The following is a 70,519-nucleotide window of genomic DNA, read 5'->3' on the forward strand; positions in this document are numbered from 1 at the left end:
GTGGTTGTCCACACCTGAGTTCAATTTCTCTAGCCACACCCAGGCCTGATTATTGCCACACCTGTTCACAATCAAGGCATCACTTAAATAGGAGCTGCTTGACACAGTAAGGTCCACCAGAAGATCCTTAAAAGCTACACATCATGCCGAGACCCAAAGAAATTCAGGAACAATTGAGAAAGAAAGTAATTGAGATCTATCAGTCTGGAAAGGGTTATAAAGCCATTTCCAAAGCTTTGGGAATCCAGCGAACCACAGTGAGAGCCATTATCCACAAATGGCGAAGACATGGAACAGTGGTGAACCTTCCCAGGAGTGGCCGGCCGCCCAAAATTACCCCCAAGAGCGCAGCGACGACTCATCCAAGAGGTCACAAAAGACCCCACAACAACGTCCCAAAGAACTGCAGGCCTCACTTGCCTCAGTTAAGGTCAGCGTTCATGCCTCCACCATCAGGAAAAGACTGGGCAAAAATGGCCTGCATGGCAGAGTTCCAAGGAGAAAACCACTGCTGAGCAAAAAGAACATCAAAGCTCGTCTCAATTTCTCCAGAACACATCTTGATGATCCCCAAGACTTTTGGGACAACATTCTGTGGACCGATGAGACAAAAGTGGAACTCTTTGGAAGGTGTGTGTCCAAGTATATCTGGCGTAGAAGGAACACTGCATTTCATAAAAAGAACATTATACCAACTGTAAAATATGGTGGTGGTAGTGTGATGGTCTGGGGGCTGTTTTTGCTGCTTCAGGACCTGGAAGACTTGCCGTGATAAAAGGAACTATGAATTCTGCTGTCTACCAAGAGATCCTGAAGGAGAATGTCCGACCATCTGTTCGTGTACTCAAGCTGAAACGAACTTGGGTTCTGCAGCAGGACAATGATCCTAAACACACCAGCAAGTCTACCACCGAATGGCTGAAGAAAAACTAAATGAAGACTTTGGAGTGGCCTAGCCAAAGTCCTGACCTGAATCCTATTGAGATGTTGTGGTATGACCTTAAAAAGGCCGCTCATGCTCGAAAACCCTCTAATGTAACTGAATTAGGACAATTCTGCAAAGATGAGTGGGCCAAAAATTCCTCCAGGACGCTGTAAAAGCCTCATTGCACGTTATCGCAAACGCTTGGTTGCAGTTGTTGCTGCTAAGGGTGGCCCAACCAGTTATTAGGTTTAGGGGGGCAATCACTTTTTCACACAGGGCCATGATGGTTTGGATTTTTTTTCACCTTTAATAATGAACACCTTCATTTACAAATTGCATTTTGTGTTTACTTGTGTTGTCCTTGACTATTGTTTAAATTGGTTTGATGTTCGAAACACTTAAGTGTGACAAACATGCAAAGGAACAGGAAATGAGGAAGGGGGCAAACACTTTTTCACACTACTGTATGTATATATATATATACACAGTATCTCACAAAAGTGGGTACACCCCTCACATTTTAGTAAATATTTCATGATATCTTTTAATGGGACAACACTGAAGAAATTACACTTTGCTACAATGTAAAGTATTAAGTGTACAGCTTGTATAACAGTGTAAATGTGCTATCCCCTCAAAATAACTCAACACACAGCCGTTAATGTCTAAACCTAAGGTAAGTTCACCTGCCTTCAACCAAAATGAAAGGAGTCCGAAGAAGAAGACTGAGAGTGAGAATCCACAGAGGAGGTGAAGGAGGTAGAGGAAGAGGCCCAGCCAGAGGTAGAGACCGAGGTGGAGGTAGAGGAAGAGGGAGAGGGAGAGGAAGACCTGAAGCTGGAGAATATGCTCAAAGAAGACCAAATTTATCAAATGAAAGTCGCGCAACACTAGTGGACCATGTTGTGAACCACGGATTGACGCTGAGGGAGGCTGGACTAAGAGTTCAGCCAAATCTTAGCAGATATACAGTGGCATCTGTCTTAAAGACATTTCGACGAGGAAACAGGTAAAAGAAAATCTGTCTACAGTTAACAGTAATCAGCTGTTCATTGTATGCACCATATCAGCACTTTTGATACCCCTCCCTGTGACATTTGAGGATTGAGGGTTGAGAACGACAAGGAGGAAGGGGGCCCATATTCACGCGAGGGTTTATGATCTCCGGCCTCAGGCCCAGGTACCCCCCTCATTCAGGCCATGGAGGACGCCTGTGACTAAGTCGACGCCGCAGCTGTGCAAGGACGGATTCGACATTCAAGACGGTTGTCTTGCCAATGAGGATATTGCCTGTGATGTTGATGAAATTCTCTGGCCAGATCCAGCTAGGCGAAGAGATAATGTCTAGTATTTTCTGTACTTTTTCAGATCGTTTTTTGTTGTTGTTGTTTTTTTCTGTGATTGTAACCTGTACTGGATACCGTATTTTATGTTTGTCTGTTGTTTGCTGAGCTAACAGTGTTATGCACACTAGTAGCATGAAAACTGGGACTTGTTTTGTTGTTGATTCTCCATGTCGACATGTTGACTGATTTGGGTATGTGGAGAGAAATAAATGATATTTTCCTCAGTCTGCAGCATTGGTCTTGTGTAGAGTTTGGTGAACTTATTGTAAATTTGCACTTTCTCTGTGTACATTTACAGTACTCTGATCACTGAGAAGTAGAATTGCTAAAAGTGTTTTAGGTTAGCAACAGCAGTGTGTAAATGGTTCAAACATAATTTCAAAGTCAAATGAAACGTGTGTGTTTCATATGGTAACAAAATATGTTTTTTATAAATTAGTGTATAGTTTTTGCAAGAGTTTTTCATTTTGCAAAGGGTCTGAGGTGTTCTGCTAATTGGGTGTAGTGTTTTGAAAAAATACGGTCCCTGTTTTCAAAATTGTGCTTAAGCAATTGAAAAAAACTGTAAAAAAAAACTAAATATGTTCTTTCAGTTTCATAAATATACACATGTTCACCTCACAGGTTTGTGTGCTGTATTTTGGAAATTTTAGCTGGTGTGTGCCTTTGCCAATTCAAATTTTAACAAAGCAATTGTTAGAGACTTATATAATCCTGATGGACAGTTCCGTGGTTCAAGAAAGGGAGAAGTGAAAGGGTGGGTAAAAAGCCCTTCTCTCTCCTCGTCATTTAGGGAATGGGTATCTTTTGGATTTTAACAATTCTGACTCTGCTTCTTTAGTTTATTTTAGTTTGTTTAGTGAAGCTTGAATATTGCAAATGTGGAAAGTGATACACAGGTCATATCGGCTTCCCATGGATGTCTATCCTGTAAGTGGTGGTAACAAGACAGCTCTTCATAGTGACAAGGACCTGTTCTCTGTTAACTCATTCCATATGGAAGACAATCAGCCCCACTGGGACCTGTGTCAACCAGAGTGTGAAACGTCAGAAGCGTGTATGTAGACACACATAAAACAATACACCTCCATATACACAAGCATACATCCACAGCAAAAGAAATACACACAAAGGCAAAGCAAGTGAACTTGGAAGCGAATAGAGATTGATCTTTCTACTCAGACATCTGTTCGGTCTCAGAGACAGATGGCAAGCCAATCAGACCGCCTGGTGCCTCTGCTACTCTCCGCCTCCCGTGCCACCCTGCCGCCCCTCCCCTAAACCTGCATCCTGGCACACATGACAGGTGGCACCTTGCAAATGTGACACCGCCATTGCCCTGAAAAATAATGTATGTATTCATTATAGGGCTGAGCGAGTAATCGTTTTCAAATCGAAATCGAGATTTGAGAGAATGCGATTAGCTAATCGTGAAGACCGTGATTAATCGACTGTGCAATATTTAGTGTAATGTTTGATGTAACATTTGGTTTAACATTTTTTTAATTCTCTTTTTATTATTATATTTACTGTTTTTTCATAAGATAAATGCTGGAATAATGTTACATTATCACAGATTGTTAACAGAAATGTCCTATTTTCAGTAGATGTTTTATTTATTATTTTATTACTTTATTTAACATGATCGTAGAAGGTGCAATATGAAGATGCTGCTATTGAACTGAGGCATATCAGACATTTCAGTTTACAGGAAAGTACTGATATTTTTGTATTGGAATTGCTTTTATTATGATAACTTTAGCTTTTGTGATAAATGTTCTGTGTTTGACTGTTCAATGTTCCATGGTTATTAAAAGAACAACACTTATTGCCGGCAATTCATATCTCTGTTTTCATCCTTGCATTAGAATATAGAGCCGTTTTGATGGTCTGTCATGTTATAAAGCTCCATGACATGTTTTATCTGTTACACAGTGAATACTGAACTTTAGCTAAACTTTAAAAATAATTACCGTAAATTGAATCGTAATCGCATCGTATATCTGGCAGAAAAATCACAACTGGATTTGTTCAGCCCTAATTCATTACATTCAAACTAGCAAGCAGCAGTTAAGCAGAAAACCAAAAATGTGAATCCAAACCACTTCTTCTTTTTCACTATTTCACAACAAATGTGGCAATGTGTTCACAGTGAGACAAAAATACACTGCCCTCCTCCTCTGCTTGTAAATGCAGCGCACCTATACCATACCCAGAGGCTTCAGGCCTCAGGTTCAGCCATGATTGATTAAACTTGAATGCACTAGGCTTATCGTGTTTTGATGCTGCAAACCCGAGCAGAAAACCCTCATTTATTTACCCTGAAAGGTTCCATAGCAGCTGGACAGCCATCAGATAAATGTCATATTGCTGTGGGCAATATCCTGCCAGCCAACTAAAATAAGATGGGAATCTCCTAAAGCCAGCGCAGGAATCTCATCTAAACATTTCTGTCTGTTTGTTCTGGAAGCATTGATTGGCTGCACCACCATATAGTAGGTCATGTGTGAGAAGGAAAGAAAGATGCGGCTCTTTCTCGTGCTGCTGCTCAATCAATGAAATGGCCAGTGACTTACAGTGAATACAAATACACATCTCAGCCGTTTATGCACAAACTCTTACACCGTATCGACCCAAGAGTCGAATAATTAGTGAGTTAGGTTTCATCTGAGCAATTTCAGCGCATTACAAGGCACCTGCAGAGGTAGCCAGAACAGAGATAGAGAGCCCTAATAAACATAAGGATAAAGGCAGAGAGACAGAGCCCAGGGAATCACTGGCAGACTTTGATGAGCATCTGCCAGGGTACACAGGCTGGGTCACGTCCTGCTCGTTAATGCCTGTTTCATTAACCGCTTCCGCACATCACTCACACAAGATAAGCTCAGTTGATAACCTGGCTCACAGCCGGTCAGCCATTAGACGCACAAGGAACGCTGCCACACTCCACTGGACTGGGAGACTGCCGCATACATTAACATGCAGGAAGGGATGCACTGTGCAGACAGAGAGACAGAAAGACAGACACACACATTTCACATATTCACACCTGAGACCTTTTCCTGGCTACACACACACACACACACACACACACACACACACACACAAAATGACCACAGCTGAGCGAGCAGATACTCTGGTGAAGTCAATTAGAATTGAGGCGCCTTTACCTCTGCAGCTCATCAATAGTCCTTAAACAGGCTGCAGTGTAAACAGCTCAGAAGATTTAATGGTATGCTGTGGTCTCTCGCTCTCACACACAAACACACACACCAACACCAACCCCAACGCTTATACATTTATGCATGTGGTGAGAACCATTTCGCTTGTCTGTGCTACCTCTTGGCTACTCTAATTTATTCTCTCATTACATGTTTTCTTCTCCTCTCACTCCGAAAAAAGTAAAATTCTTTACAACTTAGTAAATTAAAACAAAATAGTATGTTTGACATCTGTGATGAACAAAGGTTACAACCCGATCCAGCCTAAAGCAGAATGTCTTGATGATGCCCCTTTGATCTTTGACAGGCCAATCAATACTGTGATCATGGACAACTTTCAAAGCTGGACACTAGAGAATCAAAGCTCCAATCAATATCAAACCTTAGCTGTGTCAATAACTTTGTGGACTCAGCATATAGTTTTACATTCAACCTTGAAGCAACTAATTATATAATAACATCGAGATAACAGCATAAACTCGCAGTAATCAATGGTTTTATAATAACAGTCATTCAAATGACTACATGTAATGTAAGTCGTCATTGACAACAAGGGACCCACACACTAAGTACAATCAGCATCTCTGCAGCTCTTTGGAGCTTTTTTGTTGCTTTTTAAAGCTCATTGTCTTTGAATAAATGTGTGCACATTTAGCTACTGTATGGTTCAGTGTCAATTGTCTCATCAACCCAGCAGCAGCCAGCTGTTTTTGACAGACAAGCTCAAATAAATCCACCAAATGTTATCTGCCCAGCAGCAAATGGCAGACAAAGTTAGCTGCTAGCCAACGATAGCTGCTAGGAAACGTAAACTGCATCATAAGCTGGTGAGGAAAGTCGGGCAGCTAGCAAGTTAAAGACGATGTTTTTTCTTAATAGTTGGAAGAGACGAAAGCAAAGCTACAAGGAGAATGTAAATATCACACTTACATTTTCCAGGTGGCCAGAAAAAGCACTCCTGTGTGATGATAATGTTGCTCCATTTCTGCTGGATGTTAGCTAGTTCACGTTAACCATAACAACTTGAGTAGCAGCTGTATGAGGCATCATAAACCCGGACGGTGTGTCTGTTAGATTGCAATGTAAAAACGTTGGCGCTTATTTCAGGCCAGCTGCTGTTTTTGTGTTTGAAACTGACAAATACATAATTTCACATGTCTAACCCACAGATAAAGCCTAATTTCCTTTCAGGCCATTTTACTTAGGCTACTGGATAAATAGCCTGAGTAAAGTTCAGCAATGTCCACATCTAGACTTGCTCTTGTGCTCTATGTCACCTGTTTGTTTCGAAATGAGCCCAAAGGTGTAGCCTATTGCATCTTTGTAGAAATTGCAAATAATTTTATGTGATTAGCAGGTCATTGAGTTGCACGTCTCAAACACATTGCATTGGGCATTGAAAACAAAACAACAGAAACATCCAACACCAATTTGATGTGTTCTAAAAAGGTAGATAATTTTTTTAATAGAGATAGGCCTACTTGATCTTAGTTGCAGTTTCTTATATGAGCTTAACTATTTTACATGTGTTCAATATTTCAAAACTTTAGGTAAGTAGGCTATACAAGGTTTTCTTCCTTTCCACTTTTTACATAACAGAAATTTGCCTAAACTTGGGCTGTTTAAAATTGACATGACCTACCTCACACAACAGTCTTGATTTGTATTGTAGGCATAGCCTCTCCAATAACACACCAACCTATTCATATTTATCACACAGCAACACAAACGGTCAAGTGTATAAAATAACAATGTTAATTTCTTTGTCTTAAGAGAAACAGCAGATTGAACAACCAGGTGTGTCAAAGGCATTTATTTTTTTCCTGTTTTAAAGTAAAAGTGTTTATTTTCCCCTGCAGCAACGACAGAGCTTTAGTTAGCTGACATCAGCAGAACCAGCTCCTCTACATCACTCAAGCATGACTGTTCTGCAGCCAGACTGCAGCTTTAGGAAAATTATTCTTTTTTTATTATAGAGAAACAACCAAATAAGCAAAAAGGGAAGTGGAGAGAAAAAAAGACTTCTGTAGTAGAACAAGAACATAAAGTGGCAGATAATAAAACAGCAATAATGAAATGCCATCTGCGCCTGTGCTTCTCATTCATACTAATCACCCATAAGAATCTATGCCGGGTATAAACTGGTTAAGCAGGAAACCTTGAGATTACTTTCAGTTCTGGCAGTAATATAAAGGTGTGTGTGTTTCTGTGTAGGTTATGTGTGCTTTTTTGTACAGGTGTGTTGTAGGTGTGGATTGTGGGTAGATTTAAAAGTGACACGTTAACTCAAAGCATTTGATGGTATGACTGAATTTTTGTAAGATGTGAATTACTGAGTTACTGTACTATATATGCCCGCTTCAACCAGATCTCACAAAAAGTATCAAATACTAATTTCCACAGTTACATACAAACACACACTTAAATAAAATATGATCTGCTTCTTCCCCTCTGCCATTTTTACAGGGCAGTAATCAATTATCTCAGTATGATGTCATTCTGCTAACCCTCCCCCATACTGTTCAGCCTTCCATGTGTACACTGGCTGCTCTATCGTTGTGTGCATCAGATCAGGACTGGAAACTACAATACTAATCTTATATTGGGAAAATAATCTCCAAACACTGATAATAACTTATGTTTCGTTGTGTCAAGTTTTTAGGGATAAGCACTCATTTTGACATAGCTAATGCACATTGCAATTAAGTCACATGTACAGTATACACACACACACACACACACACACACACACACACACACACACACACACACACACACACACACACACACAGTCAGTACATCACGTCATAGAGCAGTGATTTGATTACCGCTGAATGAATCCTCTGGCTTGATCACACTGAGTCATCTGGTCTCGATCCTCAGTGACGGAATAATTGAATGAGGGACAGTAATGAAGAGACATGGACGCCAACATGAAGGGCAGCGTAAGGTCTTTGTTTTTGGGTTGCCTCTCTTTCTAAATGGTTTGTAGCTGGATGCTTGCCCAAGTATAAATAACACATCTCTTATCAAGTTATCAACATGACTTCACAACCGGCAAAGTTCAAGCCACACACGTACAGTAGTAATTGCTTTGCCAGGTGTGTGATGATGTCATCTACAACAGAGCATTTTTCATGCAGGAAAGACAGATAAGCTCTAATATGTACACTGCTATATCACTGTGACAATGAAACTGAGAGCTGCTGAGAGCTCACTGTATGCAGAGCAGAACCCTCCAGCAATATGAAGATAATCCACTTAGCTTCTGTGTGTGTCAAGATACCAACTTGCCCTGCTTTCTCTCAGCTGTATTTGCTGGGCCTAGTGTAACAGATAGCAAAATGCATATTGATCGACTGCCTCTGATTATGGAAAAAGACATGCCACTCTGACACAACAAGAGATTTGCAAAAATAAAACAAGATGAGCCAGAGCAGAACATTGAGATGAACTCTGTTCCCATTTTTTTGACAGCCTCATCTCCGTCTCTATACATGATTCCATTTGACACTTTATCAGCATGTGTTCAATTTATGATAAATCCTGGATTAGCTGCATCAAAAAACTAAACTCTCTGACTGAAGCCTGTGAGATGTTTTTAGATTTAGTCTGCAATTATTGCTGTTATTTACCCCCTATGCTCATCAAATGTTACAGGTTTAAAGCACCTCTTTACCCCCCAAGGTACGGTATATCCATCTTGGACATAGCTGCTCTTCTCTGAGCCCTAAAGAGCAGAGCTAATTGGCTCAGTGATGAGCATGATGGTGGCAAAGACTATAGCTGTTCCAGTTCTGATTTAAAGTATAATGAATCCTGCAATTAAGAGCACACGCATTAGTTTGAACTACAAAAGGAAAGACTTGCATGTGATCACACATATCCAGGATTAAAAAAGTCTTGTGCAGTAGTCACACATTTCACTTTAGGTGAAAGACAAAGCTAGGAGACATGTACAATCTCTGTGATAGAGATCTCAGCAGTAAAGCTATAACATGTCCCACTGAGGTCAAATGATACCATCTAATTTGTGATCTGTTCCAATATCTGATGACAGCATGTCTCTGTGTGTCTTGGCTGGCACAGACTTGTTATTGATCTCTTTATCCTTCGTTAAAACAGAAACCCATCAGAGCAGGCAGACAGACAGAAAGAGATGCTGTCTGTCCATTTAGATGGAATTGGCATGGAATCCCCCCTATGTTGGTTATACAGTATATAAAAACATGCCCGTATTTAATTAATCTGTGAAGATGAAACGCATTTAAAAATGAGTCATTTGTCACTTTTCCCTCCCAGTCATTGTATTTTATTGATCTCACCCTATCATAACAATATTAGGATACTTGCCTGAATTCTCATATAATATTCTCCCCCCTCTTGGCCCAGTCTCTATATGACAGACATCAAACCATTCGGTTTTATAGCTGAGCTTGTGTTGGTCTGGGCCAATCCCATTAGTTCCAGACCAATAAAGCCCAGAGGAGAACTATTTTTTTATATTTATTTGTATCAGCTTGTAACAAGAAAACTTAATTTTCCTGTTTGTGGTAACTGAATCAGGTCACTTCCTATTGCTCAAGCTTGGTGAGTGACTATGTATGAAAATGATGTGTGTGAATGTTTGATGTGAGTGAGGGATGTGGGTAATTTGTTGTGCTGTAAGTGTGAATTATGCTGAATTATGCTTAACAAAGCTGCTCCTGCAATTACTGCTGGAGATAATCACTAATTCACCTGAAATATTAATACACACAGAGGCAGGAAGCATGATCAATATTAATCTTGGCCCACCCTCAAACACAATGCAAACACACACACACACACACACACACACACACACACACACACACACACACACACACACACACACACACACACACACATGCTCTGCATAGACTCCCATTAATAATTAAAATAGGTTCAAGCCCTGAACTTGTCAGCATGAATACAAATGCCATGGATTTTGTGAACAAATCACTGAGAACTGAAATTAGTTATCCAGTGTCAACCTTGTTCAGCAGCCTGTATTTATTGTAAAAGAAAATTCAACACAGACCATATTTATTGTAAGTCATGTTATTACTTAGCATTGGTGAGCTCAACATCCATGAAAACCAAAGAAAACACAAAAAGCACAGGGATGTCCATATTGAAGTGTTTCGCTCATTACCAACTGGCGAAGAGTGGCTCGGAATTAATAATAATAAATGGGGAGAAAATCACTGGCTCTAATCATAAATGTAAAAAAAAAGTGACATTAAAAAGTTGTGACAGTAAGCTAGTTTTTGTGAGCTGGGGTGACAGAAAGAAAATCTGGGGTGACAGCACGGCTGTCAGCTATAACAGTAAGAGCACTTGTAAGGGGCCGCCCTCTATGCTAATGCTAACATAAGCAGAGGCAGTGTAAAATGGAGTCAAGGGACACCAACTGCCTGCCAGCAGATTAATGCATTCTTGTCTCTATGCCATAAAAGGTCCAAATAATCCCTTAAGAATGAGTCTATTTTGGAGAGGACAATTTTAAAGGTGATAATATTTGTTGTGTTACACAGTATGTTGTCTGTGGTGTCTGAAACTGTGTGTCATGGATGCCCTGCACTTTTTAACTGCGCAACAAATTTACCTACGGGTATAAATAAAGTAACCTGAACCTGTAGTGTGCCACTTTCACTTTCTCCTCCTTTTCTTACTCACTCCTTCTATTCCTGGTCTCATCCTTCACTTTGTCTATTTCTCCTTCCTGCCTCTGCCCTGTCCATCATCTCATGCACTCTTCTCCCACCCTGCTCCTTTTACTGCTGCCTCTCCCCTGAGTGGGATGCATGGCCTATCGCCATAGTAACAGACAGTCATGACAGGTGGAGATAGCAGGTAGTGCGGCGATGCATGACTCCCCCTGGGACTGCAGAATGCCAACACTATAGAATGAGAATGAGCAGAACAAGCTCTCATATACAAAGTATACATAGTATGCATACAGGGTGTACTTTTGATTCATTGAAGCTAATCACGAGAGGGGTCCATGCCTTATCTGTATTCTACACATGCAGCAAAGCCACCCTGCCATTGTTTCACTGTGCGGCCGCACAGAGCTGAGAGAGGAGGTCAATGGATTTGCGCATGTTGTGTGCTTCTATTTCATCACTCTCTATGGCCAGATCTGAACCAGGCCAAGCCAAGCCAATTTGTTTCATGTCAGTGAGGGACAGGTTTCTGCACTAACAAGATCCTACAAATCCTCTGTTATGGGCTGCAGAAAATCTGTTTTCTCTATATTGTGTAGCTTTAATTGAATTGATTCAGTCTTAAAGATGGGAAATGATCACTTGCTACAGTAATCTCCCACACACACACACACACACACACACACACACACACACACACACACACACACACACACACACACACACACACACACACACACACACACACACACCTTTAGCAACTTATATGCATGCACTGCAGACACACACATGCCATTTTCACACTAAGATATATTAAATGACATCTGTCTCCGACATGCACAAACACCATGTTCAGCACCGTATCCCAATGCCTGCAGTAGTCTCTGATGGATTTCTCCCACACCTCACCACTGCAGTAGTTGAACACGTGGAGGAGTTAAACCAAAGCTAGAGTTTTCTGAGTTGGATGCAAAAGACAGCCATTTCTTTAGTATGGAAAGTGGCTTTAGAGCCTCACTATGAAGTTATCGGAGGATTTCAGGCTTGTGGATGTTAGTAAAGGGGAGGAGCAAACAAAAAACATCTCTTTTAATGAGATGACAGCTCACCTACTGCATTAGTGGCTGCAGGAGCATTTGCCATGAGGAGAGAGTGATGAGAGAAAGCCACAGCACTGAAAGAAACGAACAAAGACAGACAGTAGACAGCGCCGACAATACTATACCCCTCCTCGACTCACCATGAGCAAACACACGGCTGATTCAGGCATAAGTTGGACAGCCATGTTGGGATCCTCCTACAGTTTCTTGTGAAAAGGGAACGTTGCCAATTTCCTGGAGCGTCTCTCTTCGTTATCCTCTTGTTCGTTCCTTTTATTCTCGGTCTTCACCTAGGATGCAAGCTCACCTCTGTCCAGAAGAAGTCCTTTGACTGTCCTTAACCACCTCCCTCTGTCTCTCAGTCAGTGCTGCAGATAGCCTCTGGTGTCTGATTGTAATGCCACAGTCCCTGGAGAGCCTGTAACTCCCCAGTCTCTCTGCGACTCTTCAGACTGAGCGAAAAGCAATCCTCCTTCTTCCAGTTCTTTGATCTGAGAGCAGAGCAGACATCCCCCCCACTCCCCCTTTCACTTTTAAAACACTCCCCGCAGACCCCACGCCCACCTCCCCCAAACCCCTGTGACTCGGGCGCCTCTTGGTAAATGCTCCCCTCCCTCTGTTGCTGCCTTCTGCCTCCCTTTTTCAGTCTACTCTCCTCACAACACAAAGCACATCCAGGCGTGCACGTGGGTTTTCGGTCTATTCTCTTTTTCCTGAGGCTGTCCTGTTACTGCTCCACAGGACGGAACCTGCATCAGGGATGCTCCCCAGTCTAAAACACCTCTACACTGTGGTGGGAAAGACAGACGCTCACCTCAGCTCTCCACTCAGACATCCAGCGCAGAGAGATCCTCTTTAGGCTGATCCCCTGCCTCATATATCATCAGCATGAGACAAGGACAGAGAGGGAAGCAAATAAAGGAGAGTATGATAGACAGTTTCAAAAGGACAGAGGATGAGGTAAAAGGCAGCCACGAGGAGAGAGATGTAGTGGAGATAGCAGCCACTGGTAAGAGAGGTCCACACTGTGCTGAGCGTAAATGAGGGTGGGTGGAGAAGAGGGAGGGGAGAGAGCGATGGAAATGCAGAGAGCGAGAACAGACCGCACCTATCAACGCAAAACAGCAAGGCAGCATGGGATGTGAGTAAATACACCTCAGCTCGCTTAATGAACAGGGTGTGCATGTGTGACATATGATTTACATCCATAGTAGCTGTCATGTTCACAGACACCTGTGCTCCAGACTGTCAATTTTCTTTTTAGAGCAGTGTTTGGCATTCATAATTTAGACTGTAAACAGTCTTAGCGTGGCTTGTGTCTTGTGTGTGCATGAGAGAGCATGCATGGTGGAGAAATAAAGAAAAGTAATGAGAGGGAGATTCTCGAGAGAAGGTAAGAAATCATAGGAATAAAGAATGCTGTAGCTGGAGAGAAGGCTCAAGGCTCAGTGCAATCAAGTAGCACCAGCTCAGCTTTAAATATTGTGAAAATGTAACTATCTTCATTGTGAGCAAATGTATGCCCGCGCATGATTCTGTGGGTGTGGGTGGGGGTACAGTTGGGTACATAATCCCAGCATTGTGCTTACTGTAAATAATTTAACAATTTAAGAAAAAAATATTTAACAATAATTATTATCAAAAGAACCAGTTGAAAATATAGTTGCAAGCAGCAATGAGGGGGCCAAGCAGTACACTAGCAGGAATGGCATTGCCATGACATGAGCAAGCACTCACAGCAACTTTGATGGCAATTGGATAAAGAATGGCTGAGATATCAGCTCATTTACTTTGTTACAGCGCCCCTAGAGGCCAAATGACACCACTTTCCTTGCACGTCCTCACAATCAGCTACCATGTCCCTGTACCAAGTTTGGACTTCATACATCAAAACATTGCTGACTATGAGCTCACTTCCTGTAACTCTAGCGCCCCCGTAGTGGTCGAAGGTCACCAAATTTATTGTGCGTCGTCAGGATGGGGTCCCAAGTCCATGTACCAAGTTTGGTTTCGATAAGTCAAAGCGTTGCTAAGATATGAGCCTACTTCCTGTGATTATAGCGCCCCATAGTGGTCAAAAGTCACAACATTTCTTGAGCCTCCTCCTAATTGGGTCATGAGTCCAAGTATTGAGATTGGTTTTGATACGTGAAAGCCTCCCTGAGATATGAGTTCACTTCCTGTTTACGTACGATATTGTCATCATGGGGTGCGTTGAGTTCGGCGTCATCCAAGGATTCCAACTATATCTCGATGTTCAAAATCGGGCATACGGTTCAAAAGTTAACTGCATGGATGCAATGCCAACTTTGACCTATTGGTGGTGCTAGACTGCCTGTGGTGCAGACCTAAAACTTGGTGAAATGAATTATGGGACTGTCCTGAATCAATGTGCCAAATTTCACAACTTTTTATTGTACGGTTCTATGGGCTGCCATAGACTCCCAAGGCAGAGGAAAGATATGTAATACTAAGAAAAGGTAGAATCACTAATGGTGCCTCGCAGCTTCGCTGCTTGGCCCCCAACTAGTTCCATTACATGTATTTCTACCTGCATGATTCTACTGTATGTGAATGTGTTATTTTTTTAAAGACCTCCTCCAATGAAAATCAAATTTTGAACTGTCAACACGTCTTTAATTGTCAACATGTCCATATCGTGTTTTTTATATGTTACAAGACATCATGAGCATAAAAAGCAGTAAACCGCATGGCTGAGCATTTCAGCCTTGGATCTGCAGTGTAGCAATGACAGGCTCAAAAACATGGATTCAGACAGCCAGGGTTTCATACATCACATATCTAAGGAATCAATCCCATCAACTTGCAGGGGGCTTTCCATATCATTAAGCTTAAAGCTATTGTGAAAAAAAGGGCTATTCGAGGAGAAGCCAGGTGTATTGGTATTTTAAGCTAAGTTTCACTTTTTTCAAAACAAAGGCCTAGACATACGCTGTGTCAGCCACTGCCAGTTACAAGCTAACAAGCTAACAAACAACCTAAACAAATCAAAGATGTTGATGAGAGATCACGTTTATTCTTCATCTATTTTAAGGCTCACTCAATAGTGACTAATATAAACAATGAAGTCTCAGTCATAGCAAAGCTTCCTTTATATAGGCTGGATCGCACACCGAAAGCAGCAAACACGTTATAGATGGGAGGAGATTGCCACATCTGCAATAATACTTTTCTTACCACATCCCCATCCCATTCAGATAACACATGGGCCTGAAGAAAAACCCAGTGCCCTTCATAACTTCCTCTTACAGTGCATGCTTCATTAAGGAAGTTCAAATATGTATCATTTTTTTTAGCCACTATAAAAATAGTAACAAAATGGAACAATATTCCAGTTTGTATTTCGCCACAGAAAAATCTGTAATGATAAAAGGTTTAATGATGTATGTTATTTGAGTTTCTGGGGTGTGGTATGAGCAACACATTCTTGCCATTCCCTGAAATAAAATTACGATCAAACGTCAAAAAATGTGTACAATCGTGTGCAATCCGTTTTAGTTCAGCTTATCTTCTATTTCATTCATTTTAATACACCACTCTGCACATCAGTCGTCACAACAGTAAATGTGACCCACTCCCCACAGCCATACAGTATGTACAGATGTTGCCCAAAACAAGCTCTCTTTCCTCCAGCCTCCCTCACAAGCCCCAGTAAACTCCTCCCCTCAGCTACGGCTTCAGGCTGCTCAGAGAACAGAACAGGAAACTGGAACTTGTACCTACTGTACTTGTTTTGCCACAACTTTCGTATGTACTAATTCTTGAATCTTAATGTACCCACACGCGGCGTGAGGGGATATATGGTGAGTAGAAGCCAGCTTTTTTTTATAGAGTAACAAGAACAAAACATAAGGGACGTGTTAGTGGAAAATGTTTGTCTGTGTCCTCAGAACCAAATGTTGCTTTTAATGTAATGTGGTGCTGAAAGCAAGGGCACAGTATAAGCAGTAATAACAACATAGTTCATAAAAAGAAATATCTAAGCAGCCATTGTACGACTTTTTTTATGTTTAGCAGCTTTGATTTAAACTTAATTTCATATTTTTGAATAGATTTGCAGTTGCAGTTGTTCTACCTGAGTTCAGCAGGAGATGGCACTGCCAAGCCAGAAAACTGAGCTAGTTGGTGACACAAGCTTGGAGAAATGGGAGTCAGTTGGCTCCGGGGGATTCGGCCATGTCTACAAGGCCAGGCACAAGGACTGGGGATTTGATGTGGCCATAAAGATACTTCATGAGGCTGTTTGGTAAATTTTTAAATATCTGCATTTTTTTTGTAATTTGAAGGACTTAGTTCAAATGATTAATTCATACACATATTAAATTAATATTTAACAAGTGAATGTCTCTTTTGCTTCTTTTTTTGTTTTGTTTTAGTCCTTTCAACAATCACCTACCTCTTTCCATCCCCTTTACAAAACTGTGTGACGAGGCTAATCATATGGATAAGGCTTCCTGTGAGTTTGTGCTGAGGCGCTATGGAACTTATCAGGGATATCCGCCTGGTAAAAAAACATCCATGCAACATGGAATAGTGATGGAGTTCATGGGAAGAGGCTCTCTTCAGTCCCTGCAGGAAGAACTCTCTGGCCCTGTACCGTGGGCCCTGGCCTTCCGCATGGCCCATCAAGTGGCTCTAGGCATGACCTTCCTCCATTCAAAGAACCTTATTCACGGCGACCTAAAGCCAAGTAATGTACTGCTGACTATGGACCTTAACGCCAAGGTAGAGTGCCATCTACCTAAAATTGTATGTAGATATAAAGCCAATGTAATTATGTTTGATATCATGTTACCCTTCTTTCTCTGTAGCTAGCAGACTTTGGTCTGTCCAGAGTTTCCACCAGTGCTTTAAACAGCAACAGAGAAACAACAGGGGAGATTGGAGGCTCATACAAGTACATGCCTCCCGAGGCTTTTAAAGCATCATATGAACCTGTCCGTGCCTTTGACAGATACAGGTTGGACATAACATAGAATAATACTGCCCATATTAAAAACCTTAACAGCATCACAGTAACCTGTTACTGAAAAACTTTCTCTCTCTTGATCAGCTATGGTATCCTGCTCTGGTCCATTCTTAGGGGTAAAGAGCCCTATCCAAGTAGGTGTAATTTATTTTATTGTCCTAATATTTGCCACAAAATAGTATTTCTTTTTTGGCACTTCAATTTTCCAATATTTTATCCAATGAAATCACATTATGTCATCTATTTTCTCCTCTTTCCCCTCATAATTTATCAGTTTACAACTAAACTAAGCACTGTATGTAAAGTACTGTTTATGTCCAGCTCCCATGCTTAGTGTTTGAATCTTTTGATGCATGTCTTCATCATTGTGTCACATGTTCTGTAGTGGCTTGTTGTGCTCGTGTGGAACTGAGGATCTCTGAAGGGGACAGACCTTGCTGTGAGGAAATTGACAAGATGAAGCTGAAGGTAGATGGGTTGGAAGAACTGGTTGACCTCATGAAGAAGTGCTGGGATGAAAGTCCTTTCAAGAGGCCTACCTTTCAAGGTGAGCATTTGTTATTGTTGTCACCATATTAGAACATTTTCTACTCTGAACTATATACTTCAAGCAAATGAGCTTAGAATCCTTGTAGACTAGCTTGACACATACACTACGTATTAATATATAATAAATTGAAACTTTGCTTCTGTTTTAGACTCCCTTAAAGTAACTGACAAGGTCTTCTCAAAGCACGAGAAGGGAATTCATAAGGCGGTCCTGGACGTCTCGACAAGACTGGTACAACTCATGAATTTAATTTCAGAAAATGAAATATAGTGCAGATTAATCATGATTTATAATTTAGGAGGAAGACTTTGAACTGGTTTATTTATTTCTCTAATATATACTATTTTCTCCCTTGTTGTACTTTAGGAGTCACCAAACAGTAATCAATCAAGCTGGGCATTCAATGTTCCTCTTCAGACACCAGGTAGATTGTTCAATACTGTTAGTGGGTCAGGCGAGTGTGTCCTCATCAGTTATTCCTTACTTTCCAAAACATGATGTTTCTTTCTCTTTTTCAGAACAGTCAGAGTCAAATGATACTGTTGATAATAAAATGATACACTCACAGTATAAAGGAGTTACAAAACTGGAAAGGTCTTCAATACAGGTATGCCAAATACCCTTTGATCTTTGACTTATATATGTATATCTCATAGGAATATTGTTTATTTGTTTATTTTGTTATTTGTTGTCTCATTAATTTAAATTAATATTATTTTGACGGAAATGGACATAACATTCTCAGTTTATTATCCTGTTATACCACACGTCATTTGGAGAAAACATAGAAACAATCCCGTTGTTTAGACTGGGATTCTGAAACGCGTGTATAATACATTTTTCAATGCACAAAATAAATTACACAATATAGACTGAGAGAGCTTCTTACTTTTGCAAACAGGACTCTGTCAGTGTTTCTACTAAAATAATGAGTGACGAAGATAAAGGTGAGTATTTCTGTCATTTGATCTGATGAAAAAGTCTAGTTTCAATCACATTAAGTCACATTAATAATTTAATTTCGCTTTTCATGTTCATTCTTTTATATTTCAAAACAGCAAAGTTTGTCGAAAACAACAGGGCCAAGTTGATTCAAAACATTACCGAGGTAATGGCAATAACAGAGGAGCTTGGAAACATGGTCCACCCTGAAGCCTACTCGTATGTTAAAGCAAAGGCGACAACGCAGGATAAAATGAGAGTCCTTTATAATAGGATATTTCGTTCAGGAGGGGTAGTGGTCAAAGCAGCCTTCTATGACGCCCTCAAAAATCATCATCCCGAACTAGTGGAGAGGCCCGGTAGGATTTCCTTCTGTTAAAATGATCAAACATGGTAGTTAAATCTATGAGATGTTATCCAATGTTTTAATTTCACTTTCTTTTCCCTCAGGTGGCTAATTTTAAGGAACTTGTGGCCTTCCTGCATTTTCTGCAAGTGAAAAACGTTCTTGCCTCTCCTGCTGCGCTTTCATCTTTTATGAAAAAATCATATATTTGATTCCTTTGTATAATGTAATGTGTGTATATAATTTGTTGAGATGTTTTTGATATTTCACTAATAAACATATTGTTTCGGAAAAGAAAGAAAATTATGAGTCCTCACTTTCTCCTTTTCAGCTCAGAAAGTAACATGGTGAGTTCTGAAGGGGCTATGGCTTTTAATTATCAGCGACAAACATGTTTGCCATTGTTAGCATTATGAAGGGGGGGTGTTGCTTGATTCCTCCAGTGGAAAGAGAGAGAGAGAGAGAGAGAGAGAGAGAGAGAGAGAGAGAGAGAGAGAGACAGACAGACAGACAGGGTAAGAGGCTTTTCTAGTTCAATCCCTCAGTAACTGTCACAAGCAGTCAGTCAGTCACCTGCAGATGATGGTGTCGAGGGCTTCCCAGGCAACAAAGTTACTCTCCTTTCTCAGTTTAATCTACAGGTTTGCTGTTTACTACTGTACTCTCACTGTGATTACTGGTCCAAACAGTGAACTGATAAAGACAAAAAACAACAACAAACCTTAATACCGTTGTAATCCTCCAAGGTGAAAGTGTGTTTAAGTGTCAACTTGACCCATCCTTCTCTTCCTCAGTCCTACTGCATCACTCCACCCTATACACCCATCTCACCCCACCCCATCCTGCATTAATGCTCCCAATCCTCTTTGTGGGAGTGTGACGTCTGCTACTGTCAGAAACAGAGTTAAGCTCAGCAGGCACCGGGAGAACAGAGTGAAGAGAAGCTCCACAGATATCCAAGCAGCAACGCATTCTGGGCCTCCAGGGGGACAAATCTCCGCCACCTAAGCAAGACCTGACTCTCCTCCCCTGCGGCTGTTTGTGTCTCCAGCTCGGGGACATTCATGGATTTCTAAATTTGGTCGACTTCAGCAACAGGTTCGCCAAAAACTCTGTGCCCCTACCTGAAGGCCTTACTAGCCTCCAACTCCAGGAATGAGAGCTGACACACTGGAATACAAACTCTTCTCAGGGCAAACAACATTGTTTTGAGGGACATTCATTGCTGCTGCATCTGCAGTTTTCAGATTTTTACAAATTCTGGCCATTTTGGTTTAACTGCTGCACTGGCCACAAAACAGATGGCAAATAGCTTCTTCCCGTGTCAGGTGTGTCTGAAAGGTGTTTGTGTGAACATGCACTCAAAGCATTAGGAGTTTAGGAGTGCTGTGTGTGGGAGCTGCTGTAGCCACTGTTTAATAGGAGTGTGAGGGTGTAACTTTGTGTCTATGAAACAAGTCATAAGTGCGTGAAGTGTGTGCGTGTGAGTGTGTGTGTGAGGTGGTGGGGCCCTGTGGAGGTCGTAGCCCTGGATTTCTTAGAGATGGAGGGTCATGGTTATGAACGGTTTGGAGACGGGGAGAGGGACACTTACCAAATTGACTACCGGAGAATTGTAGGGGACATGGAACCAGCACGACCTCGCATCTCAAACAGAGATGGGGAACAACCTCACCCCTACGGGGCCTATGCCCACCCAGCGCCACATGGACATGGGCATGAGACTGCAGCCCAGCGATACAGCGCTACACGTATCCAAGCTGGCTATGAACCAGAGAGGTCAGTCTCATACTTTTGCTCGGTCTATCACCACACTCCATGTACTGTAAGGTCATGCCCATCTCTGCTTTGCAGAAGTGATTGTGTGAAGCCTTATAACTTCTATCTCTGGCAGCAACTGAGATGTTTATGCTTTCAAGCCTAATTGGTTATGCGCTTTTACAAACCCCTTTATCAGCTACCTGGGCAGCCAACCAAATCCTCTTATCTGCTGCACTGCCGTCATAGGTGTATAGAAAGAGTATCCCAAGAACAGGACGGATTCCTTTTGTTAGCATTTCCTGTCTCCAGTCCAACATTTGTTGTAGGATCTGGCTATGTGTGTAAGGTCAAGAACACACAATTAACACAATTAACTCTATGGTGCTGTGAAGTACATGATGGAAATAAGTGTCACCTATTCATTGTCATATCTTTATACACTTGCCAAATATGTATTAAATATATAACAGACCCTGCATTTCATATTTTCAGTTATATCATGTCTGCATGTGTGTGTGTTTTTATACGTCAGCATGGCAGACTACTTAATCAGCGGAGGCACAGGTTATGTTCCTGAAGATGGATTGACAGCACAACAACTCTTTGCTATCGGTGATGGGCTTACATATAAGTAAGAAATGTTTACACAGATGAATTTTACTGGCTGATTTTATGGTATGCACATGGCATGCACAGCTAGTATGCATGCATGTGCACTCACAGAAGCACACATTAGAGTTATGCAATGTCTTCCATTAAATGTTTTGTAATATCAGTGATGATACATCGGCTTGGGTTTTATAGTTTTATATGGAGGATTACTACTTTAATAGTAATAGTAATACTACTTTCAAGGATGACTCTGAGTGGTGGGACAGACATTAAAAGCAGTGTGTGTGTGTGTGTGTGTGTGTGCGTGTGTGTGTATGTGTGTGTGTGTGTGTGTGTGTGTGCTTGTGTGTGGACTTATCAGTGTGTTAATGGGTGGCACGGTGTAGTTTCCTTAATGGAGGCTATTTGCAGGGTTTATAAATGCAGAGCATTTCAGTGGGTTGAAAGGCTGACAGATTATGTCTGCTCACTGTCAGCTAAGTTTAAAAAACTGCTGCTTTGTAGGAATATAATATCCGCTAAATGGTTCACATGAACAACTAAAGCTACATGATCCTTGTTTATGGTGGTGAATGTTACTAGCAATATTGATCATTAATTTCATTTATGTCATACTTTCCCAGTTCCAATGCGAGATGTTTACATGTGTCTATTTTGTCTCGCCTCGCAGTGACTTCTTGATCCTCCCTGGTTTCATAGATTTTACTTCTGAAGAGGTGGTGAGTATCATAACACAGTCCAGCATATTCACACGCCATAGACTGCATACTGTTCCCTGGTGCACAGTTTATTGTTGTTGTTTTTTTTGTAGATGATGCACAAAGAACAATTTCTTTGGACCAACATGAATAGTTGCATAGTCTTTTTTCATGTTAACTCTGGCATGTCATTCCTCCGGGCCAGAAACATGATCCTGTTCTTGACCGCAATAAAACAAATGTTTGCTGATATTTCATATTCTTGACAATAATGCACAAGCGGAGGCAGGTTTTGCTGTAATCCTTGTAACTGATCCCTAAATCTTTGTTATGTTCCTTAGAGCACAATGTTGTTTATTTGGCTTGCATTGTTTTCGTCTTTGCAAGCTCTGCTGGGACATTCAATTAATTTCATGGTTGGGTCACATGTGTTATTGCTGGATAGGTGTTCAAACAGACACACACACACACACACACACACACACACACACACACACACACACACACACACACACACACACACACACACACACACACACACACACACACATTCATCCAATACTCAGCAGGTGAACTGCACAAGTCGGCCTCTAATCTGCCCATTTTGGTAAAATAAAAACAAACCTTAACATTTGGTTAACAAATGTGCAGCTGCAACACTGTATGGACGTTCTTTCATGTCATGTCATTTTAGATTTACTTCGATATATGTGTTTATCAGTCTTTTTAGGATCATAAAATGATGATTCTGTTTCAAAATGCACTCCATTTTTTAGGATCTAACCTCTGCATTGACAAGGAAGATAACCCTGAAGACACCTCTTATTTCATCTCCCATGGATACAGTCACAGAGTCATCCATGGCCATCGCCATGGCAGTGAGTACAAGCACAGCACCACCTTTCACACACCATACCTGATCGTTCCCTCAGCTTAGCATCATCCTGTTCCACAGACCTTGCAAAGTGTACAAGAAAAGAGGATAGGTTTTCAGTTTCAATTATTTCATCAATGAATTCTTTCCTGTCATTTCCCTGGTTGGCTGGACTGAAGTTGATGGGTGGGATTGGAATAATTCATCATAACTGTACTGCTGAGTTCCAGGCCAACGAGGTGCGCAAAGTCAAGGTATGATGGACAAAGTCGACAAAGACATGAACTTACAATTGACAGAGAATTTAATCAGTGACACAGTACCACAACAGCTGTATTTCACAATAAGATGAAAACAATATATAATGAAAGGCCTATATTCATTCAACACTTGCTTTTTTTGTTGTTGCCAGAAATTTGAGCAGGGCTTTATTACAGACCCAGTGGTGATGAGTCCCCGACACACTGTTGGGGACGTGTTTGAGGCAAAGACACGCCATGGTTTCTCTGGGATCCCTGTTACAGAGACCGGCAAGATGGGCAGCAAGCTGGTCGGCATTGTCACTTCCAGAGACATTGACTTTCTGTCTGAGAAGGACCATGACAGACCCCTGGAGGAGGTTTGTGTATAGCTGATGTGGTAATGTTTGCATGTGTGTAAAAACATAATATATGCAGCAAACATATGCTGTCAAATAACTTGGTGGTATATTGACATACATGCACTTCACTGTTTGAATCAATTAAACCTCTTTTTGATTCAGACAATGACCAAAAGGGAAGATTTAGTTGTTGCACCTGCTGGAGTCACACTAAAAGAGGCGAATGATATACTGCAACGTAGCAAAAAAGGTAAATCTGTGAAGCAGGTCACGCTACAGTAGAGCAAAAGTAACCAGCACTTGAACTCAGCAACACACTTTCTCTTATTTCTGTCACTAATTTTACACTCTGACTCTCCTAGGTAAGCTCCCCATAGTCAATGACAGTGATGAGCTAGTTGCCATCATTGCTAGGACTGACTTGAAGAAGAACAGAGATTATCCTCTGGCTTCCAAAGACTCCCGCAAACAACTGCTGTGTGGTGCTGCTATCGGTACGAGGGAGGACGACAAGTACAGACTGGAGCTCCTCATGCAGGCTGGGGTGGATGTCGTAGTCCTGGTAGGTTTTGACTGTGATCTGATTAGGCTTTTGGTTAGTTAGCAATTTGATTTTGATGTTATAGCACAAAACAGTCCTAAACACATACACCTTAGCTAAGAAGATGATATATATATATATATATATATATATATATATATATATATATACATGCACTTACATGTTGCACTTACATGTGGCTCTTTGTAGTTTGGCTTAATTGAAGCTAATGTACTTATACTGGAGTCCTGCTGTTTGGTGTTTGTCCCTTCACGGTTGAATGCACTTATTGGAAGTCACTTTGGATTAAAGCGTCGGCTAAATGACATGTAATGTAATGTGATGTAACAGTCAACACAAATGGTGGCTTTAGAGTTTATTTTTATTCTATTAAACGAGAACTGTTCTAATTGACGCATTTACTGTTTTAAATCAAAGATCCAGTAGGTGCTTCATCTCTCATTGAAACTATTTCACTTTTTTGGATAACAGGATTCCTCCCAAGGAAACTCAGTGTATCAAATCAACATGATAAACTACATCAAACAGAAATATAATGATCTACAGGTAGTTGGAGGAAATGGTAAGCTCTATTCCTGTCACAGAGCATTCTTCTGCATTTGTGCTGCGAAAACATTCTAAAACCTATTACTCATGTCTCCCACACTGAGCTCTTGTCTGTGTGTCTGTTTCCCTCTAGTGGTGACAGCTGCTCAGGCCAAAAACCTCATAGATGCTGGTGTGGATGCCCTGAGGGTGGGCATGGGGTGTGGCTCTATCTGTATCACCCAGGAAGGTATGATCAAGAGTGCAGTACTGTGAGCAGCAGCTGGTTTAAGATTGTTTTAAAGTCAACAAAACTGCAAATTAGTTTACATGTGATAAATCAGGTTTATGCTATACAATAGTATGCTCTTTCTCCTCAGTGATGGCATGTGGACGGCCCCAAGGTACATCGGTGTACAAGGTTGCAGAGTATGCCCGACGTTTTGGAGTGCCAGTAATTGCTGATGGAGGCATTCAGACTGTTGGACATGTGGTGAAGGCTCTGGCCCTGGGAGCATCTACAGGTAGAATTATGTTCTCCTGTTTCCTCAAGGCTTACATTTTTGTGATTTATATTTGGATCATTCAGTAGACACTTACATGTAATGATAAAGTATCATTATATATATATATATATATATAACCAATGGACTACTTTTTCCCCATGCCTGTTGTCCTTTGCGCACAGCATAACGTCATAGCATTTTTTTGTCCCCTCTATTTCTGCCCCTTAGTGATGATGGGGTCGTTGCTCGCGGCAACCACTGAAGCTCCAGGAGAATATTTCTTTTCAGATGGTGTCCGTCTGAAAAAGTACAGAGGAATGGGCTCCTTGGATGCCATGGAGAAAAATAACAGTCAGAAACGTTACTTTAGGTGAGGGAGTGGAGTTACAGAGGTCATTTGAAAAATGTATAATCGTTTAATGTCATGGTGACACATTTATCTCTTACTCTGTGTGGATTGTGTTCCAGCGAGGGAGATAAGGTGAAGGTGGCTCAAGGTGTCTCAGGATCAGTAACAGATAAAGGCTCCATCCATAAGTTTGTTCCATACCTCATTGCTGGTATCCAACATGGCTGTCAGGACATAGGAGCCAAGAGTTTGTCCATTTTACGGTAAGTGTGAAATGTATTATTTATTATTTTACCTTTATTTAACCAGGCAGCAACTCACTGAGATTAAAAATCTCTTTTTCAAGAGTGTCCTGGCCAAGATACAACCACACATACATACAAACACACAAAAAATGAAATAGTGTGTGTGTGTTTTTATTGTATAAGGACTTTTGTATAAGGACTTTTGACTGTGAGCTGTGTGTCTTTGCACCAGGTCGATGATGTACTCTGGAGAGCTGAAGTTTGAGAAGAGAACCATGTCTGCTCAGATGGAGGGAGGAGTCCACGGCCTCCACTCGTGAGTCTGACCTCTGACCCCTGATCCCCGGCTTCTGATCTTTCCCCCTCCTCTGGAAACCCTTTCTTACTACATGTGCACTAACAATGTGTGTCTAAGCTTTACTGATATTCAGAAACCTTTTACTATCAAATGGAATTTACCTGTGCTTAGCGGCATCAAAAAGTGTCTTCTTTCTTCCTCTTTTCTTACCCATGCTATCACTTTAGATATTCTTTTGTGCCATGTAAGTACATCCATGTGGTTATCACAACTTCATCTTCTTCTTTCATCTATTTATCTCCATCCAATATTGCGTTTACAGCAACACACAAAAACACTTTTCACACACTCTACTTTTTTTTTTTCTTTCAATTGTTTCACGCTTAGTTACGAGAAACGACTTTACTGAGGCTGGAGGAAGAGGAAACACTCGAACAGGACCAAATGTCCCGAGCCCAGCAGCTACCAGCAGATGCACCGGGCACATGTGATCAAACTACAAACACAAAGCTGTCGTTGCTGTACAACACACACACACACACACACACACACACACACACACACACACACACACACACACACACACACACACACACACACACACACACTCTGAAATCTGACACTGCTTTTGTGTGTCCTTCCCCTCTTTTTCTTGTCCGTCCAATCTCTTACCCCTTTGAAAGATTGACAAAACAATACACGTTAACCTGAATTTAAACATTGAATTTTACATGCAGTCACATCTGCACATAAACATCTAATCTGTCCACTGTGGCCAAGGTGCAGTAATGTAATTAACTATTCATGCTGATCCCTTTCAACAAGCAAACGGATCATTAACTACTTTACGATAGGCTTATCATTGATGGTGTAACAAGAGGCCCATCTCCTTGTTGGCCTCTGAATGTTACCCTGATACAGGAGAGTATACAACAAACCTTGCAGTTGTGCAGCCCTATATTTCCATTTAATATATCACACAAGATACTATTGCAGGAAATTAGGCAGTTAGACATTTTATTTGCAGAATAAAAGACATAACAAAAAAAGCAGCAAGTCTTTGGCATAATGTTTTAAATGTTCAACATTTTATTTCATAAAAAGAGGAAAGTAACAAAAGTTAAATAGCTTTATTATCAGTTTTCTGCTGATACCTTGTGTATAAAGCTCACTGAGCCAGGCACACTTCTTACTACACCTTGACATTAGTTTATGTTTAAGCAAATTCTATGTAATGTCTCTGATGGCTGTTACACAAAGGATGCTCTGCTCTCATCACCCTGCATGTAATCTTACCTCCAGGCGGTGAGCTCTTTGAACGTGCTGCTGCTGTTGCAGAGGCAACCAAAGCTTAACATCAGCCTTATACCGCACATACATATTTGTAACAAGGAGTACTTTAAAGAAGCGATCACGTGTTATCTCACTCTGGATTTTCCTCTGGATAACAAAATGTTTGAGGGATAATTCCTTACATTATCCACATTTTTACATTGATAATACAAATGAGTCTGAGTCACATGGCTTGACATGTTGTTATCTTCCATAAATTTATTTAGCAAAAACACAATATTAATTACGTAGCTATTGTCTGTCCATAATGCATATTATTAGTAGTAATTTGTCTTTTTTCAGGCCCAGAATTTTAAAAATGAAACGTTAAGTTATTGAAATAGGGCTCTGGAGTCAGTGGAGAATAGTAGTAATAAACCAACTGCCCAGGTTAGATTTATTTCTTTATAGAATTGTAGACAAAAAAGTTCTTTCAAGTTGATTTATCAGTTTTAAATGTGATTTGTTATTTGTCTGGGAGGTACTCAACATCTGTGGTATTACATATATATATATATATATATTTTGTCAAGGGCATTTGATTTGATTTGTCCAATCTCCAGAAATCAATTAAGCAAAAAGTGTTGTTTTTCTCATTACCACTAGAGGACAATATATTCAAGATTTAACCTCTGTGAGCCTGTGAGAGGTTCTAACATTGGCACACAATGGCACAGTTTGCCACTGGTAGTAAAAAAAACAAAAAAAACAAGCTCACATTATTGCAACTTTGAGTGTCCGTACTACTAAAATAACAAAGATACCACTTAAATGGCTAAACAAGCAATACAAAAACATGAAAGACAAACTCATCCTTTGTATATATGAATTGAAATTCCAAGTATATTACACCCCACTTAAATATTAATAATAATAATAATAATAATAATAATAATAATAATAATAATAATCCTCTGAGGTAAGCACTACATGCCAAATGTCTGTTCCCATGATGAAGTACATGTTTGCCAACTCTAAATGGCCAGCAAGGTGCTGATTGTATTGTGGCTGCTAACCACTGTAGATGAAATTGTGTCTATACAATCCCAACGTGGAAGAGGCTTAACTCATTATATATTAAATCCTTCTGAGCACGTCGACTATTGAACACACATCAACAGTGTACAATGAAACTGTTTTGAGCCCATATTGTTTGTCCATTCACTATTAAAGAAGGCTCTCCTTTACCTGTGTATGCCTTTCAGTTTGTCTCTGCAAGATACTGTAGCTTTAAATAAAAAAAAGCTCAACATGTCAGTTATACAAATATTAAAACTCCTGCTTAAGTTAACATTTTGATAGCTTTGCACTCTTTCGCAATATATTTGATCCTTGACATTCACAAATGTGTAACTGGAACGAGCATTAAAATTAGACTACTGCCATTATTAAAAAAAAAAAAATTACTGCAAAGAGAATAGCTTAGTGGCGTTGCTGAAAACAGTTTTGAATATATATAATATCAGCAGTATAGTATTTATAGAAAATAAGTTGGGTCTACACATTGTATCAATAATGTCCATTCCCCTTTTTATCAGTTCAGGTAATTATTTTCATCTGTATAACTTTTATGATGTACAATTTAATTCCTTCATCTCACCTGATCAGAGTATGCTATTTCTGTAGAAAGTCATGTGCATATTTTAATCACAACTGGACTTTTATAACTTTCTATAATTCAATGGTGTCACTGCAAACACTCAGAGTGTCAATTTGTCTGCACACGTTGACAAACTCTGCCTGTACAGCCAGATCCCATTCCAGCTGTTTGCTTTCACTCAGGTGTTTAGTCCCTGCCAGCCGGCCTGATCCATGACTGTCCTGGGAGGCTAAGCTCAGGGTTTGGTATCGTCTGTGGTAAGACAGGTGGGGGATTGCTCGTGGGAGGCTGCTCTGAGCAAAGTTTTGACCTCTGTTGGCCCAGGAATGTGAGCGCAGTTTTCCTTTCTCCTTAGGATTGCTGCACAGACCATGGGTTGAGCCAGAGACGCTCTCTTTCCAATCCCATTGCTCTGGTGACATTGGTGGCTTGCTGTGAGATGTGTGGGAAGGTCTTAAACTGGACAGTCCGTTCTCTTGATCCACATCACCACAGGAAGAGGTTCGGTATAGGGCATTTTCCACGGAGCTAGGCCCTTGCTTTGACAAACCTTGGCTAGGAGGGCTCAAAGAGAGGCTGGAAGAAGCATGGAAGAGTCTTGGCAAACCAAATATACTGTGTGAGAACAGGGATTCACTGAACAGAGCCTGGTCAATGCTGCGGGACAAGTCTATGGGAGATGGGGGCTGCAGGTCCACAGTAGAGTCAATCTCCAGTCTTAGGCTATCCAGTGACGATAGCTGAGACTCAACTGCACTCTTAGGCTTGTGCGGTGGGCTTGGGGGTGTAGGGAGAGGTAGTAAAGTGCTCCGGGTTTGGCTGGACTTGGGGACACAGTCTTGCCCATTTCCAGGAGGATCCACCATTGAGAAAAGAGGAAGAGCCTCGGACTGTCCCTTAGTGATGACATCACAGACCACTAGCTTTTCCTGTTTACCCTGAGACCAAGAATCGTGAGATGAGAGGACAGGAGAATCTGCACCTCTCTGAGAGGGCAGGGTGAGTCCTCGTGAAGGGGAGCTACAGGAGAGGCGGCACCAAGATCCTGGCCGGGGTTGAGTTATAGTCTTGATAGAGGAGTTGTTGTGACAGAATAGAGGATGTGAACCAATGAGAGACAAACCTAGACACACCCCAACCTCACAGAGCCTGCAGCCTACTTGGTAGCCCCACCAGGGCCAGGGCTGGAACCCATAGCCATCAACCCCACCTAAACCAAGGGCATGCAGGATCCCATACAACTGGAGGCCTCCGCACCCTAACAAACACAACGAAGCCCCCACTCCAGCTCCTGCTGCCCTACCCCAGTCCTCAGCTTTGGCAAAGGGGCAACTTGCAGGTTGCATCGCTTCAGGAGATCCTCCACTCTCTCCATTGTCATTCAGCCTGTAGATGTGTTTTGTGTTGAATTGCATTAAGCAGTAGAAGATGAGGTAGGAGCATGAGAGAAAGACGGTGAGACATACAAACACACCCTGAGGGAATAGCAGGATCATGGAGGGGAGGCTGTGGAAGAGCTGGAGCATGCCAACACACCCTAGAGAAACCCCAGAATACAACAGGGACATACACAGCAACAGGCAAGGTTTGGGCAAGGCTGAGAACGAGGTGGCATTAGCAAGTGGGAGTGAAAGATGCATGCGTGAGCGTAAGGAAAGAAGGAGGAAGGCCAGGGAGAAGGCTGAGATCAAACAGGGGAAGGGCAGCTCAGAGAGCAGCAGAGAGCCCAGAGGGGGAAGACGATCTTGGTGATTGTAAGCATCATAGAGCAAACAGAAAGCTTGGATTCCTGCAAATGCTAGGAGGAACAAGTGCAGCAGGGTGAAGTAGGGGCTTCCTGGGGGACAGCGCAGGGGCAGGCCTAGCAGGCAGATCACAGAGATTAGGCCAAATACAGTAAAGGCAGAGCCCAGGCCATAGACGTGTGCTTCCCACGCAAATCCCCATGTGGCGAGGGCAGAGTTCCAGTCCGAATACAGAGGGACGAAAAAGGCAGGGCTGAGATCCAGAGAGGGGCCCGGGGACTCGTTGGGGGTAACATCATCTGGGTATGTGGGAGTCCAAGACTGGTTTGATGTTTTGCAGGGTATGGCAGATGTGTCTATGTTACAATCGAGCAAGAGTGTGCCACTGGTCTTTGAGAGATGCAGGTCATCATCCGTGGAGCCATCTACAAAGCACGAAAAATAAAATGGAACCAACTTATTTGTTGTGTCAACAGAGAACCAAAAGCGAAACATTTTAAATGCTAACATAACTGAAAGTTTTTAGTTGGCAAATGGAGAGAGCATGTTAAAAAAAATAAGATGGTTAACATGCCAAACATGGCCTGTCGAACATTAGCATGTTAGCCTTGTCATCAGGACCATGTTAGCATGCTAATGATGCAATTTTAATAATGGTATCATTCATTTACAGATAAAACCATCATAATAATCTAACCAATGAACACAGGCCAAAGAGATCTTTAAAAAGAGAGCAGGGGAGAATCTGCCATTTGTGAAGTTAATCCATAATAAAACAGAGTAGGCTTGTAATGGGGAATCTCTAACTGGGTCACAGAAAATGAGAGTGGGAGCATGAGGAAGAAAAGTGTGTGTGTGTGTGTGTGTGTGTGTGTGTGTGTGTGTGTGTGTGTGTGTGTGTGTGTGTGTGTGTGTGTGTGTGTGTGTGTGTGTGTGAGTGAGAGAGATGTGTTGATTAGCCAGTATTGACCTCATTGTTGCTCTCATTCTGTGTGGCTATTAGTGAGCACAGTCAAGAGCTGTTATGCTATCATGATTGTTGTATATCCTACAAGCATATGCAGAAATATTTAACTTTCATATCCAACTGTGATTGTGTAACCAATAAATAATGTAAACATCTTAATCTCTTGGTAAAATAGCGTTCAGAGTAAGCTGTAGCTATTGAGCCACCAGAATCAGGAAAGCTACTGGTTGTAGCTGGAATGTGTCCTATTTCTGGTCCTCCATTAGTAGTGAAGTGATTGTGTCAATGCATAAGCAGCAAACAAGCAGTGAGATATCTATCTAAAAGTGGTGGATTTTCACTGAAATATTTAATACATTCACTCAACAAACTAAATGTTCAGCTGAAAATTGTCTCTGGTATTAAATGCATAGGCAGCTTGAGGAAGGGAAATTCCTCACACAGTTTTGTCAAAGCCCTCCTCCCTCTTTGGTTGTGGACACTACTCACATCATTTACTTTGACAAGTGAGTGCCATCGTGAGTGTGTGTGTGTGTGTGTGTGTGTGTGTGTGTGTGTGTGTGTGTGTGTGTGTGTGTGTGTACAGTAAATACTGTATGAGTTGGTGTGCACCACAATATCCAGTAACCTTTGGTGTGGGCAATGGACACTGACTGCAATGGGAATGAAATGTTTCTACATCAACAGGATAGTGGAGGACAAGATAGGGAGAATCTGTGATAAAAGGATTGAGACAGAAGGACAAGGGAGAAAGGGTTGGGGAAGAGTTTGGTAGAGATTTTTGAGGAGAGTAAAAGCTTGGGGGAGGTCATTGATGCAAACCATTCTGTGAATGTAAAACAATTGTGGGTGGCAGCAGAAAACATATCGGAAACACTGCAGTCACACAGACTTGGAGTCTTGCAGATTTTATTTGAGGTATTTAATGAGGGCAACGCTAATAATCCTGCCATTCACTTTTAGACCATAAGTGACTAGTGCTAAGTGTTAACTGTGATTGGTGTCAAGTTTAGTAAATGATGGATTCTCCAAATACATTCAATTTCATTCAAGGCAGGACTCTTACCTTTATCTGCCTCTATGCTGACAGCTCCTCTGTGTAAAATACGACCCATAATATCAAACAATCCATTTCTGGTCTCTTTCACTGGGACAGTCCCCTCTTGTGTCTCTCCCTGTGTGATAACAGAGGGGGCCGCGGTCCACCCCCAACTGGCTACTGGTGGAGTGGTGCGCTCAGGGCTGGGCCCAGGTCCAGCAGACAGAGGTGAAGTGGAGTCCTGGCCTGATGGAAATGAGCCAGACAGAAGAAAAGGTAACTGGCTGTCGGTCGTCTCATTCTGAGAGGCTGAGAAAGTTGGCTGATTCTCTCCAGTCTGTGTAGAATGCAATATAGATCCAGTACTTGTCTCAGATGGTTGATACTTTAATGTTTGTTCCTGGGTACGTTGAGTTGGTACTCCTCCTGAAGACCTTATTGTTTGTGCACTCTCCTTGGAGATGGCATCTTCTGTATCTACGGGTCTGGATATGATAAGTCCCTTCTCATTAAGATTCAAAAGAGATGTCTCTGTGCTCGCCTGTAAATCAATGTATTCACCAATCACACCTTGTCTATCTAATTCCTCAGATGATGATAAGGGCCAACTCACAGGTAGACCCATGAGGTCAACATTCTCAGTCCCAAACACGGGATTCCAAGGTGCTAAACCAGATCCATGAGGTCTCTGTGGGGGCTGTGTGAGACGCTGCACTGCTGTGTCAGTGACTGGCTGTTGTGTTTCCTTGACGTTTTCTCCAGTGAAGGCTATGACGTGAAGTGATAGAGGCAAGGAGAGGGGGAGAAGAAGATAAAGATTCCACAGAGAGAGCATGGCGAGGGTCTACAAACTCCACGGCAAAGTCACATGCTGTAGGTTTTGAGGGGTGTTGTCCAATCACATGCTTGACAGCTCTTTAACTTCAGGTCTCTGGGAATCTCATGCTTAACACACCTGGGGGGAAAAGACAGGTAAGTCGCCTTCAAGACACAATCAGTGCAACCACTCATCGAACACTGTGTATTGCTAGGACATCTGCAATAAATAGCTTGAATTTCTGCACGTGGGGTGAGTACTAAAATGCAAATACTGTATATAAAAAGCACTCCAAAACCCTATACCCTTTCTCCTATAACGTCCTGTGACATACACAGAGTACACATTAGAGTGTAAAGATCCATTCATCATAACAGCACATGAAGAGACATTAAGTACACAACGGCTTTCTAGTGGCTCGTGTCAGTTCAGCTTTCTTACCTCATCATTTGCCCACTCTGCTGCAGCCTCTTTAAACATACATGCGTCTCCGTGTCGCTGCATGCCTGCAGTCTCTCTCTCTGCGCAGCACTCTGTGTCCTTTCATACTCTGTGCTGTGCCCCTCTTCTCTCCATCAGACAGTCGACACATGGGACAGACCCCACCTCCTCGAGACAACCCCCGCTGTCCCACTCTCTGCCGCTGCACTGATCGGACAGTTTGACTGTTTGCACAATCCCGTTCTCCTAAATCGGAGGCATCATCCACACCACACACAGTGTCATCTCTTACTGCTGGGTCTGTTCCCCCACATACACTCACACACATCCCTCTGGTGTGTATGATGTACTGTATGTGATGTGGAGTATGAGTGTAGAAGAAAAGAAAAGAAAAGAAAAGAAAGAAAACTGAAAAAAGGGGGTAAAAGGAAAGGGTATAAATATGCCATCAGGGCTAAAGCATGCTCATCAACCATTAGGCAGGAGGTACTCTGCACTGAACTAACCAGTATTCCAGATCAATATGTGCCATTGAGTGTAATTTATAACTGATTCTGTGCCCTTCTTCTTAAAGTAGCCATCACATAAACAACTCAGTTTGTGTCACGAATAGTAGATGAAGCAGGAAATTCTCTTTGAATAGCACACATGCATAATGCATGATAGCGGTTCCTTGTGTGCATACAGTATAAACTTTAGACACAGTACCTCTGAACCAAGTGGATACACTTTAAAGAATTGCTAACCTTAAGACTGTAATTACCACTCATGACCTTGCTTCCATGCCATTATTGTGGCAAGAGCCTTTGACATGTAGGATCTCTCTCTGAATGAAGTGCAATGTTACTCGCTTTCTTTATTTTCTTGTTCACGTGTGCTGTTTCTTACCCAATGGGGGAAATACAGCAGCCTCGTGGCCTAATTCAATTCCCAGGGATGTTTCTAAAATAGACACTGATCCACATACCTTTGGATGCATTTAAACTCAGAGAGCTTAAAGTCACACTGCTGTGCCGTCTCTGTCTGGCTGAGGTAAGGATCGGAAATGTTCTGTTTTAAACTCTCCACTGACCACTGCTGAAGTAGCAGGACACATAATTTTTCAAGCCAGGATTATTGTTGTGTGGGCATTCTGCCAAATGCACATTGATTATTCTTCAATCCAAAACATAGATAAATACGGATTAAACTACATGCCAAAACATGAAGACATAAGGAAAGGCTGATTCTGCATCCAAAGAAAAATGTTGGCTGTGACAGTAAATACCACAGCCAATAATAAAGAGAGCAGTTTGTCTTCTAAGTTTCATTGTGCCAAGCTTCTGATTTCAGGATAAAAAATGCCTTTGATGGTAAAAATGGGATTCAGATTCACATAAACAGATTGAAAGACAGTGAGGGCTATTTCAGATCATGTGAACTTCCCGAGGGGTGTGAATAACCCGCTGTCTGATGAGGACACAGGAAAGTACCAACCCAGCCGTAACTAAAGGGACTGGAAAGGAACAATGACAGGCCAAACATATGAGCTCAGTGAGGGACATGGCCAAATTATTGTCGCCTCACACTTGCTATCCTAATTCATTGGGCAACTGGTTTCTGTTTAGACAAGTCATCCTCCAACAAGACAAAGTCAGCAGGGATTGGGGTCCAGCTGGGAATGTGGACACTCAGGACAAGACACAAAAACAAAGCTGCACAAGCAAAGGGGAGGATAAAAACGAGCCATGGCCCTGGTTAGGATAAAGGGTGTGATAAATTAAAGTTATATGCTGTTTATTGAGTCCTACTAGGCATGTCCATGCAAACATAGAAAGCCCATTACATGACTTGAACTTTTAGCTTTATTGCTTTTCTCCTTGGTTGGACGGATGTTTTAGGTATGGCTGATTTTATGATTCAATGACAACGTTACACTTTTTCATTCAACATTTTAGAAACTAGTCTTTGTTTCATTATGTGTGCGCTTGGGGAGTGTGTGGTAGAGCGAGTGAGAGAGTGACAGTGATTAGCTTTGGAGAGAGTACCGACTCAAGAGGCATAGTGGGAGAAACAAAGTGTCTCTCCTGTGCTTTCTGAAAAGAAGTTATCCCTCTCCTTGATTTCCTATTGTTTATGGAGAAGGAGAACCCAGAAATGAGTAGGGGGAAATGCAACCCTACCAAGCCACGACCAAGCGGACCAATCACAGCTGTTGCGTTCTGCTTAGCTGCGACAAGTAGTTATATTTTTTGAGAGGTGCATGTCAGGCTAGTGCGTAGGGTCTGGTGTAGGGTCCGTATCTCCACGTACCTACGTACGTACCTACATCATCGATTTAACGCAGAAGCATAAATTGGCCTTAAGGGTTAAGGGGTTAACACACAGACAAAATCACAGCCATAGTCACAAATACACTTGAATGTCTGTGGATATAATGTAGAGGGAGGAAACTTATGTGAATACCGGCAAAATAAAACCAATGCCACACTGAAGGCAATGAATCAAACGTGTCCTTCTTGCATTGACATGACAGTGCAACATGAGCTGGCTGATAGCGGATTAATATCAACTTTGTAACAAACAACTGATACTGAGACTCGCTCAACCCTCTAGGCCTATACAATACCATTCATCATACTGCGTTTTCCCATTAAATGAAACATTCACACAAATAGTAATATACACTACAGAAATATAAATATTAGATATGTGTCAATGTGGAATTTTAGGACTTGAGAGACCTAAAAAATACCAAAAAAGGGCACCCATAAGAGACCTTTTTCGCAGCAGACATTTTAACTTGTCATTGTAGGGAAAGCACTAATGATGGCTGCATTCTACTTAGAGAATGTCCTAGGATGGTGCATGCTGGTTCACTGGAACTATGAATGGGACACTTACTGGAACTGAGCCATCGTTGATGTTATCAATTTCACCTGTGCTTTTCCTACTACATGTCAAAATGTTTGTCATGAAAAAGGTCTATAAAGTCACCATTTAAAATCAGAGACATTATATAAATCCCTGAATGTTACGTAACAATGTTTTTTTCTGTTAGGAAAGACAAAACAAGTTGTTATTGTGCATGGTCACTATTGAACTTGATGAATGGTGTAGCCTAGAGTCAGAAAGTAGAGATAGGTAGATTACATAGCTTACTGATTAGACCGGTCAGGATATTAGGGAGTTTGTTTGCTGATCACTTTATGTCCGAAGGAGGGCAGCAGTTCGCCTGAGCCGCGAATGACAACTGAAGTGAAAACTTCAGAGGAGGAGTAGATATCATTGACATATATATATATATAATGGACCAAAAGATCCCGTTGCTCTGGACGGAGACCAGTGAAGGCCATTAGCAGCACTTTTCCGGTGATGGCTAGCGTTACTGCGCAGCCTCAAACTGAGCTCGAAGACGTAGATGTGACGTGAGCAACCTGTCTGAAAGTTGTAAGTCTTCTGGTAGCTGTGCCAAGAGAAATCTCAATCATTCCGAATCTTGCAGAGACGGAGAGCGTAGGTATATGTAAGGAGATAACATAGGCACAGGCTAATTTTTGCTGACTAAAATGCTAGTTAACATTATAATTACTGTCACTGCCCGATGTGAGTCCAGTGCCGATGTGAGTCGCGCATGCGTCACTTTGTGACGAGTGCAGATATGAGTTGCGCATGCGTCACTTTGCGACAAGTAGCCTCCAAGATGCGACTTATGAGCTAACGTTAGCAATCAAACAATCATAGATAGCTAAAACGTTTTAAAAATGACTGCTAGCTAAAAGTTAGCAATCAAACACAACAAAGGCTGTCACTTGAATGGCATTTTGAGCTAACGTTAGCAATCAAACAATCATAGATAGCTACAATGTTTTTGAAATGATTACCATTGTTAAGAAATCTAAAAAGACGACGTGATCGTTTGATTTCTGAGGAGGAAGAGGAAAGGCTTGGCCCAATTGAAAGTTAAGCAAAAAGGTTTAATAAACAACATGATGAAAATGACAAGACAAAAGCAAATGTTACACTGCAGCTAACAGCGGACTGAATCATGCTTCTCCTTGATGGAGTCACATAAAGTCTTGTGACATGAGAAAACAGTACACTGCAAGCAGCGGACATACAAAACATGCTTCCTTGTGGGGTCACAGTTTTGCAGTCCTGAATCCTTCTCAGTATTCCAAATTTATCCTAAAGAAGTTGAGGGTGGTTCCTCAAATGACATCTCTCCCTATTGGTCAGATGTTTTCTCATGATAAGGTCCCACCTCTGAATTGTCAGGTTAATCCAGGTCAAGACAAAGGTCATTTATCAGCGTAGTACCAATTCTATTCAAGTTTACAGAGATATGCATTTCCTGCCCAGTCTGGCCCAACAGTGGGTGGCTCTCAAACGGCTGGGGAGCAGTTTCCTTTCCTGTGGGGACAATGAGTCTCCTCCAGTATGCTAAATGTCAGACAAGACCTAATCATTCTTTAGAAGCTTGGGTTGGAATGAGGCATGTCAAATGTTAATTAAGGCTAGTGAGTTGATTCAATCTGGCTGTAGGGAACATAATGTACATTTAAACCAGAAGTACATTGTACTAACATACATTTCATAACATAACCATTGTTTTAACTTTTTAAAACCCAACATTATCTTCTGTTATTGTATGTAAAGAGAAACGTTTATTATTTTATGGATTTCACAAATTTCTGTAAGACACGTTATGCCGTAAACCGTTTAAATCTGAGCATGCCCAACTCACATCTGCACTCGACTAGAGCCGGTGTCAATACCCGATCCGTACTGCCTGTACGATCCGTTCTGCGCATGCGCATACTTACGTAGTAGAAAACTAACAATGTCCCTGTGCGATTTGTACCACGCATGCGTTGAAACACTACGACCAAACATCACAACTTTTTTATTAAATCTTTATTATACAATAGTCATAGCTACAAACAATCGAGACTTGTCACTTATCCAAAACCGTGTAGCGACGTCGTTGTTGTGTTGTTTATGTTAATATTTTTACTTTTAATACTTCGTCTTGACTAATAACCATAGACTGTCTATTGTTAATGCGATGAAGTGTAAACGTACATAAGTGTCCTTTTGAAGACGGGATGACAGCTCTTCCAGCCACCACTGCTATATACCACTATAGTAGCTACATGCTAACGGCAGTAAACATGTCATCTTAGCTGGCAATGTTGTTAAATTCTCCCCAATTCCGGGTCACATTCCTGCTGAAACATGTCCGATTGTGTAGTGTTTGGTTCAGAAGCCTTTATCTGCGATTTTTGACGTTAGAAAGTGCTGCTTCGTTCCACTACAAGCTAACGTTAGCATACTCATAGCTAACTATTATAGCTGCATGCTAACGCGACATAGCGGAGCATATATAGCTAGCTATATATGTACGTATGTAGCAGGACTTTGTACCGTAAAAAATCACCAATAAAGGCTTCTAAACCAAATACCAAACAAATACTAGCTATGACTATTGTAAAATAAAGATTTAATAAAAAAGTTGTGATGTTTGGTCGTAGTGTTTTTTTTAGTTTTCTAACGTAATTATGCGCATGCGCAGATCGGCGCACAGGCGGTACGGATCGGGTACTGACCTATATCAAAGCCCGTCCAATATTACACATTATTTGATATATGTCAATGGTACTGACATCGGTAATTTTTCTACTGTACGACAGTAAGTCGCGTGGTTATGACACAATCGTTAGCCTATTTTTACAAAAACTACGGCTGAAAAACTCTGCTCTGCTACGGAGCCATAACGTGAGGTACAAGGTAATGGAGCCTTTTATACATTGTTGTGTTTCTTTAGAAATAAACAATGGACACATAGAGTCTTTAAACGCTTCAGATGTAAAGTTATTCGCTGTCAAAGTGGCGTCCAAATGAATGGCAGTCAATGGAATGCTAACGGGAGGTGATGGCTTGGTAGCATTAAAATGGCGCCGTAGGAGCTACGCGGTCCGAGCATGAATGTATTAAGAGAACGGTCCGAGGAGAAGCTTACCCCCTTGGTAGATGTAAATACGGGGCAGCCATAAGGCAGCGTGATAGTCTGCCAAACCCATAGAAGAAGAAGAAGTTTAAACATAAAAACAAAACTGTTCACTACTGGTAATTATGGGAAATGATGCACTTTGGAAACAGCTCAGTCATTAACGACAGAACTAAAAGCAGGTTAGTAACTCAGCCAGTAGACAAAATAAAGTTAGGGGCTTAACGTAGACTCGCTGTATTCCGGACACTTTCGACTTAGTAAGTAAAAGTCCCATATTACATCCATATTAATGCGTGGAAAAATAAGCCTGATTGGTTTACCTGTCTCTGGGGCCAGGTTTTACACACAAATTAAAGTTTGACTGACACATTTTGGGCAAATAATTTGGAAGAAATCTTGACGTTACGTTAGTAATGTTAGTAGCCTTCTCATTGTCATTTTTACGTCTATTGTTTTTCTTATTTTTCGTTCCTGTCCCCTTGTTTTCTAGCCTGACAAGCCAGACCCACATCAAGATTAGCTGCCGCTAGGGTGCGTCTAGATTTCTAGGCTACTTTTTTTGAGACGCTTTTCACATTTCATCCAGTGGGAAGCCTGACGACAAACGTTACTATGTTGGGCAAGGTGCTCCTGAGCAGAGGCATCACTGCCCACCGAATCAGTAAGAATGTAACTTTCTACATTAATGAATCGGCATCTCCAGTCTCAAGATGTCAGACCAAAGCATCTGAAGACCATACACCCCTTATGCTGATGCTGCCGTGGTTGGGTTCGCGTTCTCAAGCTGTGGCCAAATATTGTGAAATCTACTTCCGCACTGGCTTTGATGTGCTTGTCGTGGAGAGTGAGGTAAGATAATCAGTGAGAATTACAACATTACACAATATAGTTTAACCATAGTCAGTGCGTTGTATCACAACCACATAGAACTGTTAGTTATTCGTCGAAATGGCGCTAACTTCATGGTGACTCAATTGCATTATTATGATTTGTGATGCATAGCTGTGGATGCCCTTTCACTAAGTTAGGTAATTCTTAGATATAGTGAACTGCTGTTTTTTGTAACATAGAATAGAGATATGTATCATCCATGCATGTACCATATATGTTTGTCCTTTGCCTTTCCAACGATTAAGTAAAACAAAAAAGTACCATTAAAAGCCCATTTGTGTGTAAACAAGATAAATAGTTTATTGTGAACTTCCATAGTTGTATGAGTTAAGAATGACCATAGTATATGGAATGCCTTAAACGACCCCCCCCCCCCATGCGCACACACACACACACACACACACACACACACACACACACACACACACACACACACACACACTGTATTTTAATTAGAAACACTGACAGTAAACATAACACAGGTTTGTTAACCCTAAGTTGAGGGAAACTGTGGGGTTTCAGTTCCAGAAACAGATCATTTTAACTCTGGGTCAGTTGCTGTGGTAACATTATGCTGTGAACCACTCCTGAGGCCTGTACTACGAAGCAAGACTTGGCATTAACGAGGTACTGAACAATCAATACTCTGTTGATAACGTTAGAGACCGACAACCCCGTTAACATTCCCCGATGGGTATTTTTATGAAAGATAGCCTATAGATTTTCAACGGCGGGAATTATGTATAGGCTATTTGTCGGCTTCTTGAGCCCTGTGTTGCCAATGCACACATTGGTTTGAATTATGTTTTTATATTTTTTTATTTGCTCTCATGATCGCTTACCACTGTCAGGGTTGCAACTGGAATAAAAAGCTAAAGCAACGACAGTTTATGGAAAACACAAGTGTAATTATGGTCAGATCTTGTGCCTGACTGATGGGGAAGTGATATTGATAAGCGTTGTGATTTTATGGATTTACAGCATCGGCTATTTTTTCGCCAGCTTTCCCTTCTCTTTTAGGAAGCAGCTATTGTGTTTTGCTTGTTAAACCGTGTCTGTGTTCTTCATAATTATATAGAATTATAGTTTGCTCTTCTTATGTAAAATATGCGGCTCTGGCAGATGTTTGCGATTGGTCATGCTGTGCAAACACCGCCTCTTTTATGTGAACGTGCGCGTTGCTGGATTGGGAACCAGGGGTTGATTGAACTAGTTGATAACCACCGTCGTGACACAGCTTATGCGGGACCGCGGTTGTTAGGTTAGGTGAAGCCGGGTAACTGAAATCAATCCAGGGCATGTTGATCTTGATCTCATTCATTTGCAGAAATTTACGTTGGTAGACGAACGACAAAATCCCTGTTGGATAGTAGTTTATTACCCAAGGACTATCATTGACGTTACAGCATTTATGATCAACCAGTCATAAATGTAAGGACAGCGATGTCTGTAACTTAAGTGATCCCTGACCGTTAATTACTCAGTACAAGGATAGGATGGGCCCTTAACTCAAACTGCCTAAAGCCAACTGATGTTTCATCAGCATTCTGTTTTCTTTCTGCTTGTGTTACACAAGGTGCAAGAGTTCCTGTGGCCTCGCTGGGGTCTGGATAATGGAAAGAGGTTGCTAGAGTTGCTCCAGAGTGAACGCTTTGTGTCCCGCCCACTGCTTGTCCATGCCTTCTCTATCGGTGGCTACACATTTGCTCAGCTGCTGGTACATGTGTCCCAGGACACACAGAAATATCAGGCGCTCACACAGAGGATCAAAGGCCAAGTCTATGATAGCCTGGTGGTGGGTTCTGTGGAGACAATGGCCGTAGGTCAGTTCAGCAGTGACAAGATTTAACTCTTGCATCAATTTCATTTCATTGGTATCCATTATGCTCAATCACACTGGCTAGATCCAAAATCGGATGTTTTTACAAGAAGTGATACATGGTTGAATAGGAGTGAATGCTATTCAGTGCAAATTAATGAAGTGTGTTTTTTCCTCTCTGCCCAGGTCTCGCTAAGACTGTATTTCCACGTTGGGAGACACTGGTAAAACAAGTAAGCCAGTTATACTTTGGTATGTTCAGACGCCAGACGGTGGACTACTATAACAAAGGCATTGATGCGTTTTTGAACACTCCCATCACCGCTCCTGCACTGTTCTTCTTTTGCGAGAACGATGCTTTGTGCAACCCACAAGCCATGGAGGAGGTGCTTGATCACTGGCAGAAGCGTGGGATAGACATCACAGCAAAGAAGTGGGAGGACTCAACACATGCAGGCCACCTTAAGAGGCACCAACAAGAGTATCTGACCACCCTACACATGTTCCTCCACTCACTTCACTTCGCCCCGCTAAAGGCCAAGATGTAAGATTATTTCATTACAACACAATGCCATATTAGCTTGACTTTGCTTGTTTTCTGTTTTTATTGAAAGACATTAATTTAATTTATACACTAATTACAGTACTTGGTGTAGGTGGAGTGACAATACTGTCAGCTCGCAATCATGTTCAATTTAATTTACAAAATGGGGTGCTAGTGTGACATACTCAGGATGAATTTAATCATGTTTATTGATGTAGTTTGGATGAAGATTTATGAAGCTTTCTTTCCGTTTGTGCCGTAAAAAGATTTGAAGCTGCAGGGTTAAAGTTAGTATGCATATGGGGCTAACATCTGTGACCTCTGGTGCTTTGCACAACTAACAGCAGCCCTTTAGCACTGGGTCCAAAGCGCTATAACACCTCGCTGAATTTTAATATGTTCATGAAGAAGTGTTGCAGTAAATGCACATATTATTGTGCAATTCTATAGTAAAATGAATATTGAATGCATAATGTTTTCTCGATAAAATATCAGCAAATAGTGGAAAATGTCTTTCTCCACATCCCCACAGTGGTTTCTTCTGTCTTTTTTTTGTCTGACCAATAGTAAAAATTCCAAAGATTTTCCGTTTCCCATCATGTATCATCAAATCATCACATCTGAGAAGCTGGCTAACTAGTAAATGTTCTTAATTTGTTCTTAAAGGTCCCATGGCATGAACATTTCACTTTATGAGCTTTTTTAACATTAATTATGAGTTCCCCCAGCCTGCCTATGGTCCCCCAGTGGCTAGAAATGGCGATAGGTGTAAACCGAGCCCTGGGTATCGTGCTCTGCCTTTGAGAAAATGAAAGCTCAGATGGGCCGATCTGGAATCTCCTTCTTATGACGTCATAAGGAGGAAGATTACCTCCTCTTTCTCTGCTTTGCCCGCCTAGATAATTTGGCCTGCCCATGAGAAAGAGAGAGACATCATGGCTTGAAAACAAGCCATTGGTCAAGGCCACACCCCCACCCTCCACCTTGCCCCCCCCCCCCCTTCCCCTTTCTCTTCCTCAACAGCATTTAAAGCTACAGACACAGAAATGGCACATACAACGGAACGCTCATTGTGGGACTGGCTCTAGTGGCTGTAATTCTGCACCAAGGCTGAATTTCGGGAAAGAGACTTCAGATACAGTATTAGGGGACCACTAAGGCCTATATAAAAGCATCCAAAAAGCAGCATGTCATAGGACCTTTTAAATGACTAAAATGATTGATTGATTGATTAATCGATTATCAGAATAGTTGTCAATTAATTTATTCTCAAGCGACTAATCAGCTAATCATTGCAGCTCTCTGTGTAAATAATTGACTCTTAAAACAATAAATACAATCTTAAAATAACATCTTTACCTTATCTTCGTAAAACCAAACTAAATAATAAAAAAGAGCTACATAAGAATGTCCTTGGCCCCAAACCACAATTTCCAAAGAAAATGTCTTAAATGCTATTTTGAGAGATGAAATGAATGCAACCAAAGTCAGTGTATGTATGAATAGAGATTGCCACACGCACTTTTGTTCTAGGCATCATGAACTAAGGCAAGGCAATTTTATTTACGTAGCACCTTTTCAATTTGTATAATTTTTTTGCATTGACAATTGCTAAGATTAAGTTGATACTGAGATCCAGCACTATCAACTTAATCTGCTCCATGATGTTAATTGTAGACAATGGTCATGAACGGTACATTTGCTGTTTCTTTGGGTGTGTCTTTCCAGGGAAAACTCTGTTACTCTGTAATGTTACTCTGTGTGACATTTAAACAAACAACTCCAGGTACTTGGTTCTTTTAATGGTTTACCACTGATTAAAAGAATATGTTTTCTTCCTCAAGAAGTATGTTGGTGTTTCTTGACAGTGCTGAACAAAACACCAAAAGATAAGGCACCATAATACACCCAGGAGTTTTACAAATGATTGAATGGCCTGTTGAAGGTTGTTGTTGAACATGTGCCTCTCATATTGTAAAGCATCCCATAACTTGAACTTTTATACATTTCTGATTTGTGCAATAAACTCTCTAACACTTTTTTTCTATTTTAGTTATGCATATCATTTGTCCTTTTAATTAGTATGTGTTTCTCACCTACTGCCTTAGTTTATTTGGGATTCAAGTTTATCTATATCTATCTATCTATCTGTCCATCCGTCCGTCTGTCTATCCTTCTGTCTAACCATCATACACAGATAAATCATCTGTGTTTTGTTTATTTATTTACAAATTAATAAATACATAACTTTGAGCGTGATTGCAACCTCCGGGACGGTAGGCGGCGGCACGAACCGGTTTTCTGCAAGTAAATGGAGGTGTAGGTTCGAAGCCATTTCCGTTTAGTTTCCAAGATGGCGGCACACATACATCCATGATGTAAACATGCGATTTTATCTTGAAGCTAGTTATGTTCATTTTTAACATTTCTGGAGCATGTATTATTTTCGCCGATTCGTTTGATATTGAATAGTTTGATATTGACATCCAGTACGGGATTGTTAACAATTTAGATATCAGTTTGTAAGTTGTTACCGAACATTAGCGAGCTAACAGCTAACGTTAGCTAGGCAGCGGAGAGCCATGCCAACGCAGACCATATTCGTTGGTTCTCTACCAGCTTCAGCTACAAATGAACGCCTAGAGGAAATATTCTCTGAAATTGGTCCTGTAAAGCAATGCTTCGTGGTCAGAGAGAAAGGTGATGTCACTGTCATTTTACAAAATAATGCATCTAGAAAATGTACTCTTAACTGTTAATACGTTAGGTCCTACAGACTGACTTAGCTATATACTCTCGGTACAATTAAAAACATTCTTTGACTCCTTGACGAAGGCTTGTATGCCGAAACACGTCGGAGTTTTTTTTTTAACGGTTTAAGATGACCAAGCCACAACAATAAAGGCTTTTTAATTTTTCTAAAGAGAGTGCCTTGGGTTGTCCTGAGTTTTGCAATTAAAACATTAATCTAAACATTAATTAATCTATTTTTGTTTATAAACCAGGCACAGAAAAATGTCGGGGATTTGGCTATGTCACATATTCCATGCAGGAAGATGCACAACGAGCCATGAAAGAAATAAAAGACTACGACGGAAAGAAACTTTCTATATCAGTGGCAAAGAAGAAGATAAACGACAAAAGGAAAACAGGTGTGTGTATAAATGCATGTCCAAAAACGAGCAAGTGGGAGTGCTCTCACGTCATGTCTACTTGATAACCTTGTTTATGTCTCTTTTATTTAGCACCTGAAGAGCCAGCTGCAGCACCAAAGGGAAATGAGCAGAAATCCAAAGGCTTCAGGAAAACCCACCTGAAAGCTAGACTCATCATAAGGAACCTTAGTTTTAAGGTACAGTATGCTACATGGTATGCAGCAACTGACGAGCATACTTTGATTCATTCTCTGACCTTCTATTACATATCTTCTGTTAAAGTGGTACTCTTGACCTGTAACACATGACATGTCTTGTGTTGCAGTGCTCAGAAGATGATCTGAAGCAAGTTTTATCTGAGTTTGGAACAGTTCTTGAGGCCAACATTCCCCTCAAACCTGGTATAAAATGGTTTACATTTTTACTGGATGCACAAATGCACCTTGGGTTGTTGTGTGACCTTTTGAGTGGGTTTATAAGTTATGTTCTTATGTTTTTTTTCTTTCTAGATGGGAAGATGCGAGGTTTTGCGTTTGTCCTTTTTAAAAATGTTTCTGAGGCAGCAATAGCGCTTAAAGCTATGAACCTAAAGGAGATAAAAGGTTAGTGAGTGAGACACTTTGCGGTTGTGTGAGAATCACAGTTCATTGTTGGTATCTCAATTTGGGAAGTTCATTTTAATTTAGTTTGTATCATGTAAATGTTTTTTTTTTAAAGGTTCTTGTTTCATTTACAGGTCGGCAGGTAGCAATTGACTGGGCTGTGCCTAAGGACAAGTTTATTGCCACACAGCTGTCCTCAAGTCCAGGTAATATTCTGCAAGGGAATACCACTACTTGTCATTTTATTATCCACTACAGATTAAAAATCACCATTTACAAGACATTTTGGCTTCTAATAGCCATTCATAGCATAGAATATATCTTTATTGTCCACCACAGTGGGAATTTGTTGGCAGATATGTCTAGATTAAAATAAAAATATTAATATTTAACACTTGTTTCGTTGACCTCATAGGAAATAAGAATACCGAGGCAACTGCAAAACAGTCGGACATAAAAAGTGACACTGAAGAGGAGGATGAAGAAAAGCCACAAGCAGCACCAGAGAAGAAAAAGTGTGAATCTCAAATATGTATACCTGTGTTAACATGCAACCAGGTGTTAAAATCTGGTTAACTTAAATGGTTAATTTAATTTTAAATTTTTCCACAGAGTCCCTTCCAAACCAGCTGTGCAACAGGTGGAAGAATCCCAATCAGATGATAGTGGGGAACAACACAGTGAGGAGGAGGAGGAGGAGGAGGAGGAGGAGGAGGAGGAGGAGGATGATGATGATGATGATGTGTCCCAGGAGGGAGGAGACGACGACGACGACGACGATAAGAGTAGCCTTGAGTCAAATGATGATCCAGATGAGAGTCATGATGAAGAGGAAGATGAGGAGGATGAGAACGGCAAAGAAGATGAATCAGGTATCAATCCCTGCTTATGTTTTTCACATTTTTCATGTAAATAAAAATGTCCATTAAACATGTTATTTTAACACTGCTTGTCTGCTACTCTTATGTCTAAAGCTAAAAAGAAAGCCTCAAAGAAACTTCTCCCTTCAGATGTGAAAGAGGGCAGAACGATTTTCATCAGGTTTGCAGTTTTTCTCACTACTTCAGCTTAAACCTGCTTTTGTTTATCTTACTCAAATGATCCACACATTCATACTGACTTATCAGCCTATCACCACGTTTGTTCATCTTATTCATTACGCTCATTTAGGAACCTGTCCTTTGACACGGAGGAAGATGGTCTGGAGGAAGTTCTCCTAAAGTACGGAGAGCTTAACTACATAAAGGTTGTTCTCCACACAGACACAGGACATTCGAAAGGTAAGTCAGCAGTGCTTTAATGAAACCCTCTTCTCTGTGTTGCCAACACAGGTTGATTGACTTATTTTGGATTTGTTGTTTTACCAGGTTGTGCATTTGCTCAGTTTAAGACTAAAGTGGCTGCAGACAAATGCATAGCTGCGGCACAGGATGAGGCAGAGGTAATGACTGCGGAATAATTGACTATAAACATTTCCTGTATCCGTCTTTATTAATGGCATGACATCATCTGTTGTCCTGCTTTGTGCAATGAGTTGATATTGCTGTCTTGTAACATTGGTTATTTGATGCAGAATGGTGGCATCCGTGTAGATGGCAGAAAGCTGTTGATTGTGTCAGCCGTGAGCAGAGAGGATGCTTCCAAGCTGAAAGTGAACAAAGTGAAAGTAGAAACGGGCACCAGGAACCTGTACCTGGCCAGAGAGGGATGTGAGTAAACCCATTTCCTGCCCTTTTTTTTCTCCTTGTTTGACACCTGACAGTTCTGTCTCTCAACTCTATTAGTGATCCTTTTACTGTACACAGAATAACTTGATTCACTGTCAATATTAAAGGTATTGCTTCATGCAGATTTGACTTCATAACATTACACATACAGCTGTGAACCAAGATTAACACTAACTTAGGAAAGCCATGTCTGTCTTGTGAGATCAGTATTAATGAGTATTGAAATTTAGTTGTCACATTTCTTTGCTGTATTGCTTCTAAATCTGTTTTTATATTTCATGATATTCTCTTCTGACCTCCACACGCAGTGATCCGTGCTGGAACCAAGGCTGCAGAGGGCGTACCTGAAGCCGACATGATCAAGAGAACCAGAGTGAGTTCATTTTTCAGTTACCATTTAAGATGTTTCTACTTGCAGAATGATTTTAATGCATGCTTGCATGCTAGTTTATCTTGTCATCTCCAGAATTACTCATATGTTCATGTCTATATTTGGTGTTGTCCACTTCCCTTAGTTTGAAGAAATAAAGAGGACCAAGCTTCGGGACATTAGTGTGTTTGTGTCAAAGACTCGTCTGTGTGTCCATAACCTGCCCAAGTCAGTGGACAATAAAAAACTCAAAGCACTTTGCCTCCAAGCAGTAAAAGGAAGCAAGGGAGTCCGCATCACAGAGGTGAGAAACAATATGGCATACTGTTAGATATTATAGCTGTAATATTATAGCAGTTATCAGTCATTTTCTGCTTTGTTAAACCATTCCTGGAAACGGCTTTGTCTGAGTAGTATTTATGAAGTTTGGCTATCATAGAATTAAAAACGTGTGTGTGTGCGTGCGCGCCAATTCTTCTTAAAAGTTGAAAACCTGCATTGTTTACAGCCATGTGTGTGTGTGTCCTGTTTCTCCATTTAGTGTCGGGTGATGTATGACAAGAAGCCAGAGAAGAATCAGGTGATGGGACAATCGTTGGGTTATGGCTTTGTCCAGTTCCAGGACCATGAACATGCTCTCAGCACACTTCGTTACCTTAACAACAACCCTGACCTCTTTGGCCCACACAAGGTACTTTTCGCAACAGAATAGTTGTGTTTTTAAAGGGGTTTTGTTGCCACTTTATTCATTTACTCTTAGAATCTTAAGACTACACATTCTGTTGTTTTTTGTTTTGCTTGCCACACTGGATTATATTTTCATGTCATCCTGCAGAGACCTATCGTTGAGTTCTCCCTGGAGGATTCAAGGAAACTGAAAATAAAAGAATTGCGACACCAAAAAAACATGGTCCGTTTGTATAAATGTGTGGGATAGTTACACCCTTAGAATCCTCGTTCAAATTGAAAAATGTATTTATTTATTTTTTACTAAATGGAAAGTAACTCGGTGGATATCTTTGCAGGAATTCTTCAAAAATCAGCCTTTTAAAGGAGGATCGAAACCTCAGCCCCAGACAGCTGGAGATGGAAAAGGACCCAGAAAAGAGGGAAATGAAGCACAGTCCTCATCAGAGCAGACAGGAACAGAGAGAGGTATGAAAAAAAAATTCTTTCTGTACTAGGGTTCTTTTCGCCTTTTCCCTGTTGAAAAAACATATTAGGAAGGTGGACATGAGGGTCTAATGCAGATGGACTCAAATGGGTTGCTCTTCTCCTGTCGTAGCTAAGATACAGTACAGCACACTAGGGCTGTGGAGAAACCATATTATATTTGACACACTGAACTAAACTTAGCCTTTTTATTTTTGTTGGTAACATTGGCATCTTTTTTTTTTTTACATAATTTTGATTTTCTTGCCATCTACTTTTCGGTGTTATCAGCTCCTTCTCAAAGCCAGAAACAAGGCAGCCGCTATTTGGGCTTCCAGACCAAACCTGAAGTTGAACATGTGGATTTGGAGAACGGAAAGAAACGAAAGAAGGTTCTTACATTTCCTACCCATCGGGGACCTAAGATCAGGTACAGTTCTATAAACTTTACTAGTGTCCTGTTTACAATGCACTGTGTGCCACTCAGTGCTTAAGCAGATAAATCTTGACAGTATAATCGTAACACTTTAGGGGGGGTCAATATTTTCCCTACTTGCGCACGTCTGACGGGAAAAAAAACCCACACAGCATAGCTTACTGGCCGGTAGCACGCAGCTAAAGACGCAGCATAACATTAGCTTGCCGGTAGCCTGCAGCTGCACTTTTCCAGACACCATGGCCACTGATAAAACAATAAAATTGGAAAATCCTCTTCTGCTTCCCTGAAGCCACCGGTTTGACAACATGTTGCCTTCTCCCTTGATTTATGTAAACAACCAAAGTAAATCTTGTGGACTCTGACGGTACTTCATGGTGCATTCAGGTGCCCCTTGTTAAACTCATGGTGCATTCAATTGTAATGCGTAAACTCTGAGAAACTGTTGTGAAGTACCTTATGTAGTGGCTCTTATTATGGCGTTGCCGGCACTGCTAAAAAAAATGTTTAAATCGAAAGTTGAATCGAATCACAACCATAACAATTAAATCGAATTGTAGATTTGGAGAATCATGACACCCCTGTAACACATTTTAAGGATATGCCTAACATAATAAAGAACTTTGATTGATTGATTTTATTTGATGATTGAAACACATATAACCCTACACTGCAGTCATTACATACATTGCAAATCACTGAGGATAAAAACCCAATGAAGCAATAAGGCCTATTTCCATTGTGGTCCTGTAGACAAGCATTTGAAAAAAAAAAACATGAGAAAAATCTGCTCCTCCTTTTAAATTAATACAACTAGTATGTGCAGTAACAAGTAGGGTTGGGTATCGTTTGTATTTTTACGATTCCGATGCTGAACCGGTACTTTTAAAATGATTCCGATTCCTAAACCGATTCTTGAAAAACTGAAAAATTATATAAAAAAAAAGGCTCTTTTACTGTCTCTTTTTTTAAAATTGAAAATTATTTAAATTTAACAATATATTAACGTTTTAAAGTACTTTCCCAGAGGGAAAATATGGCATTTTAAAAGTAGCCTGCATTTACGGTAGCTAGCTAACGGTAGACTACAGAGAGAGTGTGATATTTTTACGTCCGTTTCGGAGCGACAGAGGGAAAATATTTCAGTTGACACATTAAGTGGAACCGAAATTTGCGTTCTAATCTGGTCCGGTTCCTACCACTTGGGTAGGAACCGGTTCCATAGTGGAACTGGGTTTCGGTACCCAACCCTAGTAACAAGGGGGAGACGATCTAGCTTTTCATATTTTTTTAACTTGAGAAAAGAAAAAGTTCTTTGGCCATTTTGCCCTGGTACTACACTTCTTACTTGTATCTTTCCCCATTAAATTCCACAAATTGTTTGCTTGTTTTTGTGGGGTCCACACAAACGCTGTCAGGTTACAAACAGCCCTTCAAAAAGGGTAAACATTTGACAAAACTATGATTCAACAGTGGGCATCAGGTTACAGATCAAGTTACAGATGCAAACTGTTCTGTCCTTTGCAGAATGCGTGACAAGGGAAAGCAACAGGCCCCGCCACCCAAGAAAGCAAGGCCTGGATCCAACAGGAAGGATCGTCAAAGACAACAGATGGAAAAGCCCACGCGTCCCAGAAACCAGGTTCACATGCTCTGTTGTATATTCTTATTTGTAATCTCGGGACATCTCACGACAAAGGGTAGCTGCTGAGGCACTGATTTATTAGAAACTACTAAAAACAGTGGCTTTGTCAGTATATATTTTAAAACTCTGAAAGCATGGACGTTTTGGGTAACCTCTAGATGCATTTCAACACCAAAAAAGCTCTGAAATCTGTCTGACTCTAACTTGAAAAGAAACTTGCCAAAACCAAATCAAAACAATTATAAAACTGAAGAGGGTCGAAGTTTTTGAAAGATAAGTTAATCTCTGTGTGAGAGTAGGGCTGCACCATATGAGGAAAATATGCGCTACGCGATAACGTTGTTGAATATCGCGATAACGATATGACTTGCGATAAATTAACAGATATTAGAGTGTACTCAGTTCTGCCTTTCTGTTGCTTTCAGTATTCTTTTAAAATGCAACAAATTGCTTGTTTATTTTAAAACAATCATTTCTAACATTCTTTTATTGAACACATTGAACATTGAATTGACAATAACGGGCACTACTAAAGAAGAATGACAGTTACACTTTAAAGTGCAGTTTTCAACTGATATTTTCTTTCAACTAACACAAAAAATCTTGTGTCTATCGCGATATGTCGCAACCTTTCGCGATATGTATATTGCGCCAGTTGATACTGCGATGCGGTTTTAAAAAAACAATATATTGTGCAGCCTTACCAAAGAGCCATTTTTCCAAATGTGGCTCATTAAATTAAAAGTAATAAAGTCATACAATTTTAAAAAATTGGAACATAACCCTTTTTAATTTTTTTCTTTTTTAAATGTCATGAGATGCGTTGGACAAATAATGAGCAGTACTATTGAACTATACTGTACTATTTAAGTTTTTGAAACAACAGTGCGTGAGTTTGGTGATACGTTGTCAGCTTTGTCCTGTAAGCGCCTTATGATGGTTTATTTTGTTGTTTTCCTGAAGGTTAACGCAGCAAAGAAGCAGTTCAAGAGAAGGGACGGGGACCGTTTTGACAGCCTGGTGGAGCAGTACAAGAAGAAACTGATGGGTAACAGTGACAAGAGCACCAATGTCAAAAGAAACAAGTGGTTTGATAGCTAATGCTGTTTGTGTATGTCGGTGTCTGTATGTGTGAGAAAATGTTTTGAACTCTTAAGTGTTTATGGCTACCACAGCAGAGGTCCTCTTTAATCGACATTCTGAGGTTGTACAATGGTTCTCATAAATGTGTCAAGTTGTACAGTATACGCCCATGTGTGAAACTTTACTGTCACTTAACTTCATTCATCCTGTTGCTGCATTTCTGTTATCCATGCTCATGTTTGTTTGTTTACGACTAAAACAAACTTAATAATGTAAAAATAGTTTTCATGTACTTTGGCTTTTTATGAAAATATATTAAAAACCCTTGAATTTGTGTTTGATAATCTTTATATTTTAGTCTGAAATCCATATTTGTTGGATTCACAGATGTCAGTTTGTTATGACAGATTTCATTACATTCACTGTTTTTAATACTAGTTTTAAACCAAGTTAATCATAAGCTGATAGCTCCGGATAAACACTTCCCACTCATGAACCTTGAATACAAGTAAACACCCACAGATGACATTCTATATTGACCTGGTATACGTGTCTTTTCTACTTCATTCAGATCCTTCTCATCTTTCACTTACTGTACAACACTGACAAACTATATATCACAATTCATATTTTTGTTAAATATTTATTTAGTTTAAATACAGTAGAAAAAAAACAGTACAAAAAATATCTACAAAATATCATCTACAGATATAAATAACCATTTTGGAAGAGCTGATGATATTGCACTGAAATGAAAGTTGCCCTTTGTCCTTCCTGTTACATACATACAAATGCACCTGTTTTTCTTGGCAGGTTTCAACTTTTTTTGTTTGTTTTTTTAGGCAAGTTTCCACCTGGTTTTCAGGATTTTCCAGGCATTGACTCACTGCTCATTGTGACGTTTCCTCTGGCGGCAACCAGCCAGCTGATTCAGCTTCATGACTGAATTATTAAATGGGTCCATAGTTTTCACTGAGAGCTCTTTGTTGACAGTGGTGTCACAATACAAACCTATGATTTATCTTTGTGTGCAAAGCATAGATCACTTTGTATAGGAAACTACACTTTTGCTGCAAACATCCTGATGAGAAGACAATGTTACAAAATACACATTTTCTAAATAGTGTATAAATTAATACGTATATAAATAAGTGTGTGTTCAAGAATACATTTCCTTCAAAACACATTGCAAAAGTTCAACTTTGCCAGATGGGAAGTCAGACATCACTGATGCAGACATGGCAAATCTTGCCAGCAACTTGCAAATATTGGTCCTAATGTCAGCAAGTCTCAAGATGATCCAGATTTTTCAGTAGCATATGGAGAAACTCCTTCACTCTCATGAGAGCCTCGATGCTCACGGTGTGAATATACTTTAACTTTTGACTCTGTAGCTCTTGGAGCGGCCCCGGCACTGAAGGCTTCGGCCGCAGCTCACTGCAGTGCCCTTGCCTCCACTCGTCGAGGTAACCCGTCAGTGAAGAGATGTCAGACTTGACCTGGGGGATCCAGTCGGATGTGTCAGAGATCAGGTTGTTGTAACCCTCCAAGACTGTCACTATGGAGGAAAGTCCATCCAGATCATCAGCAGGTTGACGCAGTGTCAGACCAGTAGGAACCTGCAGCAAGAGAGAGTGAACATGATTCAGTCAAAAACACACCCACTTTTGTAAACACTTCAGATTCAGTGTCACCACAAACAGAACCATAAAGATTACCTGGAAATCTTTATTCACCCTAACCACCAGCTGCTCGGCCATCCATTTCACTTTTGATCTCATCTTCACTACTTCCACTGGCAGAGGAGCAGCTGTACCCACACTCAAAATGTGCAGCAGAGAAAACAGCAGGGCCAAAGTGTATTCCATATTTGTAGTATTTCTCTGGGTTTACCAAACTCAGAATAGCACTGGTATTCCTAGGAGAAAAGACGATGCAGGTTATTCTTCCTTTTAGTGTTTATCTATCTTTCACCATTGTGTCATCTCATCAACAACATAATTGTTAGTGGTGGAATGTAACTTAAGTAGAGTTTACTTAAGTACTCTATTTAAGTACAAATGTGAGGCACTTGTACTTTACTTGAGTCTTTTCTTTTAATGCCACTTTCTACTTCTACTCTGCTACATTTCAGAGAGAAATATTGTACTTTTTACTCAACCACATGAATCTGACAGCTTTAGTTACTAGTTACTTCCAGTTTCTAAATTGTGAGTACTTTTCTGCATTGAGTACTATTTTTAATACTTTAAGTATATTTTCCTGATGATACTTACATACTTTTACTTAAGTAACACTTTCAATGCTGGACTTTTACTTGTAACAGAGTATTTTTAAAGTGTGGTATTAGTACTTTTAAGTAAAGGATCTCAATACTTCCACCAATGGTGATTGTATACATAACACACATGCTTCCTTCCAGTCATTTACTCAATATGTTTGATTATGGCAGCAAATATTTGTGAAAGAGACACCTGGGAAATCCTGACTGTGTAACAGATACAAAGATCACTGACTTTGGCCAACACTATTATTCTCAACCCCCTGTTTTCCAAACCTCTGCTACATCCTCTGTGAAGAATAGACAGAAGGCTAAGTCTATAAAAAAAGCTCAGCTGCGGGACAGACAATCTATAAGCAACAAGAATTTCTCCTCAACTGTCACACTTTTACAAACATGCATGTTTTTAGAAATGAATCCAGCATTCAAACATACTTCAAAAAGCTGTTAAACAAAGTGACGCACTGGTAAATGGTGAAAGCCCAAGTGTGACTGTGAGCACAGTCAAAAGACGGAAGAGTTGAAGCCCAAGAGTAAACGAGATGGTGAAGAGAGTTGACCTTACCTTGGCTGGATGTCTGTGTGTATGCCACTGTTGGGCTCCATCAGGACATCTTATAGTGGAGGGCTGTTGACTCATCTCTTACTCACCTCTCTCCAATCCCCGGTTCCCCCCTCATCCACCCCCACACTTACACCCTGACTGCTGCCTCCCCTTGTGGAACTGCAGGAGCCAGAGACAAGTTTGAATATGTTTTTGGTGACTACCTGACATATTTGAATCACCGGGCAAACATTTTCACAAACTATTTAATCAAAATTAGGAAGTGCACAACACAACACCCTCATGTTCCTGTGTGAACTTTAAAATACTGATATCTCTTTTACAAACAGGGGCGATTCTAGGATCAGAGCTTTAGGGGTTCCTGGCACCCTTTTAACGCAATTTTTTCAAACGTTATTCTACGGTGCTAACTGTGCATGTCCCAGAGCAGAACCACCTAGCTCACAATAGATTAACACAGTTTTTTTGTTTGTTTGATTTCAGCAATTCTTTTTTAGGGGTGCCGGGATCAAGTTTAGGAGTGCTTCAGCACCCCTAAAAAAGGGCTAAAATCGCCCCTGTTTACAACTATGTTTCTAATTTTGTGACTGCAAAGACATCTTTTGCAGCTAGACTGATCAATATGCCATATATGTTACATCCTGCGCTGACACTCACTTATCGTGACTGCGCTCTCTAAACTTTGCCTAATGCCGCCAGTTACGTAAGTATTTATTTAGGATGTTTCATCAAACAGTGTGTCTAAGCACCCATGTACAGTAGCAGGAAATAAAGAACCAAAACAATAAAAACACAACAGCCGTTATTTGAAAGAGTATGACTCAGCTCTTCTCCTGACTGATCTCATGATTATTCTTGGATTATATAAATCAGATGCTTCTCATTGATGGAGATTACTGGTCTGATCAGGTCTCTGTGTCCTTATATCTTGTGTTTTGTTACTGAATCTGAATGCATAAGCATTTCTTTCATGTCTTCAAATCTTTTTAATTGTACTTTTTGTATTCATTAATAATGTACATTCTTTTTTTGGGGGGGTTGGGGGCATTTATTCCATCCATCCATCCATCTTCATCCGCTTATCCGGGGGTCGGGTCGCGGGGTAGCAGCTCCAGCAGGGGACCCCCAAACTTCCCTTTCCCGGGCCACATTAACCAGCTCCGACTGGGGGATCCCGAGGCGTTCCCAGGCCAGGTTAGAGATATAATCCCTCCACCTAGTCCTGGGTCTCCCCGAGGCCTCCTCCCAGCTGGACGTGCCTGGAACACCTCCCTAGGGAGGCGCCCAGGGGCATCCTTGCAGATGCCCGAACCACCTCAACTGGCTCCTTTCGACGCAAAGGAGCAGCGGCTCTACTCCGAGCTCCTCACGGATAACTGAGCTTCTCACCCTATCTCTAAGGAGACGCCAGCTACCCTCCTGAGAAACCCATTTCGGCCGCTTGTACCCTGGATCTTGTTCTTTCGGTCATGACCCAGCCTTCATGACCATAGGTGAGGGTAGGAACAAAAACTGACCGGTAGATTGAGAGCTTTGCCTTCTGGCTCAGCTCTCTTTTTACATCTAACGGTGCGATAAATTGAATGTAATACCGCACCTGCTGTGCCGATTCTCCGACCAATCTCCCGCTCCATTGTCCCCTCACTCGCGAACAAGACCCCAAGGTACTTGAACTCCTTCACTTGGGGTAAGGACTCATTCCCTACCTGGAGAAGGCACTCCATCGGTTTCCTGCTGAGAACCATGGCCTCCGATTTAGAGGTGCTGATCCTCATCCCAGCCGCTTCACACTCGGCTGCGAACCGATCCAGTGAGTGCTGAAGGTCACAGGCCGATGATGCCATCAGGACCACATCATCTGCAAAAAGCAGCGATGAGATCCCCAGCCCACCGAACTGCAACCCCTCTCCACCCCGACTACGCCTCGATATCCTGTCCATAAATACTACAAACAGGATTGGTGACAAAGCGCAGCCCTGGCGGAGGCCAACTCTCACCTGAAACGAGTCCGACTTACTGCCGAGAACCCGGACACAGCTCTCGCTTTGGTCGTACAGAGATTGGATGGCCCTGAGAAGGAACCCCTCACCCTGTACTCCCGCAGCACCTCCCACAGTATCTCTTGTTTGGTGCATATGCACAAACAACAATCAGAGTTTTCCCCCCCACAACCCGCAGGCGTAGGGAGGTGACCCTCTCGTCCACCGGGTTAAACTCCAACGTAGCGGCGCTCAGCCGGGGGCTTGTGAATATCCCCACACCCGCCCGGCGCCTCACACCCTGGGCAACTCCGGAGAAGAAAAGAGTCCAACCCCTATCCAGGAGTATGGTTCCAGAACCAAGACTGTGCGTAGAGGTAAGCCCCACCAGATCTAACCGGTAGCGCTCCACCTCCCGCACAAGTTCCGGCTCCTTCCCCACAGAGAGGTGACATTCCACGTCCCCCAGAGCCAGCCTCTGCTGCCCGGGTCTGGTCCGTCGAGGCCCCTGACCTTCACTGCCACCCATGTGGCAGCGCACCCGACCCAGCGGTTCCTCCCACAGGTGGTGGGCCCATGGGATGGAGGGATGTCCGCCACGTAGCTTTTTTCGGGCTGTGCCCGACCGGGACTCGTGGCAAACCCGGCCACCAGGCGGCTCGCTGACGAGCCCTCCATCTGGGCCTGGCTCCAGACGGGGGCCCCAGACTCCTCCGGGCAGGGTCACTTCATCCCTTCCTCGAGGCATTTATTAGATTTATTAAATAGTGACAGTGGATAGACAGGAAAGGTGGGAGAGAGATGGGGGATGACACGCAGCAAAGGGCCGCAGGTCGGACTCAAACCCGGGCGCTGCAAAGGACTCAGCCTACATGGGGCGCACGCTCTTACTGGGTGAGCCAGAGGTCGCCCCGTCATTGTACATTCTTATTTTTCATTTTAGTTTGTCCACTCACAGTTATTTATTGTATAGACTTGTATAATCAATATGATTGTATCACTGGGTTTCAAATATCAGAGGACAAAAAGATAGATGCTTTCAAAAGTTGAAATAATCAATACATTTTTGGTGACTTCCAGCCACACATACAGTAGCTGAGTCATCTACTTCACATTATTCCAGTGTTTTTACGGTTTAGCTTGTACAACACCAAAACAAAGTGGTTATGCAGTCTAACGCTGCATCTTAGATACGGAATGGACATAAGTTGATGTTTGTGTGACAATTGGCATTTTCAACACAAGTTAAACATCCTGCATGATCTTTTCCAGTTCAGGTTGGCAGGTCAGGAGCCTGATGTTCTGACCGTCGGCCAGACAGCAGTTACATTTTCTCCAAACGTCTTGAGCAAAGCAAAAGTAATACTTACATCGAAACGTTAGTCACTGTTATGCACCTTAAAAAAATACAACTATAAAGTAAGAAGACATCTGTGTTGCACCGGCAAATTTTTTGTTACTTTAAAATAATACAGTACTTTGTAGGTGATAGATTTCCATCAAATTATTGTGATGAATACTTGCTAATACATTTTGATAACTAACCTAATGTGGGTGGCAATACCCTACTAATGATCAGTTTCCCCTTTTCACAACGCAATGTAGTAGTCGCACATATACATTATGAATGCGAGGATCCTAACATGAATGTTACTGTTATCCACCCAATTTCAGCCCTCCATTCTGCAGCACAAAAACACCTTTTCAGACTTGTTATTCAAATTGTCTGAGTACTCAATAAAATTCATGCAGCATTGAGGAATTCTTCCAATAAACAACAAGAGCATTGGCATGTTGTGTATCACGATAGATGCCAGATGTTTCTAATGTAGGCCTCCTGTCTTTATAGACATTTGAAGCATACATTTAACTTATTTCTGCTAAATGTGCTCATATTCAATGCTCTTCTTGGGAAAAGTGTTTTAAAATCTATGTTTTTTTTTCGCACAGAGTGGATATTTTTGAATGCAGATCTCTATTGTTTCTCCGTGGAAAAGGATGGGGGAGGCTATGCTTAAGTTTTTGTTCCTCTGAAGCAAAAAGAGGTCAGAGAGGCCAAGAATCTACATGTGTGTGTTAGAGGCAACAAAACCATAATGGACATTTCTGTTTTCTCTCAAGGTAACTTACAGTAAATCCTGAAAACTGTTAAATGCCTCATGCAGGTCACACACACACACACACACACACACACACACACACACACACACACACACACACACACACACACACACACACACACACACACACTGAGAGGTCTCATAAAACTATTAACACATAGTCATTGCCACACATTTAGCAGAACAAACAGAGCTGTGATAGGATCTGAAAATTGATGGGGAAAAAGACACACTAAAGGACATATTCTGGGAAGGAAAATAAATGGATGACCATATCCCACTTGTATTTTCAACAGGAATAGTGTATTATTCATGAAGAAAAACATGAAGGAATGGGGTGAATGATATAATTGGATAGATCGTTTCCACATATTTCTTTTGAAATACGTTTCTTTGGAGCTGTCCCAGAGGGGTTTAGGCAGCTCTCTTACCAGCACCAAGCAGGTTTCATTGCGCGCAAAATTTTTTTCCTGACATCTGGGGTGAATAATAGCTGCCTGTCGCTAAAACTATTTTTAAACTAGAACTTTGCCTGCTGATATGTGACGTGTCCATATACAGGAAATATTTTTAACAAAATGTGGCTAGTCACTCTTGACACGGTTATGACTATCTATAATCTGTTAATTTAGCCCACGGTTCTCAGCATGCTCTAATTAGTTCCAAACAGTGAAGATACACATTTGCACATTTGTGGCTACATTCAAACCCACAACTGCAGCAAACATCTTTGTGGGTTATGTGTGGATGCCCCTTGTCTCTGGGATCATGGAGGATCAATCAGCGCCTGCAGGACAAGAAGTCACCTTCTGGAGAATGACAGAAGGACGCTGCAAGGCTTCGTTAATAATTCATGAGCACTTTGTGTCACATGACTTATGAGAGCATATGAGTCACATCCTCAGAAGTGGTGTGTGCCCCTCTTTTATCAAACTATAAACACTTTAACGCACACACATAAATACTGCATGTAAGGTTAGGAGAATGGTTGTCATTACTTTAACAGTGAATGACTTGGGGCAATTTACAGACCTAAAGGTTAACAAAGTGAGACAAACAAACTGAGCTGCTCCCTTAGTAGCAGTGGCTGAACCATTGTAATGGGCTTTACACAGTATCAGATTACTTGTCCAGATGCAGCATGGAAACCAGGAATCCCACTCAGCAGGATCTGCCTGGATGAGTCACATGAATGACAGGAATTCAGGTTTAGTGATCCTGCATGTGCTGCCATTCAGGACGATGTGTTGTTTTCACCCCCAGACACTTGAGTGACGCTAACACCATAAAACTGGTCTAAAAAAACCCTGAATCAGCTTTTCATTGCTTCATTGCTTTAGAATAAGTCAGATGTCTGTAAAAGTCAAGTCACAGCGAGCAATATTTTATAACATTTTAGCAACACTGGCCAGTTTTATATTCCAACGGCAACACATACTAACACAAGGGTCCTATTACAAAGGATTAAGCAAGTAAAAAACTGAAAAAAACAACAACACCTGAGTAAATTCATGAAGACTATAACAAGTGACATGTTATGCAAGGTCCGAGATATTTTAGGGTTCACTGATTCCCTTTCCCAACATTTCTGTGGATGTTGAATAATACATCTGTAACACGCTTACAGTAATCCCTTTTCCAGTCAGTCAGATCCCCGCAGTGTAAAAGTTTTAGCCAAGTTACTGAAACAGACTTACTGTAAATAAGTCCTCTCGCTTTCTTTTAGTCCAGTCATTTTAAGCCAGAATGATGGTCAACCTTGAACAAATTGCAACAGAAGCAAACTCAACTGATTTTGTATCATCAATATGTCCTGAGTAAGGAAAAAAAAAGCCCAGAAAAATCCCATTAGGGGAAAGTTTCGAAAAAAGACCCAAATATAGCCTATTCATACGCATATTCATTCTTTTTCTCACGTGAATAGGGTAAACATTTTAAACTTTAGATACCACCATGAAAATTATGAAGTTGATTACTTACATCAAGACAAACAAAAAATGTATTACAAGTTTTTTGAAATTGTTTGTTAACATGGGCAAACGGTGCATAATCTAATTACGTATGTGCTAGTTTGCATAAATACCATAACAGATCTAAACAATGGGTTCAGCCAGGTGAAAATGTCTTGTTGAATCTAGTTGACATCTTACAGTAAAAGACTTCATGTTAAGGTCTGAATGGAACCCATTTAGCCTACCCATGAACATTAATACATATAGGCCGGAAGAAGTACTTTAAACCAGCCTTTATTAATTATTATAGCAGAGATGGGGAACAGGACCTACCTTTTGTCTTCTGCATTCTCCTTACCCTTGTCTCCTGTTCTTCCCTCAGACTCATCCCCTAGAAACAGTCCCACGGACTAAGCCCTAAACCCCATCTCTGCAATAATAATTAATAAAGGCTGAGAGATAATTCATATTCCCATTTCCATTGCATAAAGAATATAACACAATGTGTTAAGAGATTGTTGTTTTGTAAGTTCTATCAATGCAATCTGGAAAATAAGCTTGTGCAAAAACACACAACCACGAAGTCCCTGGAAGGCAAACAAGCTGACTCATAATGAAAGTAAACATCTGATATCAAAACCCTTTTGTAGACACTTTTGGAGGACCTTTTGCAGGACTGTAAATACAGAGAACTTAACTTAAACGTTGCTGGATGAGCACATAACAATACAATACACCAAACACCAAACATCAAGTAAAATGAACCTAGGTGATGTTAGCTCTTTCTTGCCGAATACTTTGAAACACACCTTCTTTTATGTGATTTTGATGGTGCTGTAGTAGCACTTTACACTCCTTCGAGCACTGATTGAGAATTACCCAGAAAGTACTGGAGAGGTAATTGTTGTTTATTTGTGTTTTATCTTGTTTTATCATTAGCTAGTGAACGGGAGCGATGGTGTGCTGTGTTCGGTTTATGACTGTTAACATTGCTCCAGCTCTGCTTTAGCCTCAGAGAAAGATCAGGAAATACATGTAGTTGTCCAACTTTACCTTTTAGCAGGCAATCAGTCCAGAAGAAATGGCAGGTGCACGAATGAACTCCACCATCTCTGCTGATGCTGCGCCATCGGAGTGTAAATGTGTGTGAAGGTGGCACCTTGTATGGCAGCCTCGGCCACAGTGTATGAATGTGTGTGAATGGTGAATGGTTCCTGTACTAAAAGCGTTTTGAGTAGTTTTGAGTAGTTAATACAGTCCATTTCAAAGGAGAAACAAGTTGCATACGAATAGTAGTTGATCGTTTTTTAGGTAAAATGCCATTTTTCTTTCCTGAAGGCCAATGGATGAACTACTTCAAATAAGTCAAAATAAGGGGGGGGGGGGGGCTCAATGCAGGTGAAGCTTGATTTAAACAGATATTTCTTTCTCTGGCCGGTTTTCAATATGTTAGTGTTTCAAGTCCGACAAAGATGCTTCAGGAAGTAGGGACTTGGACTATCTAGTGACTGTCTTCAGTTACTGATACTGCCGAAAACCCCCACAGCGGAGACTCCAGCAAAGTTAATTAACAACATATATTTTAGTGGAGGGCCCATAAAAAATTTCACATAAGTTTAGAAAAAAAATTGGACCGACAGACTAAAGCAGGTGAAAAAGAAACCAGATGTTTCCGTAAAAAAATGAGGGCATTAGAAAGTGATTGGTTCTGTTTTCGTTGTTTGAGAGACAAAGTAAGTAGATCAAACCACACCAGAACAAGAGTTACAAGTTATTTTCACACCAGAAAACAGAAAGCTAGATTTCTTTCTTCAAGCTTTGTGGGATAGTTTTGGAGTCAATGGATGAAGAATGGTTTAATAATGTGTTTGCGTGTGTTTAACTGGCAGCAAAATCGCATCACTGTTTTGCAGAAATGTTGAGTCAATTGGCTTGCACCTGATTGTGCTTTTATCTTGTTTTCCAAAGAACTTCTCGGCACAGGAAATGCCAATTGTTACAGAAATTAGTAACAGATAGAAAATGACAAATGTGTGCAGACTTTTTTTTATTGAGTGGAGATGTGTTCACAGGAGCTCATAATTCACTTTCTTCACCAATGCAATGCTGTGTAGGCTGCTAAATACTAGCAGAGACAACAACTTCTCATTCACTTTATGGACAAAATGTATGCCTCCAGATTTAAAAAAATGTATGACACACCTGAACAGCCAAACAAAATATATAAAACAAATGTTACACCTGGGTTACATTAAAGCATTGTAATCATGAATAAATACAATTACTAACTTGTGGCATTATATATGCAACACACAAGGAGACTACCATCAAGATCATGGTCATCATCTTAACTGCTGGTGTGTCCATGGATTTGTTGTGTGTGGATTAAAGTCAGATTTCCTCAGCGTCAATAGAATTGAGCAATGCTGCCACCCTCTGGAGGAACTATGTGGTGCTTCAGACGAATTGAGAATTGGAGTAATGGCTTTCAATTCTGGTGCTCAGGAAATATGAACCTGCTTGTTTAAGTGAAAGCAACAAAATCAGGCAATAATTTACATCTCACATACAAGGTTAACCAGTTAACGGCAGGTACGTCTTAAACCACACACACACACACACACACACACACACACACACACACACACACACACACACACACACACACACACACACACACACACACACACACACCTTTTGTGTTGGCAAAGTCAAATTTCCCAATTGTATTCTCTCAAACTTGATTGATGAGCAAATTGAAAAACACTGAATTCACAATATATAAATTGAACTCAAGTGTCAAGAGGGAATTCCTTGAAAACCTTCCTTGATGTAAGGGTACCTTGCAGATGCTTTTTGGGGTAAGGGCTTCCTGGATAGTCATTTGACAGCAAGCCCAGACCGCAAAAAGACCTGAAAAGAACAAGACTGCGGATCTGATTTCATGGCTGACGATCCAACACAGTTGGTCCAGCATCTGAAACACACAGTTACAGATCCATGAGACTGAATGTAAATTAGGAATAAAAGGCGTCATGTATAACAATCATTATTTGGATTCCATTTATTTTTTTCTATGTCTTCTGTTGGACTAAAATGTCTCAGATAGAGTGTAAATGTGACACCTAAACATTCAAACTCTGAAAGAGAAGAGTGATGACATGACGTTCAGCACTTTTCTTTTTATTATCTACTGCCTTGGCCAGTTTAGTTTGTATGGGTAAGAACATTGTCTAAAACTAACAATTGAAAATGATTCCACTTAAGCAGAATAAAAACTATATACATGTGTATAAAGTGTAAATAGTTTGAGTGTTCCAGTAGGCCTCAATCCCACATACTTCTGTCTCAGTAGTTGTACATTTCCCTATAGGACCATAAAAAAGTAGTGATAGCATGCAGAGGTTTTTGAGTAGTCCATTTGGATGTGATTTCACTAATAAAACTATAAACCCCTTTTTTTTTTTCAAAAGTCAAAGGTTATTGTGAACAGGTCAGCACCAGCATGTATATTTTGATGTCATCTAAATGTTTGAACAATTAATCTTTGTTGTCTTGCGTCCTCTTTTTTAATCATAATTGTGTTTGTTTAGAAATAGATTTTACTGGAACATACTAACACAGATAGATTGAACAAATGAGTACTTTTAGTTAAGAGTTGAGAAATTCCACATTTGAAATAAACATACATACATACATTTATTGTCTATGAGTTCAGCTTGATTTTGAGTTTAAATAGAGAAAACAGCAATCATGTATGATCATAGTGTGATGTTAACGTGCATTAAATTCATCATGGTGTGCTTGCTATATTAGTACTGAATAGGAGAAGTGAATCCAAAAATTGGAAGACATCCCATGCACCCCACCCAATACACATGCACAAATGTATCATCACCAAGCCTATCAATAAAACAAACCAGAAATCCCATTAAATACACATAACTAAATGCAAAAAAATATATTTGTAACATTTGTGAAATACTGGTTTCCACGCAGCTTCCTAAATTCATATTTGTGATTTAGCATCGCCACGCCTTACACCTCACCGAGCCAGTTACAGACAATAGGGTCTAATGTCAATTGGCACCCTATAAAAAAAAGTCAAACTGTAAAAAAGCATTTTGATTGGTATATTTTGCTACTTTATGAACAAGGGGAATTCAATGAAACTGGAACACCTTGTGAATAACACTGAAATGTCCCAAAGCATGCTGGAGCATTTTGGTGAGTTTCTAACAGGAGACGAGAATGTGGTGTATCAAACTATAGTTCGGAACAAAGGGAGAATCTGGGTTTCAGTTAAATGTGAATCCCCAAGTTGGTGTAAAGGCGAGATGGTGCATGAACATAAATATTCAGAGAATTATTTATCTAATTGAATATTATACAAATATATATTTTTTCAACACACCTATTACCCAAATCGTGAACAGCTGACATCAATTCACACAGGTGCCTTTGCATGCAATAGTAACAACTTGATGGCTGCAGGAAAAGGAGAAATATGTCATGTGTGGGGCCTACCATTGATCATAAAGTTGAATCTGTATTAATGTTCTAGTAAATATGATCTTTTCACAATAAAATACAGAGTCATGGACTGTTTTATGAAGTGCTATTGCCAAACAAAGATGCTGCAGCCAGTGCGGACAGAAGACAGTACACCACACTGGATGATCTTCATGTGAGCTGTCCATGGTTCTGAAAGCCTCACACCAGCCCTGCCGGTAAACGCCCTAAAAATCCCCCCCACCTCCTCTCACGACACTGTGTATGTGTGCAAGTGAGTGTGTCTGATTGTGCGTCTGTCGGTCTGTCTGAATGTGTCCGATAATGTGTGTGTGTGTGTGTGTGTGTTTGAGCAGGATCTTCTTGCTGCATGCAACATGCATCCCTCTTGGGGTTTTTCTTGTAGCAAGGGGTTGCACTGTCAATTCATCCTGCCTTTACCCACATCACCCGGCCAGCAGCCTATTTACTACCCCCTGACAAAAAAACCCTCCTCTAATAATGGATGTGCTCGCAATCAGTGGGGAATAAACACACAGATATGACAGCACGAACACTTGACAAACACAAACTTTCACTGTAAAGCGATGATCCACATGCGAATTCAAGTTTTGGAAAAAACGAAATCTCCACGCATCACCACCGTTTGGCTGTGCGCGTCGGCAGTTCGCCGAGCTGCAAAATCTTGAGCTACAATACCTGATAACCCCTCTTACTACAATGCCAATCCTGATCAGCAATTTAAAGACATCTGGCACACGAAGAACATCATGTAAAATGCAAGAATAAATGGCCAATAGCTGTATTCATTTATGAGAGGTGAGATGAGGGAGAAGGTGCTCGTTACCTCTGTGCGTCTAGTTGCGAGCGCTTGGAATAGGTCGGGATGTGAAAAGCCCTTTGGAGAAAGAATCAGAAAATGCAAATAAAACAGAGTATAATTACATGTAGCTAATGGCAGAGAGGTAGGCAGCACATAGCGTTAGGCAGGGAAAACAACATAACACGTACACACACAAGATCATACGAACAACAAACAGCCGAGGCTGTGTACATTAAATTAAATCAACGCAACACAATTTTTTCTCGAAAAATGTTATTCCACAAGGCTAGTCACCGGCAGGTATCATCCCAGAGATGCGCTGTAGATGAGGAGGGGAAAAAAAGCATCCATATACACACCTCCCTTACTATCGCTGATGGTCGAAGGGTTGGGGCGACGTGATGCCACTGTCATTCTGCATTTTGATTCATCTCTATTTTCGATGCATTTTTGAGGAAATATACTTCCATTTTGTACTCGTTTCCATCCTTTCTGTAGGAAATACTGCAAAAGCCCCAAATGGAAGCCACTTAATTCCTCCAGTCTGCGATTGACCCGCATTGACGTCATTGCGTCATTAGGTCTCCCCTGGAAACACGGGGCTCCCAAAAATAGCAACACATTAATTCAGCCTGCGCTGGGGTTGGCTTGGCAGGGGTGACTATTTGTATCAATCCATAACCCCTCCTCTGATTCTAAGCAATAATACAGTTCTCTCTCTCTCTCTCTCTCTCTCTCTCTCTCTCTCTCTCTCTCTCTCTCTCTCTCTCTCTCTCTCTCTCTCTCTCAAGGACGAGCTGATCACGACTCACTGCTATTTTTGGAAAGGAAGAGAGAGAGAGAGAGAGAGAGAGAGAGAGAGAGAGAGAGAGAGAGAGAGAGAGAGAGAGGTGGGTGTGATGAGAGACGCCCGGACCTCTGCTCTCCTCTCTGCTGGCTGGCTGAGAAACAGAAACAGCACCACGGGGTTAAAAATAGCAAAAGAGCGGTCATCTAGCCCAGCCAACAGTGGGATGTGGGAGGAAAGGCAAGACCCTAAACCTAGTTGACGGCCATCATAAAAGGGCCCGGCCATCGGCGACACTGAGCCAGCCTGTCACAGGTGGCCTCTATTAGGCATTCATTCATTTGATAAAAACACACAGGCATATAGATGTTCATTCATTCATTCATTCATTCATTCATTCATTCATTCATTCATTCATTCATTCATTCATCCATTGTAATCAAGGAGCAACCTTTCACTATCATGACACATAACATCAGAGAAGCAGTGCAAGGCCATGTTAGCCTCCACCACAGGGTTGAAATAGGCCAGCTGGCCACTGAAAGTGCATTTTGCCCCTTGAAGCCCCCCAGATTATTCGCTTATAGAGCAGAGGTGAGTAGAAAAAAATGTTTTTCATTGCTGTATATATATTAATTTTCCTTTGGTGTCATAACATCTCTCTGCAATGTGACAGATACAGACAGATGCTTTAACAAGGTGTTTCTCATTGTTTTCAGGCTCATTAGACATCTCCAATTTTCATTAAATACAAACCCTCTTTTTCCAATCAAACTCTTAAAACATCAAAAATAATAATACTATCAACTTTTCTCACAGCCATTAATGTTCAAATGGCAACCCAGGTGAATGTCATTGTTTTAGTCTTAATGTTGCAGTATTTACAATGGCCATGTCTAATCTAACAGCTGTTATTATACTCTATGTTGATAGTAAGCTTTGTGGCCACAAGTGTTAATCTTAAACTGCTGATGCCATCTACTGGTTATTTAAGAGACCTGCATATAATAGAAACGGTTGCATCATCCATCCTTGAAACAGCACAGGTAGCTGAAGCCTTTCTCACTCCCTCACCTGGTGGTGCAGTTTAGTATTACGTTGGTTTTTGGTTTTAGAGCAGTTGGAAACTGTGGGGTGGAGACATGAGCTGCCTTTTTTCTCTCTCCTGTCCCACTGAAAATTGATTAATGGAAAGTCTGACCTTTTTTTGTTTTAATTTACATGTATTATCCGCTGCTGTAGACAGATGAGTGTTTTATTTCTTCTGATAAGCAAAGACCTATGAGAGCAGGGAAGAGCTGAACCAGTGTGAGGATAAGTGACACCCTTAAAGCTGCAATGGGCTCCATGAACAGCAGGGGGCAGGAGAAACACTATATGGAGGCAGACCTGTTGCAGCACATCCATAAAGTATAGTGCAGCTTATGTAAGCCTTTTTTCTGATGAGCTGCCAAAGCCTGAGCCTCTGCAAGTTGTTAATAACTCTATCCGTAAATATACATGCTTACTGTAGCACTGATACTTTCGCATATCTTAGCCATTAGCCACCAGAGGACGTCCAACACAAAAAGACAGTGTTTTATATTTGTTTCCACAGACAATGCTAATTGTGTGTGTGTAAGACGGTGAAACAGGCAGAAGCGTTTTCCTTACTCATGTATATTTGAGTGCCCACATCCTTTATCCCAACACACAACTTCCATCATTACTGTAATACTAAATCTTTTTTTTTCTACACAACATTTTCCAGCTCATCTCTTACTAATGTCTCTAGCTTCTTATGTCAGCTCTCGGGACTCATTGCCAGATCCACAGTAGGAGAAACAGTAGACATTTTGTATATTACACTGCTTATTGAAACCAAAATTGCCCATCTCAGTGATCAATTTCAGAGGCTTTCAGCATGTTTTTAATTGCACCATTTTGCGCCCATATGGTTCAAATATAACACAGTAGGGTACCTTGGGAGACATCAGTGAAACCGTCTTGGGAGAAAATAACA

At 41.0% G+C, this 70,519-nt stretch overlaps 6 protein-coding genes across 13 annotated transcripts; 4 read left to right on the plus strand and 2 right to left on the minus strand.

Annotated features, from left to right (window-relative positions):
* The first annotated feature begins 15,970 nt into the window (after window positions 1–15,970).
* On the plus strand, window positions 15,971–19,407 carry LOC144522058 (receptor-interacting serine/threonine-protein kinase 3-like). Its single transcript, XM_078256837.1, has 12 exons — window positions 15,971–16,106; window positions 16,356–16,549; window positions 16,680–17,028; window positions 17,115–17,263; window positions 17,357–17,406; window positions 17,658–17,819; window positions 17,971–18,053; window positions 18,189–18,246; window positions 18,341–18,429; window positions 18,724–18,769; window positions 18,881–19,123; window positions 19,215–19,407. Exons 2-12 carry the CDS (start codon window positions 16,395–16,397, stop codon window positions 19,220–19,222), a joined length of 1,392 nt encoding a protein of 463 aa, XP_078112963.1. The 5' UTR covers window positions 15,971–16,106; window positions 16,356–16,394; the 3' UTR covers window positions 19,223–19,407.
* Window positions 19,408–20,653: 1,246 nt separating this feature from the next.
* impdh1a (IMP (inosine 5'-monophosphate) dehydrogenase 1a) lies at window positions 20,654–26,632 on the plus strand. Of its 4 annotated transcripts, XM_078256053.1 has the most exons (16): window positions 20,654–20,889; window positions 21,404–21,502; window positions 22,154–22,202; window positions 22,958–23,059; window positions 23,235–23,309; window positions 23,468–23,674; window positions 23,819–23,906; window positions 24,019–24,218; window positions 24,690–24,780; window positions 24,898–24,993; window positions 25,124–25,267; window positions 25,478–25,619; window positions 25,718–25,861; window positions 26,076–26,159; window positions 26,369–26,385; window positions 26,529–26,632. In XM_078256053.1, the coding sequence occupies exons 1-16, from the start codon at window positions 20,654–20,656 to the stop codon at window positions 26,630–26,632; spliced, it is 1,878 nt and encodes a 625-aa protein (XP_078112179.1). The 4 variants fall into 4 exon arrangements, with proteins under 4 accessions (XP_078112179.1, XP_078112183.1, XP_078112181.1 ...); XM_078256057.1 differs by lacking the exon at window positions 26,369–26,385 and having other exon boundaries at window positions 20,831–20,889; window positions 26,529–26,550; XM_078256055.1 differs by lacking the exons at window positions 20,654–20,889; window positions 26,369–26,385 and having other exon boundaries at window positions 21,405–21,502; window positions 23,235–23,294; window positions 26,529–26,550.
* A 504-nt stretch (window positions 26,633–27,136) lies between these two features.
* prrt4a (proline rich transmembrane protein 4a) lies at window positions 27,137–35,317 on the minus strand. The gene is made up of 3 exons (XM_078256838.1): window positions 34,083–35,317; window positions 32,852–33,779; window positions 27,137–31,243 (listed from the first exon to the last, which is right to left on the minus strand). The coding sequence occupies exons 2-3, from the start codon at window positions 33,657–33,659 to the stop codon at window positions 29,145–29,147; spliced, it is 2,907 nt and encodes a 968-aa protein (XP_078112964.1). The 5' UTR covers window positions 33,660–33,779; window positions 34,083–35,317; the 3' UTR covers window positions 27,137–29,144.
* A 3,643-nt stretch (window positions 35,318–38,960) lies between these two features.
* On the plus strand, window positions 38,961–44,319 carry LOC144522062 (transmembrane protein 53). 5 transcript variants are annotated; one of them, XM_078256843.1, is made up of 4 exons: window positions 38,961–40,253; window positions 40,565–40,923; window positions 42,542–42,788; window positions 42,971–44,319. In XM_078256843.1, exons 2-4 carry the CDS (start codon window positions 40,687–40,689, stop codon window positions 43,330–43,332), a joined length of 846 nt encoding a protein of 281 aa, XP_078112969.1. In that variant the 5' UTR covers window positions 38,961–40,253; window positions 40,565–40,686; the 3' UTR covers window positions 43,333–44,319. The 5 variants fall into 5 exon arrangements, with proteins under 5 accessions (XP_078112969.1, XP_078112968.1, XP_078112970.1 ...); XM_078256842.1 differs by having other exon boundaries at window positions 38,961–39,851; XM_078256844.1 differs by having other exon boundaries at window positions 38,961–39,851; window positions 40,661–40,923.
* Window positions 44,320–45,660: 1,341 nt separating this feature from the next.
* Window positions 45,661–53,832, plus strand: rbm28 (RNA binding motif protein 28). The gene is made up of 20 exons (XM_078256839.1): window positions 45,661–46,028; window positions 46,334–46,480; window positions 46,574–46,680; window positions 46,809–46,884; window positions 46,993–47,085; window positions 47,220–47,291; window positions 47,501–47,600; window positions 47,698–47,957; window positions 48,060–48,126; window positions 48,256–48,365; window positions 48,453–48,526; window positions 48,659–48,794; window positions 49,121–49,185; window positions 49,328–49,486; window positions 49,724–49,873; window positions 50,018–50,092; window positions 50,208–50,337; window positions 50,626–50,764; window positions 52,298–52,412; window positions 53,379–53,832. The coding sequence occupies exons 1-20, from the start codon at window positions 45,911–45,913 to the stop codon at window positions 53,514–53,516; spliced, it is 2,331 nt and encodes a 776-aa protein (XP_078112965.1). The 5' UTR covers window positions 45,661–45,910; the 3' UTR covers window positions 53,517–53,832.
* A 301-nt stretch (window positions 53,833–54,133) lies between these two features.
* Window positions 54,134–56,421, minus strand: lepa (leptin a). The gene is made up of 3 exons (XM_078256058.1): window positions 56,345–56,421; window positions 55,217–55,416; window positions 54,134–55,117 (listed from the first exon to the last, which is right to left on the minus strand). The coding sequence occupies exons 2-3, from the start codon at window positions 55,364–55,366 to the stop codon at window positions 54,779–54,781; spliced, it is 489 nt and encodes a 162-aa protein (XP_078112184.1). The 5' UTR covers window positions 55,367–55,416; window positions 56,345–56,421; the 3' UTR covers window positions 54,134–54,778.
* Window positions 56,422–70,519: the final 14,098 nt, after the last annotated feature.

The sequence above is a fragment of the Sander vitreus genome, chromosome 8 (assembly GCF_031162955.1).
Source record: "Sander vitreus isolate 19-12246 chromosome 8, sanVit1, whole genome shotgun sequence".
In the NCBI taxonomy this organism is placed as follows: domain Eukaryota; kingdom Metazoa; phylum Chordata; class Actinopteri; order Perciformes; family Percidae; genus Sander; species Sander vitreus.

Coding starts and splice junctions, on each gene's coding strand:
- LOC144522058 (XM_078256837.1), top strand. CDS start 16,395: ATGGCACTGCCAAGCCAGAAAACTGAGCTAGTTGGTGACACAAGCTTG. Junction 16,550..16,679: donor ATACTTCATGAGGCTGTTTG/GTAAATTTTTAA, acceptor GTTTTGTTTTAG/TCCTTTCAACAATCACCTAC. Junction 18,054..18,188: donor TGGACGTCTCGACAAGACTG/GTACAACTCATG, acceptor GTTGTACTTTAG/GAGTCACCAAACAGTAATCA.
- impdh1a (XM_078256053.1), top strand. CDS start 20,654: ATGGAGGGTCATGGTTATGAACGGTTTGGAGACGGGGAGAGGGACACT. Junction 21,503..22,153: donor GGTGATGGGCTTACATATAA/GTAAGAAATGTT, acceptor CTCGCCTCGCAG/TGACTTCTTGATCCTCCCTG. Junction 23,907..24,018: donor ACTGCAACGTAGCAAAAAAG/GTAAATCTGTGA, acceptor TGACTCTCCTAG/GTAAGCTCCCCATAGTCAAT.
- prrt4a (XM_078256838.1), bottom strand. CDS start 33,659: ATGCTCTCTCTGTGGAATCTTTATCTTCTTCTCCCCCTCTCCTTGCCT. Junction 31,244..32,851: donor CAGCATAGAGGCAGATAAAG/GTAAGAGTCCTG, acceptor CGTGCTTTGTAG/ATGGCTCCACGGATGATGAC.
- LOC144522062 (XM_078256840.1), top strand. CDS start 40,687: ATGTTGGGCAAGGTGCTCCTGAGCAGAGGCATCACTGCCCACCGAATC. Junction 40,924..42,541: donor TGCTTGTCGTGGAGAGTGAG/GTAAGATAATCA, acceptor GTGTTACACAAG/GTGCAAGAGTTCCTGTGGCC. Junction 42,789..42,970: donor TGTGGAGACAATGGCCGTAG/GTCAGTTCAGCA, acceptor CTCTCTGCCCAG/GTCTCGCTAAGACTGTATTT.
- rbm28 (XM_078256839.1), top strand. CDS start 45,911: ATGCCAACGCAGACCATATTCGTTGGTTCTCTACCAGCTTCAGCTACA. Junction 47,601..47,697: donor GCAGCACCAGAGAAGAAAAA/GTGTGAATCTCA, acceptor ATTTTTCCACAG/AGTCCCTTCCAAACCAGCTG. Junction 48,527..48,658: donor CGGCACAGGATGAGGCAGAG/GTAATGACTGCG, acceptor TATTTGATGCAG/AATGGTGGCATCCGTGTAGA.
- lepa (XM_078256058.1), bottom strand. CDS start 55,366: ATGGAATACACTTTGGCCCTGCTGTTTTCTCTGCTGCACATTTTGAGT. Junction 55,118..55,216: donor GGGTGAATAAAGATTTCCAG/GTAATCTTTATG, acceptor CTCTTGCTGCAG/GTTCCTACTGGTCTGACACT.